The 72,089-nt window shown below is 38.9% G+C and overlaps 1 protein-coding gene across 3 annotated transcripts; it reads right to left on the minus strand.

Annotated features, from left to right (window-relative positions):
- Nucleotides 1-1,423: 1,423 nt before the first annotated feature.
- Nucleotides 1,424-39,703, minus strand: rad50 (RAD50 homolog, double strand break repair protein). Of its 3 annotated transcripts, none has more exons than XM_079247592.1 (29): nt 39,616-39,703; nt 36,106-36,243; nt 35,877-35,960; nt 34,388-34,539; nt 34,086-34,271; nt 33,727-33,931; nt 33,472-33,600; nt 33,154-33,319; nt 32,852-32,910; nt 32,512-32,646; nt 30,697-30,903; nt 29,261-29,443; nt 28,933-29,090; nt 28,649-28,824; nt 28,240-28,477; nt 19,696-19,885; nt 19,229-19,355; nt 18,446-18,639; nt 17,926-18,036; nt 17,586-17,678; nt 17,259-17,372; nt 16,610-16,737; nt 16,283-16,384; nt 14,262-14,384; nt 3,739-3,824; nt 3,479-3,621; nt 3,162-3,295; nt 2,599-2,634; nt 1,424-2,080 (listed from the first exon to the last, which is right to left on the minus strand). In XM_079247592.1, the coding sequence occupies exons 2-29, from the start codon at nt 36,232-36,234 to the stop codon at nt 1,894-1,896; spliced, it is 3,975 nt and encodes a 1,324-aa protein (XP_079103718.1). In that variant the 5' UTR covers nt 36,235-36,243; nt 39,616-39,703; the 3' UTR covers nt 1,424-1,893. The 3 variants fall into 3 exon arrangements, with proteins under 3 accessions (XP_079103718.1, XP_079103717.1, XP_079103719.1); XM_079247591.1 differs by having other exon boundaries at nt 2,527-2,634; XM_079247593.1 differs by lacking the exon at nt 2,599-2,634.
- Nucleotides 39,704-72,089: the final 32,386 nt, after the last annotated feature.

Consider the following 72,089-nt stretch of genomic DNA (forward strand, 5'->3'; position numbering starts at 1 on the left):
GTTGATGCTGCATAAGAGGCCAGAGAAAAAGAAATATTCCCAGACAAGCTCTATTTATGGGCAGTAAGATTTATTTTTGTCATTTCATTGCTGAGAGAGAAAATTACAATAAATATTTAACCCAAATAAAGACATGAAACACTGTTAACTTATGTTAAATAAAATATTACGAGATTATAATAATACATTGCAGTTGTACTGATATATTTATATACTTGCTACACAAAAAAAACAATCAGCTGTACAACAACAAAATAAAAGTTAAAAAAAACTACAGATAAACTACCGCATTGAATAATGATCTAAAACTCTATTAACTCTAAAAATTTAACACTGCTCTAGGAATTTTGACAAAATTCAGATTTCTGCTGACAGACTTGCAGAAAATCATGAATAAAGAAAAAAGAACTGATAATAATGGCTGGTTACTGATCTCAGGAAGAGCCTTTCTTTTGACTCCCAGAGAAGTTGGTGTGTCGGCTACACTTTTGAAGCTTTTCCAGCAAATCTGGAAGAGGCTTACTTTTGTCTGAGTTGGTCACAGTCTTCAGTGCCTCATCACAGCTGATCTGAAACACATCAAGTTCAGGACATGAACTGATATATAATGCAACATTTGCTACATTACTTGGTAATTACTTTTCAGCTCTCTAAACCTGGAACGTGAAAGCGTGAGCTAGCAATCTTATAGGACTTGTTCTGAAATAAGAGTAAATTTATTTGTTAAATTTATTTAAAGAAATTTTTACCTTTTCTGAATTGATGTACACCTGAAGGGTTCGCAGAACCCTGCTGCATTCATGATCTTCGGTTTTGTGATGATGATTGAGGATCTTGTGGACTTTGCAGTAGAAAGAATCCTATTGGGAGAATGAGCAGGATTAATTAATGACATGTTTGCAGACAAAAATTCTACATGAAAAATGTAAATGTTGCATATAGTAACCATTTAAGGACTACTCTACTCACATTGCAGGGCAGTTCAGTGACGTCTTCCACAAAGTAATCCTGTAACAAAAAGAAATACATTGAGCAATTTTATACTTTTATCGTGATGAATTTTATCATATTATATCAATAAGCTGTTCCAGGAATAGCTTGCTAAGCAGCAGCTGTACTCCTCAGATGAGCACTTACCCTCTGCAGGAATTTGGTGTAATTTTCTGCAGCATCGATAACATGGTTGAGGGTATTGCGTGTAGGATGTGCAGCAGCTGGGCTGACCAGCTGAGCCACAAGAGAGACCAGAAGAAGTACTAACATCTCCATACTTGCTGATTGTCAATTCCGCTTGTGACTCCGCAGGAAAAAAAGTTTCAAACAGCGTCTGAGATGCTTGTTTGCCTCAAGTTAGATGTGAAGAACTGAATGACAGCACTCAACTTATACCTGTTTGGCCACGCCTCCACCGTGTTTCCCCGATTACAATCACCAAAGGCTGTTTACTGAGATGAGTATTGTGGTTAAAGAGCAAAGAGGAAAAAAACTAGATTTCTTTGAGATAAGTGGGTTACTCAATGTTATAACTTAAAAAAGGCGAAAATTCCAGTAAACAGCGTCTTTATTTCTGCAGAGATTTAATAACAAATGTGCTGTCTTTAAGTTGGAACGTGCATTCTTTCATTGCCCCTGCTGATCTTTGGTAACGGTCAGAATTACAAATGCAAAGTCATTTTATTATTAATGCAGTTTCTTTAAGTAAGTTAAACTATGTAATAATGGTTTTATGGTTAATGTTTGCACATGGATCTACATAACTAATTCTATCACATCCGAGTCGCTAATGTATAAAGATCCCATCTTCTGGTGTCAGTTTGATGATTTCTCAGGCACTTAAATGACTTTTCACAGAATACAGTCATCATTGGTGAGCTTAATGAAATGATAGTTCATTCAGTGGAGATATGATGAGAGGGAGGAGATGCTGCACTTGATGATTTCAGAGTTCTGGTCCTGATTCTTTCGAATACGATAGAAATGTTCAATGTAACTGGACCGTCCAAGCAACTCAACAAAGTCTTCATCGTGTGTGATGATGAGCAGCTGGAAGTTGCGCTGACGAGAGCGACTCTTGATTATTCTGGAGAGAAGAGTAAGGAGACACATTTTGAATGCATATTGTTCACACTATGATGTGTGTAATGAAAGCCTGCAGAGTAATGCTACTAGTATATAGTACGCTGATTATTTTTTTCAGATTCAAAGTCCATAAAAAGTTGGTGTTTTTATGGACAACAAAAAACATATACAGATACTACAAACATTGTCCATATAAGCACTATCTCCATTGCCTCCAGAGCACAGAGCTATGCATAATGCTACTGTGCTCCAGTCTTACAAGGACAAAAAAAAAATTCATTTCATGAGTCTGATTATAAATTTATAAACCAAGTTTCTTATCAAGGTATTCAATGTGGCCACATTATTCTGCACAAACATCAGGCTGGCGCTGGTCCAGCGAGGGACTTTCAATAGTATTTTGAACATCGTATGTAATCTGGAGTTTACTAAATTTAACTTTTGTACATCTGCACAAGTTGATAGCGTAGAGCAGTATTCCTCATTGCGCGGCTCTCAAGCCGCATGTGGCTCGCTGACCTTTGACTTGAGGCTCGTGAAGCAGCCACTGGCTTTCTGAAAATGCTATCTAAACAAGTCATATTGATCCTAAACAGTGCAGTTCTCTCCATGAATAAGAGCTGCAAGATGCTTACAAAAACTTTGCTGTCCTAACGGCCCTAATTGACCCTGTCAGAGTTGCCAGTTTTGTCTGAATTCAGCTGCACCAAACTCCGCCAAAGAACTCCGTATATATATATTTAAGAAGAAACACTCCCATTCCTGAGGCATTATTCTATTTTCATCATATACTGTTGCATAAAAATGCCATTTATCTGTGTAATATTTAGGATAACGATTCTAAACTATGCTAAAAAGCTAAATGTTACTGATTTGGCAACATAGCGAGCTACGTAGCTTGTTTGTTTGGTTTTTTTTTTTAAAAAGTGTCTCTCCTCTTGTCTTCGTATATTGATATCTTGTTGAATTAAGGGTGAGGATCACTGGTGTAGAGTGATGTATAGTAGGCTTTTTATACAGAGATATTCATATATAAGTAGAGCGTAGGGCAAAAATTTTTTGCAGTAAAATGATGTACTGACTCCACAAGAGCATGTGCCAGTGACTCAATGTTCTCTCTGTCCAGGTTGGTGGTGGGCTCATCCAGGGCCAGGATCCCACAGTTCAGACAAAATGTCTCGGCCAGAGCAAGGCGGATGATCAGGGATGCCAACACCTGGACACACATGACCACAGGTGCAGAGAAAGAAAGGGGAAGAGGAATATACATATCAAATTTAATAACTACACCAACTTTAGGCATCTGCTCATAAAGCACATCAAATTTCAAGTTTTACTTAATACATGCAATACTTTTTTACAGTGTCAACATCTTTATTTTTTATATTCATCTTGGCACCTTTTGACCAGCACTGCAGCGTCCTCTCATGTCCAAAGCTGTATCTCCTTTCACCATGACTACTCTGTAGTTGTAAACCCGCCGCTTCACCCCAGCAGAAGAATTTTCATCAACATCAGACCTGATTTCCACATATTCGATGTCTGCAGCAGAAATCAGACAACAAAAAGGAATTGCTGAGTAATGGGGACATGAGAAGAACTATGTACAAATCCTGCCAACTATATATACACACACATATATTTTTAAGTGAGATGCACCTTGACCCCTGTAGGTGCTGCGCCACAGGTCTCTGATAATTTTATTAATCTCATCCATCTTCATGCTGTGGAACTTCATGATGGTCCTGTAGAAAAGAGAGAAAGGTTTTCACCTCTATGTTGAAAAAAAAGAGAAAAAAATCTAAACTTTACTTGTTGGGATATTAACAAACATTTTTAAAAATTTAACAATTTGCAATAACTTAGGTCAAAGACAGTATATTACTACAAAAGTTAAAATGAGGTTTGTGTGTGAGGCATACATGCATGTACCCAGACAAACAACAATGGCAAACAATCTCACGCTGACATACAATGATTACTATCAGTAAGAAAAATGTATGTCAAACTGAATGGCTGTTGCATGTGCGGCTTATGCGACTTCCACTTTTGAAAATTTGGTGACAAAACGAAAACTAACTTTTTTACCCCCCCCAATCTGTTTAATATAGAATAGGCTTTTACTGTGATTATAACACTCCACATGTAAAACGAAAATTAAAGTGTCGATCAGTTCAAGGTGCACAGTTATATGAATGATAAGAGTTATAATATAGAAAAGTAACTTCCAAAAAGAGTCAAATTTTTGCTAGAAGTTAGCATACTTTTTATGCTAAACAGCTGCTGTTAAGTTGCAGCGCTTTTCCTTATTTACCTGTGAAAAGCCATCTGATCTGAATCATTGGATTAATGCATTGCAATGATGGTGCCCGTAAGGATGGGATTATTATATGACTAGATGTGCTGATCAGTCTTTGTGACAGCAAACTGGTTGCTGCTTTCCTGCATACAAAGAAAATTTTTATCTAAAATCTAGCTAACTAATGAGTAACAGATGTGGTTGGTGAATACCAGTATGATAATTCAACATGCTGGGTTTCCGGAAAAGACCATATATAGAGAACGAGGTACCACAAAGAAAAGATGAAAGGCCAGAGGAACAAGAGCAACCCATATCCATCTAACAGACCAACTGTGGATTTTACATTAAACTGCTGCTTCTCATGAAATGTAAAGAATGACTACTGATTTCCTGGAAGCACACGTCTGAGAATTCTATAAGTAAGGATTATAAACAGAGTCTACAACACAATGATGCACAGCTTATATCATGGTTGCACACAGTAAACATTTTATCACAAAGGTTTATATCACTTTACAAAACTTGCTAAGTATGCTAAAGGATAAGAACTATGTCACGTTGGCCTCGATGTACTTTTAATGCTAAACAACCATTGTCAAGCTACAGTGCATTTCTCTTATTCTCCTCTCAAAAACAGCTAATCTGAATCAGTTGATTAACACGTTGCTATGGTGCCGCCCGTAACGTAGAGTAATATTAGTGATTTAACTCACCAAACTATGTGTGTGCATATATAAAAATTTGCAACTTGTTTCCACCTAATGCAAAAGAGCAGCCTATTCAGCAAAGATACGTAAAAAGAGATTCTCGGAAATGAAGGAGCAAGATAATAGCCAACATAGGACAGACTTTTACTAAATGGAGAGGGTTCAAAGTACAGGTAGACTGCAAGATAGATGCCCAATCTTTCAGGAATCTCCTTAAAGAAAATATAATTATTATATATATATATATATATATATATATATATATATATATATATATATATATATATATATATAAATAAAAACAAAACAAAAGTTCCAAGTCCAATTGCAGAATGCATCAAAAAATCTTTACAGAGTGGGGAAAGGCTAAGGCCACCTCTACAATATATTATAGACAGATGAGACTTTAATATAGAAATGGTAACAAATATGTACTTTTGGGTTAGGAGACTTGCTAAGGGGCCCAAACAATGCTTTGACACATACATGATTCTGCCATGTGCACAAAACACAAAGTGCTTAGAGATTTGGTCATGAAAGTTTATAGTTAGGCTCAAGTTTATGTTAATCTTATTCAGAAATTTTAATCGTTAAACATTTTTATTCAAATAATGAAACTATTTATTTATGCCTGTTGAGAACCAACTTATTGGGCTCCCATCCTAATTTTCTCTTTGGTGTAATTATATTGGCCAGTTCAAAATTGGGCCTGGGAACCATGACATTGTTAGTGCCAGGCTGGCGTAAAAAAGTGATTAATTTAACTCTGCAGTCTCTTGACTTGAAACTGGGTCATTCAAGCTCTAGTGTTTCTAACCACTAGGTTAGGCTAAGCTAACATCCTCCACAGCAGTGCTGTTGTAAATATTTGTTAATATTTAAATAAAACCACCTTTACCACCTTCTCTTTATCTTATTGTTATTTATCTATTTATATATATCTGTTTTATATTTTGATTTCATACTTCTTGCTGTTGGCTTCCAGTGCAAATGGCTAGGCAAAAATTTCATTGCACAGGGAAACATGTTTCTTTATGACAATACAAGCTTTGAATCTCTTTATAGGGTACTCTGGGGAAATTCCAGGCTTTGCTTTCCTCTTTTGCAAACTCAATGATTACAAAAATTGCTGCTCGATGATATCAATAGGAAGAAACAAAAAAAAAAAAAAAAAACCACTAGAGAAGTGGTAGCTTCTCATCAGATGACTTCTGGGCTAGGCTCCAGCTTTCTCACAACCCTGAATAGGACTAAACAAAAGTAAATGTATAAATGAATAAATGAATGAATGAATTAATAATATTGTGATTGTGAAGAACCCTAGAAGAAGAACGAGAACACAGGAGTGCCCAGTGAAAAAGGTTTAAACATTCTCCAGCTGTAACCATAACTTAAACTGGCACAGCACACCAAAGCAAAAAATGCAAAGCAGATATGTGAGAAGACATTAACAGTTCTTTTCTATACTCCACACTTACGTACTTGCTATTGTTGGGATTTTTCTGGATCGAGTTTTTCCATTTTTAGGTGAATGCTTATATAGCAAACATGGCAAGAGCTTGTGTTACCTTCCTGATAGTTACACCCCATTTGTGTCATATGATGTGATATAATATGATGTCATACTTTTAGGAAAGATGAGTTTTGGCCTAAGATAAGCACCATACGATCACAACTGTGCTTGTCATTTGAAGTAATTTTGATGCCCATCATTAACACTAATGCCAGTAATTCTTACACATGGTACATCTAAGGTAACCAGGTTAATCTCCATTGGCAAACTTGTTATATATGTAAGAGGTAAATTATATAAGTTTGCGGACAAAAACTATTTTATCTACAATAAATGTGCATACTGCTGTTGAAAAAATGCAACAAAGACTAATATTCTCCAAGAAGTAAGGAACAAAGTACTACTCTCAAATGTTCTCAGACATGTAAATCTTTTGGTTTTTATCCTACTGCGCATGCACTATGGTTTGCTGATTCATTTCAATATTTTGTACGCTGTCAAATCACAAAATCTCACAAAGATTCAGACAGAAACTCTAATTTATGCAAAATCTGTCAAAGGACTGCAGGGGCCGGTTTTCAATTGTGATAACAGCAGAATGATGCTTTACAACAACCCACTTGTCTGGGTAAAGGATGTTCATGCTTTCCTCTTAGATTTTATCTAAAGCCTTGAGCATACACTTCCTCAAATAAACACTTTCAAAACTGTACCCTAATCTTACAAAGCAAAACCATCTGCCTGCATGGGTTTAAATGACAACTTTAAACTACTAAAATAACTAACTCCTAATACCTCATGAAGATCAATAGGTAAAAGTGGGTTTTAAGATGCATTTTAAAAATAAACAATGAAATATGATGCACTGCGATGCATACTATTGCAGCCTGCACAAATCAGGTTGATTTCATTATGACTGAACTAATGTCTGAATTGAAATTTGGAAAAATAAAAAGTTTACATTGTATGTTGCCACTGAATAAACATTTCAATATTATTTCTAAAACAGAAAAATGAAAGCTTATTACATTAGTGTTTTATAGTTTACAAATGCTGAAAGTATTGATGACACAATTTCCCACTGATGACACCGTTGAAGAAAGGTCTAAAAAGTTTGTGGTATAAACCACAAAAATCTTTGTAACCCAGACAACAAATACGTCACATTCCAGGAAAAGCACTAAAGATATGAACCTTGTATGTGTTAGCAGTAATTATTTTTTTCATTATAATAGCAAAAAAAAAATAAAAATAAAAATGCAAGTGGCAACAATTAATTATGCTTCAATTCAATCTGAAGTAAAAAAAAAAAAAAAAAAAAAAAAATCTATTAAAATGACACGAGTAACTGATTTGTTTGAGTAAAAAAAAAAAAAAAAAGTGAAATTTTAGAGTTATCTTTTTAAAAAAAAAAAAAAACAAAAAAAAACATCTTGTCTGATTGCAGATCTTTAATTTTGTGGATGGATTTTTTTTGTCCTGTTGTTTTCTTATCTTCCAGGCTAATAGATTTTCAGCCCTTAAACGATTATTGTTGTATTTCCGTTAAGTACATTTGTCTTTAACCTCCTCATGATTATCATAAATTTTTTTTTTAACTTTGTCTAGCCAACTCAATCTGATCAATTATGACCCCTCAATTATCCCTAAATTATGGTGAAACGAGCAGGCAGTGGTACATCCACTCAAGCCAAAGTCAAAAAGAAACGTAGTTCTTGAAAGATGGAATAGCTGTCACAGTATGTGCAAACAGAAGAAAAAAAAAAGGGTAAAACTGGGTGAGATTTTTTCTTTTTCAAGAAAGAAAGGGTTTCTCTGAAAAACCTGCTCAGAAGCCCAAGTACAAAGTGAGGTTTTGGAGGAAAAGTATGGACTGAATGGACGTTTACTACTTCAAGCATCATATTCAGCAGAAAAGTCATTTAAATGCAGTTGTAACTGTATGAACATGGAAAATAGGGATGGGGATTGGCATATTATTGTAGGACAGTGCAAAAGATCGAGAGAAGAGGAATGAGCCATCACACAAAAAGAAACCAAACTGTAGTAAGTTCCAATTGACAAAACTGTCAATCTTCTTGCCATCAAAACAAAGCATCAGTATTGTCGTTTCAACAAATCCGATCAGATGGCAAAGTATGCAAGTATATCAGAAAGAAAGACATTCTGAGTGCAGATTGAGACAATGTAAACTATGTTAAAAATGCACCATGCCATACCTTGATAGTAGACAAGAGCACATCATGACGTCAACTATAAAATTGTGTTTGGTTACATAATCCAGCTGAAAGCATGCACTGCTCATGGTATAATCATTCGGTTTTACACTAAATGTGGACTGGACTTGTAGAGAATGGTGCCTCAGTAATGCTAGGAAAGAAGAGCAGAGTTGCAGCTTTATTAAAGCGGGCAATACCCCATCTAATGGCGCATCACTGCAAGGCACATACAGAGGACTTGGACATTGCGGTGTGTGCTGTGGTGAAGAATACTATAAGAGGGAATGTGGTAATAACACAGGAACACAGGAGGTGGCAAAATAATACTACTAAAAGGTGAGTGGTTTAGTCCCCCTTACTGCTCAAAGATGTTTTGGGTGAATACTGGCACAACTCTGAATATCTCTTCAAATATGCCACCTGCCTAAGATGGAAGGAGACTTTTTTTTTTTTTTAAATACTTGAAGGGTGAGAAGGATGTTCAATGGAGTGACCATGTCAAAGAGGTGATGAAGACTTCATGAGCTGATTGCAGAGATAATGGTGAAATAACTATTATTTGTAAGCCCTGTGATCACTTGGATGCTCATATTACAGTGGATGAACTGAAGGAGTGGTCTGCGTTTCACATCAAAGCATTGGGCTCAGGCATCAGCTTTAAACATTGATCAGCAGAAACTGCTACACTGACTAAGATTCTATAGAGGTCAACAGTGAAAATGCTGAATTAAAATAAGTATTGAAGCAAACACTTAAACAAGGTTCAATCAACACACTCAGACATGTTGGCTTTAGCACTTAAATGTGAGAAACTTAAAACGCTCACACAGCATGTGGGTATTCATGCTACACTTTAAGCCTCCAGTGCAGATTGCAAAAGAGGCTTTAACCTATTTAAAACGGCATCCAGATATCTTCTTGAAGTGCCACTTTTTATGGTGGCCGACAGGTGCAAACATGCTTCATATGCAAAAACATGCTGAATATACAAAAGAAAACGCTGCATATTCACTCTCGCAATGTAAGTGGTAAGATGTCATCAAACTTTCTACTACACTTACGACATATTTAATCAACTAATCATTTTATAATATTAAGACGAAGGCTAAATGTAAAAAAATACATTAACTTCCCTCTCTGAATTAGCAGCTGACTTAACTGGTTAAGTGTGATTTGTGATCCTTTATTGATCAGAACATGAAATAGAACAAAAGTCTTCGTAAAACAGTTAAGAGAACAAACATACATGAACTACAAAAGTGAACTGAAGGCTTCCCAATGAAGGGGCTCTCTAAATGAGACCTTTCATCTTCTTACCTATGTTACCTGAGCTGTTAGCAGGTTGGCACAATGACCATCTCCTGTTTGAGTGGTCCAAATTAACCTTTTTTAAAGGGGTGCTATTATGGTATTTCAAGTTTTCTGCGCTTTCTATAGTGTTGCAGAGTTGAATGCTCATCATACATGTGAACGGCTCTGTTTTTAATTACCTAAACGCATGTTTGAGTTTGAGTTCCAGCATGCTCTCGGTTCGGTTTCCATGGCGACGAAAAACGCGTCGTTTTAGAGAGTTTTTTCTACTTGGAAATCCTTGTGACGTCCCGGGGGATAAGGTTCGGTGATTGGTTACCTTCTACTGGTTAACACAAGGGCATGTACAAATACATCAGGCGGGTGGAAAACGTCGGATAAAGTTATTTCCAACGATGGCTGGTGAGTTTACCAAAGAGAGACATCCTGCTGCATTCGTTGCTGTGGGTTGCTGTTTTCCACTTTGTTTTCAGGGTCTGATTCAGGTTCCAACATGTAGGGCTGTATGCTATGTGTTGACATTGTATTTTTTTTTTTTTTTTTTTTTTTTTTAATCGAGTTCATATCAGCCTAATCCTTCTGTTTATGAGATGTTACAATGACGGCGAAAGCAGTTGCGGTGCGCGCTCCCGATGTAGCGCGGTAGCGGGGCTTAATGCAGAAGAGTCTCAACCCACTCGTTTTGCCCACAGGCTGATCTGACAGCCTACGGAGAGGGTCGGTCTGAAGTAAATAAAGCGATTTGTGACATTAACTTGGTCAATCCCAGCCCTTCTGGTCTCAGAAATAAAAATAAATTAGCCTGAAATGCACATAATAGTTCCACTTTAAATAGAAAATACATTTGAGACAAAGAACACTTTCCTCACATTACGAATCACTATACACACAATGTGAACGAGAATATCATTATAGTATATTAAGCAATAAAAAATTACCTTGTTGGTTGTAAGCATAGATCTTGTATACATTCATTTTTTGTAATGGTTTATGTCTTTCATTTTTTACAGTTACATCTCAGTTCAGGTTTCATCCAGGGTATCGCCGCTGCGCCTGTGGGGTCAGTGTCGTCCAGCATCAAATCCCACTGACATGCGACAGCATTGTATTCCCAGATCAGTGTTCATAAGCATAAACTCTGTTTTGATCATCGTCTTCAGGAGTTTGAATGCATTGCTCCTCTTCATTCTTTCAGAAATTTGTAAAACTCTTAGGTTGGTTCTCCTGGAGCATACTTCTAAATCAATTACAATAGGTTGTTGTTCCAGCACCATTTGCAGAAGCACGTCTTTCACAACGTCTTTTCATTTCAACACCTCAACCATCACCACTTGATTCTCCAGTTCATCCATCCTCACCTGCAAATTTTTCCAGTCTGCATGTCCTGCCTTTATTTCAGCCTGGATTGCGTTAATGCTAGCATGCAAAATGTTCATGTCCGTATGCTTGTTAGCTTCCACATTTTGACTGTTCCATGCGTTTCTCTAGTTTCCTCAATTTTCTTGGTATTATAACTTGCTGTTGTCTTTGCTTTCCTTAGCTAAAACTTTTCATGAACACTTATCTTCATGAGAAGCTCTTGGTTGGGGAAAGTGCGAGAGCTTTCATGGAGCTCTTACTTTAGACCATAACTCAGTTCGCCGTCATTCCAGAAGTCCTTATTTTCATTGTATTTTAAGAGTTGTGATGTAATTTTGTGGCGTTCAAACTTTAAATTAAATTAAAAATGTGTTTCCCTCCTCTGTTGTATCAAAAACAGTATCAAGTATAAAACATCATTTTTAGTGTTTGATTTGAGCTTAAAATTTTAGAAATTTTAGTGGTCATCTTTAATTGACCACTGATAACACAACGGCTACATTTTGTAAGGGAAACACAGTTTTATTGCAGGATCTATAAATTAATCGTTATCTAATCAATTCAGAAACAGAATAGTGGTGATACCTGATCCATAGCTGTTTTAACATTCATTCATTTTCCTAACCGCTTAATCCAATGCAGGTTTGCGGGGAAGCTGGAGCCTATCCCAGACAGGGGTACACCCTGGACAGCTTGCCAGTCCATCACAGACATGCATGTTATTGGACGGTGGGAGGAAGCCGGAGTACCTGGAGAGCACCCGGAGAGAACCCACGCATACATGGGGAGAACATTCAAACTCCACACAGAAAGGCTACTTGCCCCAGCCAAAAAATACAGGTCTCAAAACATGCACAATAAATTCTCATCTGTGTCAAAAGTAGATCTATGCGTACATTTTCAATATACTTAGTGTGACCTAAAAAAATGGTTTCAGTTTGTGTCACTATACATCAACATTTTTCTCAGCAGAGGAACTTTCTTAGTTAGCTGAGATGTTTTTTCCTAGTAGTTTGCACTCTGTTTGTGAGAAAAATGTCTTAAAACATCTTGGTTACTCCTGTGTGTGTAGATAAAACTTAATTAGGCTTCCAAGCAACAATGACTTTGTAAAAACACAAGGATGACTATTTTTTTATTCTTTTTTTTTTTTTTTTTTTGGGGGGGGGGGGGGGGGGGGGGGGGGGGTCGGACGATCTTTTCCGTTTTGTTTTGTTTTTTTTTTTGTTTGTTTTGGTGTTACAATTTGTAATTTCATCCAACATGTTTTGGGATTTTATGTAGACCTACAGAAAATAGTCTTAAGTGACTGATTTAGTTCATTTTTGCTGGACAGAACAGAACAGGAGATTAAAAGATAGATTATGTCAGTCGTGATGTGACTTGTGTAACAGTCAAAAAAGAGCCGATTCCACAAGGCACAGCTAGAAATTTACCAGTCAATCTATGTTAGAACCCTCACATAACCTCAAGACCTGAATAAAGACATTAAGGTTATTAATACAAGAGGTGGAAACAAGCTTTTTCTTTTAAAGTTGGACATCCAGTCAGAGTACAGTTATTACTTCTCCACATCACAAGGAGCCAGATATGGTGGTTTGGATAAAAGGTCAGGATATCTTCCCAGAGCCTCTCAGAGGACACATTTAGGATTTGTCCTTCCTAAAGAAAGACTTATGGCAGACTCCAGATTCACTGAAAAGATCATATTTCTTGGCTCCTTGGAAAGCCTTGGTGTCCCCCCCCAGAAAAGGTGGAGGTGGTAATTGAGAAGAATTAATCCTGAAGATGTTTTACTTAAATCGTTTTCCAGTCCAACATAAACAGGAAATAGTGCACTACATCAAACTTGCCAACAGTAAGGGGATGTGATGTCACTGTACACTGTAGCCTGGGATGTAAACACTTTACTTGTGCCATTTTGAGGCTGCAGAAAAACAACCTGGCCATCGATGTACATACGATATCAGTAGACCAAACAAATAACTTTTTAAAGAACCAGTGTTGAATGTTCAAAATAAACCAAATGTGTGCTACAGGGACAAAACTCTTCCAGAGGCAAGGAGATGCCAAATGGAAAAGATTGCATGAATGGAAGACTATGAAATTAATTAAATGTCTGCTGAAGAGAGGACCCTTTATTTCATTTCAGGTCAAATATTAAGAGAATGCCCTGCAATGCATCAGTGACCTGTCCAAGGTGTGCGTGATGGAGACAGAGGGACTTGCTAATATAATTTTAATCGAATGGCTTAGGTTATAGCACTGGTGTTCCTGAATTTAGTAGAAAATTTTGGGGTGTTATCTGGTTTCAACACAAAATACACAGGGAAGCTGGATGATCACGGACAAGCACTCCTATTCTGGGGCATGTAATCGACCTCACACAACAACAAAGTCCTTTTCTCAGATGATGTGGTAAAACTGCTGTTTGATCAGCTGTGCATCTCCCATATCAATGTCTAAACAAAAACAGCTGCAAAAAGAAAAGCTGCAGCTGAGTATTACACAAAATACTTTGCTACATAAGTTACGTACATTATGTTGTAAGTTACGTCACTAACAACATTCAAATTTCTTGAATAAATGTTTTTTAAATAAACAAACCTAGACAGTAAAACAAAAAGGTTGAATATTAATACGAGCCAAAAAATTAATAATCTATTCTTTACTGATATATCGAATGTATCAGAGTGATGCACTGTGAAATATATTTTAAGACCAAACAGTATATTGGTCAATGCATACATAACTTTGGGGTTAAAACTTACTGATCGAGAGCTTTGTAGTAGAGATCCAGGTCTTTTATGACCAGTTCTGTTGTCCTCATTGTGATCATCTTGTGTTTGTAGCGCTCGTCTGCTTTTTCATATTGCTCCTCCCGCATTTCTTTTCTGTAAGGGATACATTTAAAAACTTAACTCAATTTCCACTTTAAAAAATGCACCAGGTGAATATCTTTCCATACAATCCATTACTTGATTGGTATTATAATTAGGGCATACAATGGTCAAACTGACCCACAACCTAAAGCACTGGTTCCCAATTTGGTTTCTGTGCCCCTCCAAAGGCCCATTTAGGCTCTATGCAGAAGACCGATTTGATGCATTTCATCCATCTTCAGCATAATTTAAATACACAATTTGGTCCATTTACACGGCCTTTGTAGATATGTTGTTGAGTGCAGCTAACTTTTTTGGATGTGCATGTGCACCTAACCTAACATTTCAGAGGTCTCAGTGACATCTCTGAATGTGTATTCTGTATTCATTCACTCCAGAGCCCAGAGAAGAACACAGTGATAAAAAGCCAAGAGAAGGAGGGGGATTTCACCTTTGATCCACAGATGTACACCGTGTTGGGTGTTGGTTTAAAACTGGGAGCGTCACACATTAGACATCCCATACACCAAGAAACAGACAAGAATCATAGAAATGGGAATTTATTGTAAAACTTAGAATATGGTGGAATTTAATCATATGAGAATATTTATTATCCTCACTAATTTAAGTGTTTCCCTACTGTGTCTGAGCAAAATGAAGCAGAAAAGTTGAAAAGAGGTGAAACGTTTTGACTGCTGCAGTCCTCATACAGTATATTTAAGAAGAAGAATATAAAATAAGAAATCCAATGCTGTGTAGCTCTAGAATACAGATAATGTGCTTATGTTAATGAAACCCACAGAGAATACTGGATCCATTTTAAGCTGTAATACGACTCAGAAATTACGACAGTAATATTTCTACTAGTACAACTGTGTGTGTTCCTGTGATGTGATGTGATGTGATTATCTACTACCACCAGAGCAGGAGAAATACTCCAGCTGGTCCTTGCTAGACTGCAAATCTTTCCATGTCCTGGGAGAGTTTTATAAAACTGAAATTCTAACGTGATTTCCAGTGGGCGCTTTCTGTCCGCTGATGGAAGTGTGGTAACCTGTGTGTGTGTGTATAAACCATGCATGTGGCACCAGAGTGGAAATCACAGAACACAGAGAGGAGCTATAACATTCCATCTATGTCTTGATCATTATAGAATGTCTTTGTGTTCTGATCAAAAGACAACCATGATTTTTTTTTTTTTAAAAAAAGGGTTCTGAGTAAAAGGCTATAAAAGGTGGGGAACACCTCAACTTTGGGCTGGTGAACCCAAATCAAAGTTAGGCCCACCGACATTTCTGCAACCAATGCAGAAATGTTTGTCAAGAGCCTTGTGTGATGATGAGCTGATATATATCCAGGTTTATCCAGTGTCAAAAATATATTGAAAGGAGCATATTTATAAAAACTTTGGACAGTACAAAGTCATAATAGCATCCATGCTGGTGAGACATTTTCAGGTTATTGTTCCACACTGCACTATTTATCTGTCAAAGTGTGTCTTCGGCTCCCTGTACAAAACAAACAAAAAAAAAACCTCTGACAGGCTGTAAGAGACATTTCACCTTATATGCCACTCCAAGACAGAAGCAAACATGTTTATGTTGTTTTTTTTTTGTTGTTGTTGTTTTTTTGTTTTTTTTTACAAAAAAGGAAAATACACCAAGTTATGCTGGCACTGAAGCTTTGGATCCATTATTTCAGTATGTTTGTGTGTCAATGCATGCTTGGTGATGGACAAAGCTTTTTTGTAGAAACGTGGGGGGCTTTTACCCTACTGTAAGAGAAAAATAAAGAACAAAATATTCAGCTCTTAAATCCTGTGACTTGTACAAGCTGAATGAATATGAGTCTTGGATTTAAGTGATATTTCAGTTGATATTAGTTCAGTTCTCTACATCAATATTTATCACCTGTAATGAAGTATCTCCTCCTCAAAACCTTTCTGGCGTCCCAGTGCAATGCTGCGATTTTTCTTCAAATCCTCCAACTTGCGCTCTACATCACGACGTTCTCTGAAAAGAAAGAAAAAGTAAAACAATTAGGTAAAAATTTCATGCTCCTTCCCGTAACAAGATTACCATGCATCATCATAAATCATTAAAATATGATGAGGAGATTACAAAGATGTGGGCTATCTCAAACAGTTAGCTCAGTGTGCAGTGTGCAATGTGCACACTCACTATAATGCAATCAGATTAAATCGGCTTGAAAACATGATAACAACGCAAAGCTCTTACTGCCGCAGCTGCAAGACTTGCATGTTGCCGATGTCTTTCATGAGAGTTTCACATTTGGCTGCAACTTCTTTCAACTCCTCAACACGCTTCCGTAGGGTCAGATTGTCCTGTAACCAGCGCTCTTGAACCTGGGAAATACATTTTTAAAAATGCAAAGGATTTTTTTCCCGTTTAAGTTTTAACAAAAAGATCTTAATCTAGCATAAAGGCTTTGGACTGAGAAGAGAAAGACATGCAGGCACAACTTCACACAGAAAAGCCCCAAGCTAGATTCAATAAAAAAAAAAACAACAAATGCTATTTGGGAACACAAAAAGCATCTCTACTGTACTGTGTGGTGTCATAATAAATCCAACGGGAATAAATATCTATATTTACCATCATTGCTTAGCAAATAATGTCAGTATAATTCTTTAACTGAGTAACAAGTTTAACATTAACATAAGACTTAACCCTTTATGTGCCTCTCTCACATTTCTTTCTACCCCCAATGCTAACTGGTTGTAGTGAATATCAACTGTCCCTGAGTCGGGTTCTGCCAGACTATTCACTGTTAAAAAGACTTTTGAAAAATAAAAGCTTTCTTTAAACTAAATTTTTGAGTTTCCCCAAAAAAACAGATAGTTGTGAATGACTCAGGAACTGGTACCTTTTGTGTGTCGATGTCCTGGCGGATGTTTCCCATCTCCTTATTAATCTTCTCTTTGTGCTTCTCTGCTTCATGGAGCTGAGTGTCGGTCCCTTGAAGCTCCAACTCTTTTTGCTGAAGTAATGACAAACAGCTGTTCAATGTACTCATAATGAAGAGGTAAAAACGATTACGAGGCTTGTATTAAATAACAAACAACATATATAGAAGAGACAATTAATGCCTTTCAAAGAATGATGAAAGTTTATGAAAATATTTAGTAAAATATGAACAAAATTAACAATTACAAGCACAATGAATCAAATGCAACAATGGTTAAAACAATACCTCTTTGTATTCTTCTTTTCCTTCACTGATGTATTTAGTGATGTCTCGTTCCAACATGGTGATTGTCTTTACTTTTTCTTTAATGGCATTAATCTGTAAGTAACACAGTTATAACAGTGACTGCTGAGATGGCATACATACAAAAGCATTTCGCAGTATAAATATTTGTAGAAATATTAGAACGCACTAAATATGCTTTGACTTTATATAATATTAGGAATGCAGTGAAGTTGTATAAACTGTTAAATCCTTTTATATTATGATGGCACTGGCAGAGCGAACTTTGAACGCCAGAATAAAAGAGTGGAGGGGGGGGGGGGGGGGAGAAAGGTGTACCAACCTTCTCCTGCCCTTCTTCCTGCTTCTGCCTTTTGCGTTCCATCAGCTCCTGTTTCTCCTGCTGTAGCTTCTCCAGAGCAGCAGACAGAGGTGATAGTTGCTCTTTTGCCTCCTGAATCACCAAAACATAGAAGAAGAAAATTAACATACAATAAAGAAAAAAAAAGATCATTTCCTTTCACCTTGCAAACACTAAGACAGGGGTACCCAGTTCTGGTCCTCAAAGGCCACAAATCTGTAGGTTTTCCATGTATCCCTGTTCCAACACACCTGATTCGAACTAATCAGTCATTGTGCAGAACTCCTTTGGATCCATTTAATGGCAGCCAGGTGTGTTGGTAGAGGGATGCATCAAAAACCTGCGGGACAGCAACCCTCAAGGACTGACTTTGGGCACTAAGTTACAGCAAAATATTAAGATATTATTTGCCACATATTAATTAAATTAATGTTTGTATTAAAGCCATATGTAGTGAAAATATGAAAAGAAAAATGTTTTAACATTGCAAAAGAAAAGGTACCCTGATGTCCCTGGTTAAGGCCTGTATCTCTGTGGTGAATTCAACACACTGCTCCTCCAGTTGCTGCTGTTTTTGCATATCGCTGCTTAGCTGAAGCTTCTCTGCTCTTGTCTCATTCACTGTACTTTTTAGCAACTGAATCTGATCCTGCTGGTCCTGGATCAGCTTACGTTTCAGCTCCATCTTGCTGGATGCTAGAAAGGCACAAACATAAGAAAATGACGTCATTGAATATATAGTCTTTAATAAACTTCTGGCTGAATTGTAGGTTGCATATATGATCACTTTACAGAATTGGTAAAGCAGTGCACGCAACGCAGAAATGTGTTACTTTTCTCACTGTTATTGGGGACTGGAACATGGGGATGCATCATGCAAGCTCTTAGGTTCTAAAACTATGGTGTCAAACAAAAGTCTGTTACATCAATTTAGTTATTATTGAAATGAGCTGCTGCGATGGACTGGCAAGCTGTCCAGGGTGTGACCTGCCTTTTGCCCAAAGGCTGCTAGGATAGGCTCCAGCTTCCCCGCAACCCTTCACTGGACTAAGCAGTTAGGATAATGAATGAATGAAATGAACTGACAACACTTTTTTGTGGATCAGTGCAGATTTATGACGTCACCCATTGAACTGGACACCCCCCATAAGCATCTTTTCTGATTTGTAACCACAAACTAGTCAGTCTTGGAAAATAAATGCCTAAGAACATTTAGAAAAACAAAACAAGATGGGGAAAAAACTGTTTCTCATCTAGGTGGGTGTTTGTGAATGGTGACTCTTACTCGTGTCAAGCTTGTGCTGAGTTTCTTGCTTCTCCTGGCTGACTTGTTGGATACTTCTGGTCAGGTCCACACCCTGGAGTTTGGCTGCGTGTTGAGCTATTTTCCTCTCCACCTCTTTAAGATCCATCTGGAAATTTGAAAAAAGGCATAGGGGCAAAAAGAAAAAACAAAGGGCAAGGAAGATTGACATTTATTGGCAGGGTAAAGTACACAACCTAACAAAAATCTAAATGTACATCTTAACCATTTTTGCTTTTTTGTTTATTTGAAAAACCGATTTTATAAGCAGTGCATAGAGAGAAATGAACTGCAAAAATGTAGGGCCTTGAATGTCACGAACGAAATCCAATGAGGTTCATCAGTGAACTTTCTTCCCCAGTAAGTTATAGAAGTTGATGGGTCAGTACTGGCTGTCTATCAGAAACAGTGGAACAGCTAGTCAGAAGATGGAGACAGGAGGAAAGTACCAGGTATCTGTCCATAAGAGATATGTCCTGAAGACAGGCCTTGGCTGTTTCCTCCTCAGACATCAAGGTTCCCAGCAGAGTCTCCTGCTCCTCCACATCTGTCTTGAGCCTCTCAATTTCTCTGTTCACAGACTGCAGACCATTTCTCAACTCAGGCAGCTCCTTTTCTTGTAATTGTATGATGGACTGCCTAAATTATAAACACATTTTAGACACAAAACAAGGGGCTTGTTAATATAACATTTTTATATCCACAAGTCTACTTTGCTCATAAACAGTTTAAAAAGATAGTTAACATAAGACTTTTTTTTCTCTCAGGCCTATTGAATTAAAATTCACTTTTTTTTTTTTTTAACTTTAGTTTTTATTGAAGATTTTGTCATATATAGGACAAATACAGAACAGAACGAGGTGTGGAGTCAGAGGTCATATCCAATATTCAGAAAGGAAGGAAAAAAAAAAAAAAAGACTGATATATATATACAGTACATGAAGATAAATTCACAAATGTATTTTTAAGTTGGGCCACTCGTGTAAAACGAAAGACAGGATACCATGATATGTAAACGTATCACAAATCCACAGGAGGCAATTTGCCTTATATACATAACCTGCTCCAGACAAGTTTGATAATTAAGTATCCAAATTTACAAAAGAAATCCACTTCTTCCACTTTTCATTGTATGCAGATTCTTTTGACCTAATAATGAAGGTTAGTTTCTCCATCTGAGATATGTTGTTTACAATGCTGGTCCACTGGTACTTATCCGGGGCTTTAGGATTGAGCCAAAGTTTTGTTATAGCCTTCCGTGCTGCAGATAGAAGGATCTTAGTTAAGTACTGGTCCTCACCCCGTACTACTTTGCTAATATTCCCCAAATACATCACAGTACATTCTCTTGGGATATTATATCCAAGAACCTTTTGTATTTCCGTGTTGACAGAGATCCAGTATGATTGAATTTTAGGACAAGTCCAGAAGATATGGGTGTGGTGAGCTTCCACACTACCACAGTCTCTCCAACAAGCTTGTTGGATTTGGAGTTGTTTACTCTTCACATGTGGTGTAATAAAGAATCTAATGATACATTTCCAGTTAAATTCTCTCCAGGTCATTGAATTAGTACATGTCTGTAGTAATACACAAGCTTCGTACCATTCCTCCTCTGTTATTGTAACATTCAGTTCTCGCTCCCACCTAGCTTTTACATAAAGTGATGTGGTCCTGAGATTACTTATTAAACTATTGTAGAGTCTCGAAATCGTTTTAGTGTTCTTTTGGTTGTAAGCTCCACTAATTATTTCAATGACTGGATTAACATCCTCAGCGACGGTCTCTCTAATTTCTTTATTGTAATAATCTCTTAATTGAAGGTATCTAAACAGGTCCCGATTTTTTAAGTCAAATGTGATTTTCAAGTCCTGAAAAGTCCTCATCCTATTGTCTTTAGTAGCCACACAAAAGGCAGTCAGTCCCTTCCTCATCCAGTCTTTAAATACAGAGTCATATGTACCTGGTTTAAACCCTTCATCTAGTGCAATCCACCTTAGTAATTTGGTACTTTTTTTCAATTTTAATTGTTTAACAAGAGAGAACCATGTTTCTATAGAGAATATAGTGACTGGGTCTAGAAGGTTTCTAAGACCACTGTTCAGATTCTCCTCCCCCAGTATTGTTTGGATCTTATAACCAGGTACAGGTACATATGTCTCAATATCTTTCCAGTGCGCTTCATAAGTACTATCACACCAACAACACAGAGGTTTAAGTTGTGCAGCTTGAAAATACAGTTTTAGGTTTGGGAGAGACATTCCACCTTTATCCTTTGGCAGCTGGAGTGTGGAGAAACGTATCCTGGCCCTCTTGCCCCCCCATATAAATCTTGACATCATCTTGTCCCATGCTACAAACTGTTGCAATGGTATTTCTACTGGAAGAGATTGAAATAGATACAAAAGTCTTGGCAATATATTCATCTTTATAACACTTATTTTACTAGCAAAATCCAGTGGGTAGGTGGACCATCTCTCCAAATCCTTTTTCAAATTCTCAGTAAGTAGATTATAATTAGCTTCATATAGTAAATCTGGTATTTTGGTTATGTTGACCCCCAAGTACTTGATTGTTGTAGTAGTCCAATTGACATTAAATTTATTCCTAATTCCCTCTCTGGGTAAATAATTAAAGTGGATAATTTGTGTTTTTGTGATGTTAAGTTTGTATCCCGAGTATGAATTAAACTCTTCTAATAGTTTTATAAGTCTGGGAAGAGAAGTATCAATTTCCCTAATATATAACATAACGTCATCTGCAAACAAGCCTATTTTATGCTCATTTTCTCCAATAGTAATTCCGAATATATTTTCATCCTGTCGAATTGCCTGGGCCAGGGGCTCTATACACAGAGCGAAGAGCTTTGGGCTGAGGCAACAACCCTTCCTCGTGCCTCTGTGTAATTCAAAACGGTCTGTCAAAGAGCCATTCACCTTAATTCTAGCAGTAGGTTGCTGATAAATTGCCTTATTGGCTCGTATTGAGTCTTGACTAAACCCAAATCTTTCCAGTGTTAGATACAGAAACTCCCAATCTACTCTATCAAAGGCCTTTTCGGCGTCGAGGCTTATTAAAGCTGCACTTATTTTGTCTCTATTGATTTTATGTAGAATATGTATGGTTCTTCTAATGTTATCCTGAGTTTGTCTACCTGGAATAAATCCGCATTGGTCTTCGTCAATTAAATCTGTAACAAATGTTTCTAGTCGTTTTGCAATAATCAAGGCGTATAATTTGTAATCCATGTTCAGAATGGATATTGGCCTGTAATTCGTACTGTTTTCCCTATCTTTGTTCTCTTTAGGAATCAAGGATACAATGGCCTCTTTCCAAGATGGGGGTATCTGACCTTCCTTAAGGGTCCAATTAAAACATCTCAATAATATCGGATTTAGTTTATCACGAAATATGCGGTACCATTCTGTAGGGAACCCATCACTACCTGGAGCTTTATTTGTTTTTAGTCTGCCAAGTGCCCTATTTAATTCTTCTATTGTAATTTCTCTTGTAATAGTTTCATTTTGAGTTTCTCCGATGCTTGGTAGATCCAGTGAGTATAAAAAATCCCGAATTAACTTCTGGTTTACTGTACCCTCTCGTGAATAAAGCCTTTTATAGTATTCTTTAAATATATGTTCCATCTCTTTTGGTTTAGTCACCACCTTCTGTGAGACAGGATTCTTGATTTTGTGTATAGCTGTGTCAACCTGCTGATTTCGCAACCTCCGAGCCAGCAGTTTGGCAGATTTGGGGCCAAGTTCATAGTATTGCTGCTTAAGGTATCTTGCTTTCTTCTCTACCTCTCTTGCCATCAGGTCATCCATTTGACTTCTTAGTTCCTTTATTTGTTTCCCAATATTTTGATCCTTCTTTTCCCTGAACTTCTGTTCAAGATCCTTCAGATTGTTTGTATTTTTCTATTCTCTTTTTTTTAAGATATGTAGTGATTGCTATTAGTTTACCTCTTAATACAGCTTTCAGGGAGTCCCACAGGATTAATGGGTCAGTTTCACCGTTATCATTCTCTTTGAGAAAAGTATCAATTTCCTGTTTAATGTCATTAACAATTTTTCCATTGTTTAGGATACCAATATTAAGGCGCCATACAGTATTTTTTTTTAGGTGTGTCTACCTGAATAGTCAAATACATTGCATTATGATCGGAGAGGTCGGCAACCCCAATTTTACAATCAGTGATTCTATCACAATTCTCTTTCTGTATCAGGAAATAGTCAATTCTTGAATGAGTTGAGTGGGGAACCGAGTAATGTGTGTAGTCTCTCTGTCTAGGGTGAAGGAACCTCCAAGCATCCACTAGGCCAGTTTCATCAAGGATCGTGTTTAGAAATTTTGCCAAGTATCTTTTATTTCTATTCTGACTAGTTGTATCCTGCTTGTAATTAAGTGTCACATTAAGATCTCCACCACATATACAAATCCCTTCAGTCTCCAAAGATACTGTATCAAAGAAGTCTTTGAAAAATGATTTATCGCTGTTCGGAGGCGCATATACACTGACTAGCGTTAAAATACTGTCCTCAAATTTACCCTTCACAATAATGTAACGGCCTTCTTTGTCTTTTATTTCCTTATACATCTCAAACTTCACAGAGTCTGATATAAGTATTGCTACCCCCCGTTTATGGCTATGGATATGGGAGCTATAAAATGTTTTTTTGAAACCAAACTTTTGTAGTTTTTCATTCTCTTGTGGTGAGAGGTGAGTTTCCTGTAAGAAAATAAAATGCATATTTTCTTTCCTTAGTTTTGTCATTACCTTGGGTTGCCCAGACCATTGATATTAAGTGACATTATTCTAAGCTTTTGTGACATTTCTTAACACTATAAAACATAATGATCCTCCTCTGCAAGCCTCCGAAACAAAAAAACAGACAAGAACAAGAACAGTATACCCCATGAGAAGAGAAAGGGGTTACAAACCGACATAAATTAACTGACTCCCAAAAAGCAAAAGAAAAAAAGAGGGTAGTTATACCCTCTGGGTCTCTAGTCCCAATAACTGAGGGGGAGAGCCTCACCCTAACTGAGGGCCCCCTCCTAGAATAGGTGAATACCCTGCAACGAGCTTCACTCATCCCAGTGCGATCAGATGTCTACCTAACATAGAGCAGTCACTATATTCAGGATGCAGTACAATACCTTTAGCACTATGCAAAGAAAAAGTAAATAAATGTCCACCCTTACTTAATTGTGCTACTCGCCAATTGTGTGTCCCAGTGTAGAAAGGAAGAGTACTTAAATTGAAAATCCAGCAGATCAGACCGTGTTGCGCTGAAACTCCTGAAGCCGCTCGCGCAGGCGCTTTGACAGTTCCCTCGTTGTCACGCCGGGTGACGCGTTCCCATGGTGATGCGCCGTCCAGTTGGTCAAGTAGGGAAGTTGCGTTGAATATTGCGCTCTCCTGGGGCTCACGTACCTCAAAGCCCCGACGCTGTAGCTCGCGGGCGGCTTCTCTCGGGCTGTTGTAGGTCCGTGGGCCGGAATCCCAGTGAACCCTTAATTTAGTAAAGGGAGACTGAAATCGGACGCCTTTTTCTTTTAATGCGCTCTTCACATCCTTGTAGGCTCGACGCTGCTGTACCACCGCCGTCGTGTAGTCGTGGTCAAAGGCCAGAGGTTTATTCTGTATTAAGATCTTCTTTTTCCACGCGTTTTTCAGGACTGTTTCTTTGATTTGAAACTGAAGAAAGTTGACAACGATGGACCGGGGAGGTGCACCGGCGGGAGGCTTTGGCCCGAGTGAGCGGTGAGCTCGCTGTATTTGGACGTCTACTCCCTCCTCGATAAGCTTTTCATTTCGGATTAAACTTTCAATAAATTGGCCCGTAGACTCTCCCTCCTCTCCCTCTGGGACTCCATAAATGCGCATATATTGTTTCTTCTTGCTCTGGATTCCAAGTCATTTATCTTGTCAATAACTTTCTGCTGTTCCAGTAATGACTGTCGGAGTGACTTGTTGACTGCAGCAGACCACGTTTCGAGCGCCTCTACTCGTGTCTCAGCCTCCTGGAGTTTCTTACCCTGGTCCTGCATAGCTAGCTTAGCTTCCGCTAGCTGCTGATTAATGTCTTGTTTGAGTGCATTTATTTCTTCCTTCATTGTTTTATTGAAATCGTCCTTGAGTGATCCCAAATCAGTCTTCAATTCGGCTTTTAAGTTGGTGATTTGTTGGCTGATCAGCTTCATGTCCTCGTGTAAAGTCCCAGCATGAAACGCTACGTCCCCACCGCCATCTTCTCTTTCTGTACTAACGTGTTCTCCGTCTTGTGCTGCGTCTACTTCTTTTGTTTCTTGCATCTTCTTGGTTTTCTTCTTGGAACCCCCCGACATATTGTTCATAATGTGTAGTCAAATAAAGGGTTTACTTGAATTCTAGGGGGAAATAGTGCTCTACTGTCAGGAGCTCAAGTTCAGTCAACCATCTCCCTCTGCTCCCAACCCGGAAGTCTAAAATTCACTTTTGAAGATTAAAATGAAGTTTAAAAAATGTTGTGATTTGTTCTCATGAAAGTTCTCTAAAAGCGACATCCACTTTTTTATATCACCCTTTTGCACTTTGAATATAAATAAAGTTGAATTAGACACAAGAGAACAAGAACTCCTGACTACCTCCAATCTTATCAACCGGTAGAGGTTGTCGTTAACCACTTATTATGCACTCATGCAGCAAAACAGTAAAAAAAAAAAAGAATCATCATGTTTTGAAATTGATGTTTTCCACTGTGGTTTTCCCATCCAGTGTGCTGAAGATGTAATTCAGAAGATAACCATCAGTCAAATCACATCTTGTGATTTGCTTTCTATTTTCAGTGATTGCTATAGTTGCACATCAAATGAGGGCAGAGACGGTGGAGGCAGTGACAGAGCAAAAAATGCTGGCCAAGCTTCTTTCCATAATCGACAATGACACACATCCTCTGTATTCTGTACTCCTACAGAGGAGCAACAGGCAGCTATTGGCCCGATGTACTGCAGACAGACTGAGAAAGTCCTTCATCCCATCTGCTATCAGGCTGTACAACATTCTGCAGGGGTGTGGAGAGGGAGGGGGGCAGAGGTGGAGTGGAGCTTTGATGGCCGTAGTATGTTATGAGCAGACTGATGATGATGATGATTATGATCATTATGTTGTCTATTATTAACACTTGGTTTTTATTTCATTTATTACTTTTTACTATATTTATTTATTGATTTTAGTAGGTATTTTTACTCGACCTATTCACCTTGTATGTAAGTTACTTTTAGGAGTGCACGAGCAGCTGGTGTTCAAAATTTCCTTCGGGGTTAATAAAGTATCTATTTATCATACAGCTTCACTTTTATTGGAAAGCAGCACCAACTACAGTTGGCTTTATGCAAACATCTTGATGCCACTTACAAAAACAATTTCAGATAATTGTGTCTTTTTTTTTTATTCTAGAAGATTGCGTCATGTTAGTTAAGAAGAGGAGAATTACAACTTTAATTTAATGAATAAAAGTAGTGCAATTTTATCAAAACTAAACAATCTGCATAAAAAATGTGAACATTTTCAGCTACAGGATTGGAGAAAACGACAGATGCGCATGTACAATTTCATCAACTAAATTCATTATGACAACTTTAACATTGCTTCTTAAATTAACTGTTCAAATTTTAAGACTGACTGCTTTTGTCAAATAAATATAAACGCAGGATGTTGGATCATTGCTCATTTCAACACCAGATGGAATGAAGAAATTCAGAGGTAAAACCCAGATCACACAAGAATTTAGCTCCATCTAGTGGAGAAGATTACATAAAACTAGATCTCTGCAAAACAGAGGAAACAAAGATATGATAATACACTAATCCTGGTTCAGAGGAAGCATTTAGATTTAAAAGAAACTATTTGGCATGATTTTTTTTTTTCAGGTTTAGTTACTTTTTTTTGGTTATCTGTATCGAGTGTAGTAAGTATGGCTGGGTACCACCACTAATAAAATTACAGCTTCATGTCTTTTGGGGTGGGGGAGGGAACTTTGCAAACTAGACTTTGGCTTTCTTTCAACAAAAGCTTTCTTCTTTCTTTTCCTTTTTCTTCCATAAAGACCTGATTTCTGAAATACATGATTAACAGTAGTCTTGGACACAGATTCTCCCATCTTCTCCCGAGCACTTGAAACATTTGTAGAACAGCTGTACTATACTAAAAATGAATTAAATAAGGGTGATATCTATCTAAAACACTTGATTGCACTAGGTTTTTTTTTTCAGGTGTAAGAATGCAAAGATCTTAATGTAATAGTACATCACACTTTTCAGATTTTTACAACTAAAATAATTTAAAGACACACTACAGAACTTTTGGCGTTTTACCCGTCCGTTGCCTGTGATCGACGACTGATTCAGCACCTATCTTGCATCAAAACCTGACCTGTTAGCGCTGTCCAGCCAGCCAAAAAAAACATATTACAATCGTGTCTTCCCCCCCCCTCCTTTTTTTTCTCTTTCATTTCTTGCCTTTCTTTGCTGAATCAGCAACGCTGCGTGTTCAAAACAGTCGGTTCCTTATTATAACAAAGCAAAACTGCCACAACATCACGTCGTATCCTGGATGTACAAGTTGTTGTGCAATTTCTTCATCTTAGGATGCTGCTGGGTAGCAGCTGCTTTAGAAACGCACATGACAGATGTTATGTCATCAAACAAGTCAGAGATGCGGAATTTTAAGGTCAGAAAGTCAGGTAATGCATCTTTAAGAAACGGTGCATCATTGGTGTTACACCTCACAATTATAAAACAATTGTCAAATAACATCTAAAAATATATTTAAGTTCTGTTTGTAAGGTGAAAAAATGTGGAAAGGTTTCAAGGCAATATAGATCATGACAGATTCAAAGGTAATAAAATTGTCAATGATGTATATCTTTGAACTGATGTAAACCTCTTCAAGGACCCACTCAGCATCTTTTAGTCTCCCCTTGCAGAAAAGACTGAAATAAAAATACCTGATGGGTCTGAGAGTCATCATCTCGTCTCTTTTCTTCTCCTTCCTTTTTAGGTCCTGCTCTGTGTTTTTCAGTTTGTCCGGCACCAGACGCAGCTTCGACTGCATGTCGCTGATAACTTCCTCCAGATCAGACTCTGAGGGAAAGGTCCGTTGGCACACAGGACAGCAGGGTTCCCTCTCTTCTGTCAGCTGACTGATGAATTGGGTGTATACTGCTGTAGCTCCTGCTAACATCGCTATACCAGGACAAGTTGATAAGGAGAAAACAAAGGCAATACATCATAATCAGTACTAGGGTATTAAATGTATGAGCATTCATCCAAAATGATAATTTTAACAGTCACTGAACCTTAAGTTTACACTATAAAAACAATAAAAATGTCACGTTTCTCTTACTGATCATTTACCTCTTTGTTTGGATATCTTTTCCAGGTCTTCCTGCAGTTTTTCAAGGTCCTGTTCCAGTTCTTGACTACCACACACATTGAAGAACTTCTCTTGGTCATTGGCTAGCTGCTGCTCCTTCTTACGCAGCTCAGCGGCAATATGGCTTTTATTCTGCTCACTTGATGCCAAGTCCTTACTAAGATTTAAGAAAACAATAACAGTGCAAATTACCAGAAACTGACTTATTCTATAACATCTTTATTTAAAATGTGTAGTTATTCTTATAGAAAAATGCTCCACTAACTTGAGTTTTGCAAGTTTATCCCTGGTACCATTGATTTCTTTGGACTTGGAATAAATCCAGTCCTCAAGCTCTCTCTTGTTGGGAAAATGGCCCAGGAGGGACACAAGATCTTCACCATGACGAGACTTGATCTTCCGGACCTGGTCCTCTTTTTCTGTCTGAAAGAAGAGTAGAAAAAGGACAAGCAGAGAAAAAAGATAACACATCAAGGTTAGATTCCCAGGCTTTTCCCGATCTAACTTTAAAGAACAAAATGATGAAATAGGAAAAGAAGTGCAGTCGAGTGCGTTTCGGTAAAAGTTTCACAGCATTCTGAGATAATCAATACCTTATCCTTTTTCAACATGTCCATCTGCGTACGGGCAGTTGTGTGTGTGTTGAGGATTTGCATTTCTTGGTCGAGCTGTCTCTGTGTGCGGTCAAGCTCAGTTTTTTCTCTCTGAAGTTCCTCAATCTCAGCCTTCAGCTCTTCCACATTGGAATTCTGTGTTGCACTTTGCAACTCACACTCCTGAAAAAGCATCTCACACACACACACACACACACACACACACACACACACACACAGACACACACACACACAATCAGCATTCTACTCCAAACATATCAATAATTAAATCCATGTTGAATTTTTTTTAAGGAAAATCACAGCAAATGTGAGGCTTTTAACAACAATTAAAATGGGTCACAGAAGATCTAATCATGGCTGGGCGCCCTGTGTCCTGAAACTCTTTGGTTCACCAGCCAGGTTGGCCAGTAGATGAAAAAAAAATCCACTGGTCAAGCGTATTTTTTTTACTGGCCGTAATATTTCATCCTCCATTTCACTTTCTTTTGGAAGCCTTGCTGGCTCCTGATAAAAATCCCCACATATTGATGCTAATTAACTAAGATAATCGTTTAATAGAAGAACCGTAGTAGGAGGCGTTCTCCTGTGACGGGCATGTGCATTTGCGTCAGTGTGTGACATCTTCGCCGTTGATACATGCAGACAACAGAGGAGCATAAAGAAGCAGTCCACCTAAATGAAAATGTAAATACATGACAAATTTGGTACAAACATTTACTTGCCATGTGGCAGATAGCCTTCTGACATTTACTTGTAAAAAAGAACATTTACTCGCATTAGGCACCTGGCGAGTGTTAATTTTGGACCCTGTGGACGCCTACAACATACAGGGGTCAAAGCACTTAGTGAGATCAGAAAACTTATTTGGTTCTGATCTGGGACTCAGGTTCTTCAACCAAAGACATAATTACTTCCTGGGCCACAATGAAAGACTACCTATGCACCACACATGCCTCTATTCAGTCTAGGAAAGTCAAATGCCCAACCCCCCCAATTAACAGAGAAACAATAGCACAAACTAGTGAGTGGGTGTTCATGTTAAAGTTACAAGTTTCAATTCCCATTGTGTTCCTTTGCTTCATTTCATCACTCCATGCTACAATACATGTGATTAATACAGATCTGAAGTGGATATAGACAAATTATATTTCCATAAGACTCTTAATATCGCTAAATGCTACTATAGATTTTGCAGAATAAGCTGGCTGACTATTAATTGTCTGCAACAATGTCAATGTATGTATTTTCATGTGCATGTCCAGAATGGGACAGTGGAATCTGACAACATCTAGTTACATGAAATGCATGGAGATGCACACATTAATACGATTGAAACTGCTTTATTAAGAGCTTCTTCTAGTTATCAGCTCGCCCATGGCACAGAAAACTGCAAGTGTGTGTGTGTGTATTCTCACCGCTTTAGCCAATTCATTTTCCAGGTCTTGTAGCCGAGTAGATGAACCCTCAAGTCTCTGCAGGTCTGCCCTTATACTTCTCAGCTCTTGCTGCTTCTTCCCTTGCATGTCTCTCTTCAAATCTACTGTTCTCTCCAAGCCAGTCTTCTTGTCCCTCATTTCATCAATAGACTGCTGCTTCTGCTGCTCCTTTTCTTGCAGATCAGCCTAAATGGACAAAATAATCAGTATATAAGTAAAAGCTTATGGATATGAAAACCATATGTATCGATGGTTTCTCAGTCTGAGGTTAAATTGACATCATGATGTGGTAACTTTTGCAAATGCCCAGAGAGTGAACTTTAGACTATTTGAAAGTTCTTTTTTCTATTTGAAAGTTCTTTTTTTTCCCAGAAACTGACAGGGTGTTTAAAAAAATAAAAAAATAAATTGCAGATTTAGATGCACATATCAGAACTCCAGACTTGCCACTGATACTCTTTTTCGAGACACTCAAGTTGGATTTTAGAAAAAACCAACATCAAACTTTGTAGCAAGAACTGGCGAGCGTGACTGTGAAGTTAACTAATCATCATTTACTGGAAAAACCACCCAATAAAATGATAAAAGATACCATTTATCTACTCTTGATAGTACAATAAAAATGTATTCATGGCCCTCAAAATTATTAATCCATATTATTATGTAAAACTTAAGTAAGTTATCTAAAAGCAAAAGTATATTTATTTATATAGTTAGATACAAAGTGAATTCCCAAAACAGTCAGTAAATGTAACTAAATCAAGTAAACGTGACATGACCGGATCACATTAGTCAAAGAAAGTGTGAAGTTGCTACAAGACCTGCAAAGTATTTCAGCTGGATGGGCCATGCTTTTTGGACTTATTTACACACTCAACTTGAGTTATCCACAGGAGCTCAGAATCACATTTGAGTTTTTCCAAAAAGTGTTGCTGAACTTGGATGGCAACAAACTGTCACCAAAGGTCCTGGCATGAAAAATCAAGATGCTTCAGTGAACCCAAACATGTCTGATGGACTGGACCAGGACTACTGGGCACAACATTTTGGTCCCAAGCAGCACAGCCTAGTGTTTTCTGCATTTGGATTGTGATTGCAGAGGGGCTGAAAACAATTTATGTAGCAGCTTTCAAAAGTTGTCAAGGCAACAACAAATAAAGCGGCATTGGGTGTATCTCCATGGCATCAAAATGCCACAAAGGGACTGTTAATGGACAGCTACCTGATGATCTTGGAACTTGGGGTATTGACAGAACAGAACTGACCAGCACTTTGGATGTTTTAATGGAGATGTTCTTGAATATGGACCTGTTTGTGCATTCAGATTTAATACAACTTTGACCCTGTTAAATCAGAGCAAGGTTATGGTTTAGAAGAAATAAATCTATTCAGGTATTAGGAAACCTTCATATGATTCTCTTTCTGTTTAAATTCTTTGAATGTGGATATTTTTATTGGATGTATGTAATAAAATTGGATGGAAAATTTACATGTTATTAAAATACATAGTCGACATTTTTACCGTGATTATTTTTTGAGTGTAACCTTAATATATAAAATCTTTACAGAAACATAATGCAACATATTTATATCTTCAATTCTTAACTGCATTACTGATAAATCTTCTGGTTAGGAATACATGTACAAGACTGGCAATGTGCAGTATTGTTGTAAAGGGTAATATTCAGACTACTGTATTAATTATTTTTATTATTATTTATTTATTCATTTTACTGTTTGAGAAGTTGAGTATTTTTTTATAATGTATTTTAGTTTAAATAGAGCATTTCTTACCATAACCTGACTAAGTGTCTCTTTTTCCTGCTCTAATCTCTGTGTGACATGTCGATGGAAGCTCTCAAGCTGCAGAGAGGTGAATGGGGGTCGGTCGTATCCCTCCATCTCGAGGTAAGATGATAAAGAGCGAACCTGTGAGACAGAGGGGACACAACTGAAGCATTTTTCTGATGTTTACCACACATGAAAGATACGAAAGGAAAAAGCCCAACTCCCTCACATCACACCACATTCATTCTGACAATGTGAAAACATCTAGGTGTCAAAAGCTTAATGTAGGAGAAGTGGTAATGTTAAAGAACAACTGTTCTTTGTTTTTTTTCTTCCGTCATCTCACCTGAGAATCACGATTTTTTATGCTCTGGGTGTGGCGATCAGCTTCCAGCTGCAGACGGCCTGAGGGAAAAATAAGGAGTTTTATCTATCAGCCTTTTTTTTTAAAAATAAATCCTTTTATCCTGCCTTTTCTTCATGAAGGATAAGCCTTCAGGAGAATGTATTACCACTTCTAATGTGGTCTAATTTTGATATTCTGCCACGGCAGTAAAGAATATATACATGCCATTAGGGCTGTGACAATATGCTTTTGTCCTGATTTTGTAATGATTTACAATTAACATCTTCTTTTTTTTTTTTTACCTTGCTCTACCAAGAGATCAGCCTTCACTCTGTTGAGTCTCTGATATTCTCTACCAGCTTTCTCCAGCTCCCTTTGGCAGTCTGTCAGCCTCCGCTCCTTCTCCCTGACAGTTCTCTGGTGGTTCTGGTAAACATCCTGCAGCTCCTCATCTGAACCCTCAAACACCTGCAACACACACAGCTCACTACCTCAGAGTGCCTCTGAATTTCAATGAAGACTAAAAAAACAATCATTTCAATTAAATGCAGGTCTCAAATCATTTCTCATTTATGCCTTTTATTTCATATAAAAAGTCAGATGTGTTAAAACTGCATTACCTGTTCCATTGTTTCTTCCAGCTCTTTATTGTCCTCCTCCATTTGTTTCTTCCTGCTGTCTAAGGCCTTTATGTCATTGTCCAGTTTCATTACTTTCCCAAGCTTCATGTCAATATCCATTAATCGATTCTAAAAATGTTTAGGAAAATTCAGGTGTAAGTACAGAGTTGCCAAGGTTTAGTTACGCATCTTGTACATAATTATTCAACAAAGCAACAAAACAATCATAATGATGATCATACACCATTAACCCACCTCAAGTGGATCAATTTGGCTCTCTATCTGCTGGATGGTGTTTTTTGAGGCAGCCAGCTGAGCCTCCTTGGATTCCACAGTCTCTTTAATCTGCTGAGCCTTCTCCTTGTTCTGCTTCAGGTACCGCAGCTCCACCTGACATTCTCGGACTGTCTGACTTTTTTTCAGGCGTAGCTGACGCATTGTCTCCAGAGCTTTGATATACCTTAGAAAAAGACAAAGACAGAAAAACATGCCTTAAATTTGGCATTGCGTGTTATCATATCCATGTAGGTTTGAGTTAAATTTAGAGTACCATATGGTAAGGTTAAACTTAGGAATTCAAAAAACAAAAACAAGACAGAATGTGTCGAATTTACTTTGTTGCAGCGAAGATGGAGTCAAACTTGTCTTTGAGTGCTTTCCCCTCACTAAGTGGCCAGTTGGACTCTTCTTGGTGACAGAAGATGACATGATTCAGCACAGGCTTTGATACACCCAAAGCAGAAATCATCTCCCTGTCAAGCTCTCCACACTTAGAAGACAAGCTCACTCTTTTTCCATCTCTGCAAAAAACATCAAAGGAGTCAAACATGGTGACAAAGTTGTCATAACCTTAATATTAAATCTCAAAATTTTACACTATGCTTTAATTTCTAAGATTATAGTAGAAGTGGCTTACTTTTCTCTGGTAATGACCTGCTCTAAGCTTTTAAAAGTGTAGTTTTTTGCCTTCTGTGTACAGGACATGGAGCGTTGGATGGCGACTTTCTCTCCATTGACGTCTGAGAAGAGCAGTTTAATCTGAGCCCTCACATCTGTCTCATGGGCATCCTGTAAACGTATAGGATCACCGCATGAGTGTACACATAACCTGCATATTCTTTACATGAAAACAACCTGAGTTTTAGGCTTGGGCTGGGACAAATCTTAAGTTGTACAGATATTCATAGTGCATTCATATCAGGACGGCATCAGATGTTTTTAAGGAAAACTAGGCCTTTGTGGTATACCAGTGCATGCCAGCAACCGGTGTTTATTTTAGTTATATTAATTTTTCATATACAGCTATACCGGCTCAAACAACATCCGGAACGTCTGGAGTGTTTCAGCGGGGACCGATTTCACTGCCGGACACAAACACTTCAGCGTGTGAAAAGGAAAGTTTTGAACAGAACAGAATACCCCCTTAAGACAAAGCAAACATTGCTAACCCAGAAGAACTAATTCCAAAAAGAGGAGCCACATCTGTGGTTTGGAAGTTCTTCAACTTTAAAAAAAGACCGATGTGGACCAAACAACGATCTTTTGCTGCCGAGCAAAAGTCGTAGCCTGCGGTGGTAACACCAGCAACTTGCTTCACCACCTTAGCGGAAAACATGTTTCAGGGTACCAAGAATTTCTTAAGGCGAGATCTGCACCATCCACATCCACAGCTGAACCTGCAAGTAGCAGTCAGACGTTCATCCAAGACACAATTTCTAAAGCAACTGCATATGAAAAAAAAAAGCGGTGGGTTGAGACAACTAACCCAGTCACATTCCACCTGAAGCATATGGTTCCTATAAATACCATAGGGAAAGACGGCTTCAAGACGATGGTGAAAACTGCATCCCAGTTATGTCTTGCCAGACCGCAGATATTTCTGCAACACCACCATGTACTCGGAACACCGGGGAAAATTACCGACAAAGCTGGCTACAGTCCCTGATGGTAATCAAGTGCAGTAATTCTTTTCATAATAGAATGTAATGAGGGTAAGAACACTTGTATGAAAAAAAGAATACCGTAAAACCGATTTTTAATAAAACCGTGATATGAAAACTTTGCCATACCGCTCAGCCCTAAGGCAAACCCAGTTCGTTTCTTTGATCTGAATCAGAATTTGTTAACGCATTCCCAGTACCCCCAAAAGGAAACAGATTTTCCAAACAAATGAACTAGGATTTAAATCAAAAAGGCTGATGTGACTGTGCCCTAAAAGTATAATGAAAATGTCATACTATTGTGCTTTAGAGCTAGACAGAAATAAGCATAACTTTTTTTTTAAACTGGATTAAAACAAATGAACATTTTCCACACAAGTGTAGATAAGTTATGTTTCACATTGTATCTTTAAAAGCACTTTAAATTTAGAAATGTGCAATTGGTTTTGTGTTTAAAGAACTCACCTTTGGATCATGAACAAAAGCACCTCCTTTTGATCCAGGGGGAAGTTCTCCTGCTGTTGCATACTTCAGGCATTCAATAATAGTCTGACAAATAAAAGTCATATTGTTCAAGAGTTAATACATAATAGCAGAATTTTTTGTTGTGAAATGTTTTAATCAAAGTGTCATTAAGTGGTCACTTGTAAAATACAAAAATACTAAGTTTTGCTTCCATATGAATACTTCATACCGTTTTCCCTGCTCCATTGGGTCCTACCAGAACAGTTAAAGGAGTAAAGAAAGAGATTATTTGTTTGTCTTTATCCTCAATCCCGAAGCTCCTCACCCCCAAGATGCTCATCTTTTCTATCTTTGACATGTTTGCTTTCTGAAAGAAACAAGAGTAAATTTGATTTAAAAAAAACAAAACAAGACAGTGCAAGTTTTGCTTATTATCAATCAAAAACAGCATAACAGTTAAATCTGACATCTTGGATTAATGAAACAGTCAAAAGGGTTTTACTGTATGAGCCAAGGAATCATATTAACTGCAGAGTGCAGTATTTGGCGTCTGCCCCTACCCTCCGCCCACTGCTAAGTATTTTAACAAAATTTGTGATTAAGTCTTGCCAACTTGCTGGAAAGTCAACAAAACTGCATAGTGTGCTGTGATCATTTTTGGTTTGCAGTCCAACTTGCTCAATAATAATCGTGCAAATTACAAGCCATTCATAAATAAACCACTCTGCACAGGAGCTTTGTTAAGAATAAGGCATTCACTGTAAGCATAAACATCAGTTCCTCAGGATATATATTTGCAACAATTAAAGCAACACAAATACAGAAATTATTTTCAAACTCAATTATTGATCATCCTTTCAGCAAAAAAAAAAAAAAAAGAAAAAAAGCCAAGGTTGCAATTTTATAACATTTTCCGCCTTGAAAATAATATTGCAAAGGTATTTAGTCCACTTTCTAACATTTGCTACTATAAGCCTGTCATTTACTGGCAGACAGATTTTAAATCCATATATATGGTTAATTTGAATTCCAATTTACTTTCATTTTAAGGCAAAACTCTTTTCAAGGTTGTGTGTTGCTACCAAATACTCTAAACATCCTCTGTGAAAAGACCTCACTGTAACATGAAGCAGCCAGATTACCTCTCAGTTAGAGCTGAAACAACTAATCGATTTAATCGATTAAAATCGATTATTAAAATAGTTGTCAACTATTTTAATAATCGATTAGTTGCTAATTAACTTGTTTTTACCGTAAGTTTGTAGCTTCTGTCGTGTTTTGAGCCGGTCTGTTGTAACCGCGACCAAAGTGTGGCCGTAATGAGTTAAAGCCCACCCATTTAGTAGGAGAAGAAGCGAACAGCCAATAGTTGGCCTTCTTTTGCTTCTCGCATACACACGGCATACAAGCAAGATGGCGGAGGTAGTTGGCGAAAGTTCCAAGCGAAAAAAGAAGAAACGAGACTTAACTGGAGAAAAAAGTACACGAACAAAGTCATCCAAAGTGTGGGAGCACTTTGTATTAAACCCACAGAAACGCCGAGTGATCTGCAGAATCTGCAAATATGACCTGGCCTGGCACGGAAGCACGACGTCTCTGAGAGAGCACCTCAAGCGAAAGCATGTGTGCGTGGAAGCCGAGGACCAAGAGCCGGCACGGTGAGTTTACTAACTATCGATAGATTTTTTTTAATGTAACTTAAGTTTCAAGTTAAATGTATTTGTGCTGTTTTATTACGTACGACCATATTTTGGGTAAAATGTGTTTATTTTAGTTTAAAATATAGGCTTATTCTGTCATTTTTTGTCTGTTGTAGGAAAAAACAAACCAGCATAAGCGAATTCGTGCGCAACAAGAAGATGCCCACACCGCAGGAATGTGCACCATTAACAGACAATATTTTAAACATGCTAGTAAACGACATGAGGCCGCTGTCTATGGTGGAAGAGCGGCTGTTTTCTGCAGCTGGACACATAGCCTCTAAAAAAAGAGCAAGCCTAAGCCCTCAACATGTGGACATGCTGACCTTCCTTCACTACAATGCAAAGTACTTTATCAAATGACTGAAAATAACTGTTCTACCTCATATCCCATTGTTAGTGTTTGAATTCAGGGATGAACTATTTTGTGGCATGTTGTCAAGTGTTAATAAATTTTGAATTGTATACATTTTTTAAAAAGTGAACTGTTTTAAGAGGGGAAACATAGTAGCAAACAAAGTATTTTGAGCAATCTCAAAAACTGTTATTCCTGCAGTACAATGTCTTTTGTAAAGTCAGCTCAATAGTTTTTAGTGCTACACATGTTCAGGAATGTGGGTGCTTGTTGTTAGTTGAGCAGTTAAGTCCTCTATCAATGTAATTCTCCTGGAGTTCCTTGAAATGTAGACAGACAGATCTTGAATTAAATCTTAGTTAACATACATGAATTACCTAAGATTTGCAACATTTGTTATGTGAAAAGCAGAATTTTTTTTTATTGCACTTAATATGCACTTATTTTCTAAATGTTTACTGCTCTTTTTCAGATAGCAGGCTATTTTGTTAACGACCTTTTGATAGGTTTACTTAAACTAGAGGTGCATTCATGCAATGGACACTTTATTTTTAATAAATTGTTTGCACTTTTACAATTCTGAAGAAAAGTTGGCTCAGGTATGAGCAGTGTTTACAATAGAACAAATAAAATGCAGTAAACTGCACTTATTTGTGTTTTCTTGTTTTTTTCAAGAACATAAATTGTGAAAAATATGTACTATGCTTTAGTCAGGTGCCAAATCCAGGTATGTAGGAGGGTATTGTCAGAATTTTAATATAGACATGATATAGATGCTTTATCAAAACTTACTTGGGAGAAATAATGGTAAAACTAAAATGTAAGTTTAAAAAGCGATTAATCGAAAAAACAATCGTCCGATTAATCGATTATTAAAATAATCGTTAGTTGCAGCCCTACTCTCAGTCGTCTTTGGTCAAGCAGTGATGTACTTAACATCCATGTGATGGAGTATTACCCCGCTTAAAAATTCTTATTACATTACAAACATTATTTCCTCTAGTACCACTGCTTGGGGGAATAATCTTTCGTTTTTCTTGCAGATGTAGTAGTAGCAGTAATTGATTTTCAGTCTAACTTGATCCAATAAAGTGCAAAAAGTTCAGCCTTACTGATAAAAGCCTGAGACTTTTTCTGTCAATTGTGTATTTACTCGTAAAACGATTTACTACTTCAAAATGTTGAATAATCCTATTAAATCTGCATTATTCATTATTAAATTTGAAATACGTTTTCAATTTCTTTGTCCATTTGTGTGGGGAGCCCTTTTTAAATTTGTTTTTGGCCTATCTTGTAGATGAAGAGTGTGGGTGTGTGTTTATATTTGTATGCGTGTCTGCATGAGTGCGCGTGCGTGTAAACTTATGTAAATATACCTTTCCAAAGAAACACGAATTTCCGGGGTCATTTAGTTGACATTTACGAAATTACAAATAACAAATCTTACTTTTAATTCGGTTTACATAAATTGACACCTACTAAGGAAATACTTAAACCTTATAAGCTCGTCTAAACAGTAACTTTAATGTCACCCGCCTTGCTAGCTAACGAAGAAGTTTGGCTATCACGCGACAATACGTACTTCTCGAACAAACGGACTGAACCGGCGCTAAGTCATACAAATATTAATTTTACTGAAAGCAATGGTGTGCAACCATTCATATGTGTTCCATACTGAACTCACCCAGGACAGTGTTGGCTGTGCTGCTGCTCACTTCTGCTTGCACGAGACACCGTTTTCGCGCTGTTGGGGAAAGTGACGTGAGAGCAAAGGCTCACTTCCGGTGGAGGCGTGGGCTCCACGGCAAAGACTGTTGAACTGCCACGACTTTTTCTTGGGCTAAATCAGTTTAATACTTTTACAAAAGATTAAATAATTCATTTAAAAAAAAAAAAAAAAATGCAGCCCTGATTTTAAAAAGTGGCCAGCGTAAAAATGTAAATAAAAATTTATAGTGATTTACAAAACTAATAAATCCATGTTTTTCCCCCCAAAACATGTCAGATGTTGAAACAAAATTTTTACCATTTCATAGAAAACATTGACACTTTTTTTTCATAAAGATAGAATTGTATATTTTATTGATGTTTTGTTTTGTTTAAGAACACTTGTGCATTTTGGTAAACATAAATACTGCAGTACGATTTCAGCCATTGGTGAGAACCAGGCCCTGCATGTTTGAAGGCTGTACCAGTCCATTCATGTACCAGAGCTTCTGAACTGTTGTGCACACCTGCTCTCCAGGGGAAATCCTCAGTTCCAGCAACATTAACCGATATTATATACTTAATTAATAGTGTTTGTATGTCATCATCAGTGACAATGTCACTTTAAACCACCAACAACTCTCTCTTAATGTTTAAACCTTTTTTGTTTTTAATTTTAATTTCTCACAAATTAAGCAACTTTTCAGACTCATCCCAGGCTATGCTGGTTAAACAACCGTCACTTATCATTCATGTTGGGGGTGTCACCTCACAACATTTACCACAAGAGGACAGTGTTTGCAGTAAAACAAGTTAGTGCTGCCAATCCTTAGATCACACCCTACATGTCTCATTAGCCTGCACCACTTTCTTTATGACTAATGCTGTAGCAGCTCTCATGAGGCTGTTGACCACCCCCCACCTCAAACACTGAGATTATATAAAAAGCTAACTTTCAGTCTGCACATGTGAGCTAGTTTTTCTGCATTCTTAAAACATAAACCACATTCTCTGAACCAAATGCTCAGTGGCCTGAACATCTTTGTTGAGTTAATCACTCTTTTGGAAAAAACCTTAGATAACTTTCACCTAGTTAAACTCAGAACTCATTTACTCTTTTTGCAAAACAGAAACCCAAATTTCCTCACTAAAAGGATCTTGCACTGTGATGCACTTGTAATGCATTGTGGCAAACACAGATGACAGGAGGTAAACACAGTTATAGCACAGATGTCATTGTTTGCACTCAGAATGGTTCTCGTAGCTAATGAGGTGATGACTCTAATGTAAGCCAGTTCACAGTGTGCAGGCAGCATGTTACAGGTGAAGGTTGAAACTAAATATAGATGGAAATGATCAAAGAGGCAGGCGGGGGTGAGAGCCATAAGTTGACAGTGTGGAAGGGCAAGACCAAGAAAATTAGTGTCAGATGAATTTTTTTCAACTTGTTAATTCTTATTAATAGAACAATAATGGAAGCAGGATGGAGACAAGGATTTTCCTGTGTCTACATGATCAGGAGATTGAGTGTACAGGTAGTTATTGAGTTTTTTGTGCATTTTGATTTTTCATAGCACAATTGTTTCAATGCATGTGTTTTTTTTTTCTTCCTCATTTATTGAATGACATGACTGATGCACGTGGGTGGAAGAACATTTTGTCCTGAGAGTTTAAGGCTCCCTCTGATGCCTCATGCAAAATCCAGTAAAAGGCAAAATATATATTAAAAAAAAATGAATAAAAAAAATGAAAACAAAACAAAACAAAAAACTGCTCAAAGACTTCAAAATTTTAGAAAAAAAGTAATATTGTCAGTCTTTGCATCACTGGCTGTGTCCTCCAGTGTAGCAGAATGTGCACAAAAGACATTAACATACTGTCCACTTTGTGTAATTCTATGAGCTACAATTTCATTAACTGCTAATAAACATTACAGTTGTAATGTTGCATGAAGTGTGTAAATTAAAAATGCTCAGAGGTCTGTATTTCTGCAGCACTTATGGAGAGTATTTGAAATGGAATCAGGGCACATTGTTTAGCTATTTTTATATATATATATATATATATATATATATATATATATATATATATATATATATATATATATATATATATATATATATATATATAGTTAGGCCATGGAACTAGTGTGGTTTCACTGAGTGTAAATGGTTCATTTGTTGCTTTTTTTTTTTTTTTTTTTTTTTTCCATTTGTTGCTTTTTAACGGGTAAATCTAAGTGCCCTGAATGTCTGAATCAACAGAAATATGACATGTACTGGTTTTGTCATGTGTTATGTAATATTTTCTTCTATTTTGAAAATGAAAAATCCCACCTAAAATTTTTATTTCATCTATTTTTTTTTTAGCCAATTCTGCTTTTTGTGTACTGTGCCATAAAGGTGCAGCTCTTAAATTGACTGGCTCTTGAAACTTTGTAGTTGTGTTGAGTTTGCAGAGGGAGAAAGGATAGAGAGAGGAAAGAGAAATGCATCTTAGCAGCTTTAGAAAATACTAACATAAAAAACCTCAAGCCCAGTTACAAAAAGTCTACAACAAGCCGTCAGCACAGTTTGGTAGAGAAGGAAAAAGAACCAGCAACGTTCCTTCAGATTCCTGTATTAAAGCAAAACTGAGTAGAGAAGGCATGTGTGCCAGAACGTAATACTCATAAGACCCCAGAGAGAACGTGTGCATCTGTGTGCACAGTATGTGTGGAAGCGAGAGAGGAAGAAGAGAATGAATCCAGTTGGAATAAAGGGAAGAGGATATTTTTAGCCTGTGTGTGGGATTTGAGAGCATCATGCTTCCACCAGGACCTGCAGGCCTGGTGTTCCCCACCTTTAGCAACCCCCTCCTAAAAACATCATCTCATGAATCTCCCTGTGCTTTCCTCCCCGAGAGACTGCTGCACACACACACACACACACACACACACACACACACACACACATACCCATACATGCATACGCATCCCCACAAACTGCTTCCTGCTGTCAGGCCAGTGATTCAGTCTGTCTGCGTTATCAGCCCACTGACTCATCGTGCCTCAGTCTGTCCAGCTCATGGCCCTCTTTCCATTTTCATTCTGTCCTTACAAGAAAATGCCGTGACCTTGTGTCTGTTGATATATTGAAGGTATTTATGTGTCTCTGTGTTATTATACATGTTGGGTCCATAAACCTAATCCCCGCAAGCCCGCTGTCACCTTCCTTGTCAAAACGGTTGATGAAACTGTTTTACTTTGCATTCGTCTTAATCACACACACAATCGTAAAAGTATAAAAAGGAGAGCGAGCAAAGATAGAGGAGGGATGTGGAAAAGAGAGGGGCGAAGAAGGAGAGGAGGTTTGATGGGTTACAGTAATATGAAATAACAGCTGCTATATTTTTCCTCTGAATAAATAAATGAGATGTTTTGGACTTTCAGCCTTCAGCGGTTGCAGGCGCAGAAGCCAAACTGACAGTCATACCTTTCACTGAACTGTCTGCATTTTGACATTTCGTGAAGTCTTCTCACAAAAATTGCACAGCCAATACTTTTATTAAATCCCGAGGGACTGTTTGGATGGCAAATGGGCTTTGGCGCTGCTCACCCACTGGAAAGCTTTTTGAGAAAAAGGAGTATAATAGACGAAAAGCTCATTGATTTGACTGTGCATCAGAGCTTTATCTTGGTCTGGTGCGTGCGATGGACTGAAATTATATTTTTGTTCCATTTAGCAATTTCCATTATTTTCAAGAGACATATTTAACAATATTTGTTAAAAAATTAAACAAAATAAAAATAAATTAAAGCAACAGGCTTAGAATAACCTAACAGGTTGAATGGATACGCTTCTATTTCCACTTCACTGAGTGGTCTCTGGGTGCATTTTGGCCAGTGGCTTTGACATGTTCTCACTTAAAAGGTATAGACTATGGATTTCTCAAAAGTAACAACTTCTGCTGAGCCCATGGGGACACGGAGAGATTGCCTTGCAATTCTTTTGTGTTCCATTGCAAAAAGGGATAATTTGACGTATACATAATGAAGTAATTGCAAGTGTAGACCATGGGGTATGTGAAATAAAAATAACAAACATGTTGCTGCTTTACTGTTTTGGCTGCCTGTATTTAGAATGTAAAGTTCAATTGATTGTATTTTTTTTTTTGGCAATTTATTAAATAAACTCCTATTTCCATTCATTTTTGTGACTGTTCTTTTTAACTGATCAATGTGATTTACGATAAAAAACTGAAGACATTAACTGTATCAAAAAAATACATCATATGACATCATACTGGCTTTTCTTATAGTTTTACTGGCTCAAAAATGATCAGTCTCTTTCTTAACCCTTCCTCAGAAGCATCATTGACCGCTGGTATGTGCCATTTAGCTGCTATTTATGGCAGACTTGCAATGAAAAGTCCCTGGGGGCTCTGTACAATTTCTCCTCAATCTTACCAGCGTTTAGTGTCAGGATTTCAGAAAAGACTGGATTTAGATGGTCAAAGATTAATTTATTCGCTGCAAAAGTCTTGATTAAAGGCAGGAACTGGGAATGAGGACAGTTTGACGATGGACTGGTAACTCCATTAGTAGACTGATCTGGCTTTGTAGTGACAGTGATAATAAAGGACAGGCGTGTGTCAATGTCGTTGTCAGGTGCAGCCAAATAAGACTAGAAAGTGCACATGAAGCCAGGAAGGCAGGACATGATATTTGCTTTATTTTCTTCTGTGCTCTTTTTAACATGCAGTTTATTGACCAAAATCCTTTCCTTTACAAAACATTTGTTACATTTTAAAGTTTTCTTTTCCTTGTATGCACCCTTCATTTGGCCTCTCACAAGAACAACTACTGTTATTAGCGGATGACCCTGCCACCAGCCATTCAATCATATGTCAGTGTGTGACAATCCACCTAAATTCTGCAGTGACGTGTGACGCTACCAAGCCATGGAACCGCTGTAGGGCCTAATGTAACACACTGGTGCAGAGGATGGATGCACCAATTTACGTTGGTTTGTGGCCCACTAATTATCCAGACAAGAAGAAGCATGTAGGAAGCTGGGAAGAGCAGACTAGAGACGAAATGTCACCTATCCAGTTTCAGAGTTTTATTGTGTAAATTGGGTAGGATTATATAAGTTGATACATCTGCCTACTCCTTTTCAGACATGACATTTGAAGATACCAACATTGTAAATGAAAGGTGTTTTAAAAAATAAACTTTATGTATATATATATATATATGTAACCAGGTTATGTGTGATAAATAACTAAAATGATCTCTCACTTAGGGATGGGAAGTCTTTCTAAGAAATGCTCTAGTGTTGTTGGTTGTGTTTTGTGACATTCATGGTTTGTCTATCCTCTGCTGCAGTTTGCATTGTTTGGATTCCTTGATACGTAAAAGCATCCCATGTTGTAAATCTTAACCACCAGATAGCGATGTCGCAGGAGTAGAAACCTTTTTCTGCAAACACTTTATAAGAGGCATTTTGGCCCATTTTCCTGTGCTGGGTGGTGAGAAAGGCCATCAAGGTCTTGATCACCGCACCCCGTATCGGCTCACCTCCCAGTTTTGATCACACTTAGTCATTACAACAAAAAAACACTGACAACTCAACTGGGCAAGTTTTGGAGTGTATGGCAGGTGGGGCTGGGCTCTGTGCTTGGGGGTGGCTGCCGACTGCCTTGGTCTTGGGGTTCTCCTGGCCCGCCTTTTGCCTGAACACATTCTACTCTGTATGTGACACTGTCACCGAGCTTTCTTTTAGTGTGTCTGATTTCATTCATACATTATCCTAACTGATTAATCTGACAAAGGGTCGCGGGGAAGCTGGAGCCTGTCCCAGCAGAAAGGCAGGGTACACCCTTGACAGCTTTCCAGTCCAGGGCCATCACAGGCCCACATAGAGACAAACAACCACTCACACTCATACTCACTGCTATGGGCAATTTATAGTAACCAAAAAACCTAATATGCAGTGGGAGGAAGCCAAAGTACCCAGAGAGAACCAACTCATATGGGGAGAACATGCAAACTCCACACAGAAAAGCCACTGTCCAACTTTGCCCCAGCAAAGGATTGAACCAGCAACCTTTGTGCTGAGAGACCAGAGTGCTAACCACTATGCCACTGTACAGCCCATGTGGCTGATTTAACTTGTAAATTTCTGGTTCTCCTTACAGTTGATGGCTTCGTCCTCCCAGATATTCATTCTGCTTGCTTAAATGCTGGACAAACAAAAAAAAAAAAAAGAGATAATATGTGCTGCTTTTTGTGTATTTGAGGTTCCATTAGAGATGTTTTCTGCCTGTCTGTCAATGTGATTGTTGCATGTGCTCTGGACTGGACAGTGCCATGCCCTATAAGGAATGATGAGAAATTATTTCCACTGCATAACATGTAGAAAGGAACTATTGTGATATGTGAATGCACGCAGAATTTTGTATTTTACATATGTCAGTTAATAGGCTTCGGATAAACAATAAATAAGTGTCTTTTGTATGTTTTTCTGCCAGTGCCCAGACTCCACTGCCGTATTCTTTTTGTCGTTTCTTTTATTATTGTTGCTTGTTTGCCCAATAGACTGTACCCAGGACTGGGGACAGTTAGATTGTCCAAGGCAATAAACTGCTGCAAGAGAACCCCAGTTATAGTTTCCTGTAAAGGAACTTCTTGCCCAGGCTGCATAAACAAGGAGAATAGCCAAATAAGTTGTTTCATGGTTTTGCAAGATGAAGGTATATTTACATTAAAGGCTCTCAAATAAGGGCAAAAACTATGATATGCATTATTTTCTTTTTTTTTCTGACTTGGGCGCCTCAGCTATTAAAATTATTGAACGTAATGCATTATGAAGCCAAGTGTGAGTGCATGGATGAATTGACGTCATTAGGACTCGTGCCACGCAATGTTTGTGTGTTTATACGTGAAGGGAATAGTGGTACTACTCTTTCCATTCTTACAATACTATTAGTGTAATGGCATTAAAGTTCAACTGAAGCTGTCTACATCTGACCAGGGTGTGATAGAGAGAAGTAGCCACACAGCCTAAAAGTAATGAAGATTGATTTATGAAGAGTAAAATTCAAACCAGTAGCAAAGCAGACCCAGGCTTGATTAAAAAGAACACAAATAACAGTTGGAGATTGGATTAATGTTGTTTTATTCTGATCCCCCCTCCACCCCCACCCCCCCAACACACACACACACACACACGCGCGCACACACACACACACACACACACACACACACACACACACACACACACACACTCTTTCCCCATCTTCATCTTGCAGCTGGTTTGTAACTGTGACGTCCATTCCAGCATAAAATCTTGCAGTAGATAATTATACATAGTGTCACATACAGGTTGTTCATTGCAACCGTAACAGCTGTGTCATTACCAGATTCCTGCTCACATGCTGTCTTTTAAAATCAGGTTTGATGTGCCCCCTGTTTGACTTTCAACGCCTGCCCCTGCAGAGGTCTCTGCACAGGCCTGCATTGCACAGCTTTCTATTAGGAGCTAGTTTCCTGACTTTATGCTTAGAGTGACATTTTGGCTTTTTGACTTCACATTTAATTAGGTGCTCTGGGCTTTTCATTGCAGGCACTGTAATGTCTTGGTACATTCCTTCCTTCTTCTGGAAGTTAAAGTCCCACTGTTTCAAACGGCACGTCCCACACATAGAACATTTGTCAAAATGAGTTTGAGTTTCAGCTGAAGATCCTGTCTTCTCCATAAAGCAGTTCAGGGGGGGGGGGAAATAAAATCAAATAGGAAATGACAGCTTCATATTTTACTTGGTAACTTTAATAAAATAATCAAGTTTCAACTTGACATTGCTGAGAACCCATAATACCAAAGAGACCTAATTAATTCATCTAATGTTACATGATTTGCGGGTCTAGGTATTGTTTTCTGATCTATTTGAGTCCTGTCTTGTCTTATTTTGTAAGTTTCCCTTGTGTGTTCTGTGCTTCCTGTCATTAGTTCACTTGGCTTCCATTAGCTAACCCACTCCACCTGTTTCTTGTTAGCGTTCCTCAGTGTATTTATATCCCTTGGTTTAAGCTCCTCTTTGCCAGTCTGTAGCCAGTCCATGTCATGTCTTGTTATGTCATGTCTTGTCATGTTTCCCGAATTGCATTTCTTGTAAGTACTTCTTATTAAACAGGATTCATGCATTCCATCTGTCCCTTGAGCCTGCATATTGGTTTTCTAACCCCGGCTGCATCGATACAGATTGAAAAATATTGTTGTTCTGTTAAGATGTTCTACAATAAGATATTTCATTAAAGTGGCGTGACAGCTCTGTGGTTTTAGACACACTTTGGACCTCCCTTTAGTCTCCATTACCTAATTTGGATCAAAATATCCATTTGGCATAATGGGGCCTTTTCATTGCCACTTTATTGTGTCCCTCTACAAATACTCTAAACTTTCTCTTCATGCAGAGAAATCTTCACTACCCTAATCTTCTGCATATCTCCTTCCTTAATTTAATTATATTTAATTTATTTATACCATTCAATGGTTAAAAAAAAAAAAAGAATATTGTAAAATATACAGAGATGATGTAGCTAGATTGTCCCGAATAACTGAACACACCTTTCCCAACAAAGGCAGTGGGTGTTGGTGGCTAATAAAATAAAAGATGTAACTGTGTCATTTTCCTTTCTTTATTTTTTTTTATAGTTGGATAAAGTCAGTTGAGATATTGAAAACACCTTACTGACACCTTCATACTATTTATACTTTTTGCAAATGGCCACCCTGAAATAGGAAAATAACTTCAACCAACAGCGTAGCTAGACATTTTCCTCTACTGTGGTGAAAGGTTTTCTCCCTACAGATCTGCTGTCTTTGAAATGAGCAAGGCTATAATCCCTCTACCTTCCTTTGCTGAGCTGACTGTTGTAACACTAAATCACATAAATAATATGGTTAAAGAAATAGGACTTAGAAAAAATAATCAACCTCTCTTCATTCTGTCAACCAAATATGTGACACACAAGGAGAATTGTTAATGTAATCAGATGTACAAACTAATATAGACACAAATTTGGAAATTTTGAATGGTTGTTGTGGTATACACAACCAGATAATGTACATGAATGATAGTAGAAAGCTACACTCATTCTCTGAGTGAAGTGATCTTTCCGTAGGAGTTTCAGAAACTGATGTCTCCAGAAACCCCTCTACTAAATGTAGACTTTGTTTGTGCTAACAGCTGATAATAGTTTATTGAGTAACCAGGGAGCTGGAGAAGGAGATCTACAGGTCACGTCTAGAAAAGCAGAAGTAGTTTCTAATTGGCTGATAAGATATAGAATGTGTTGTCCCCTCACTCTCTCCTCTTCTGCCTGTTGTACACCGCCAAATAACCACCTAAACACTTTTAAAGTAAGAAAGAAAAAGATGATAAAAGACACTATTACAATATCTGTGACATAAATCTGCGTTTATTTCACACACAGTTTAGTGTAACTTTTCATGAAGTCAAAGTGAATCACAGTCAAATTCTTGTAGTTATCGCAGCGTGGTTATTGTGTAAACACTACGCTGCTCCACCGTTTTGCAGTCAAGCGTGGAGGAACAGATGTGACAGATGCATTTTTGGGGCTGATTTTCAGGCAAAACACTTCTGATTTTGGACGAATTGAAAACATTTAGGTCCTGAATGATGAATATTTGTTTGTTTTTTCCTGCATGCTTCTTTTTTTTTTATTTTTTTTTTATTTGATTCAGTTCACAAATGGCATGAAAACAAAAAACCACACTGAAACTGTGAGTCAAGTCTGGGTTTGAAGACTTAGACTGCATCAATGAAAAGCAGAAATAAGTCCAGTTTCTAGTTATGAGGAAAAAGCAGATGAAGTGGATCATTCTGTCATAATAGGGGAGGTGGTGTGGACCCCAAAAGCAGGACAAGGAAGTCAGAATTGCAAAACTAAGAGGGTTTTAATCCAGGAAGCAACAGAAGGCAGAACTGACTCAAACTGAACTGAACTAACTCAAGCAAACACAGGGAACTACAGGTACGTTAACACAGGGTTGTAACACATGGGAGGTTAACACAATGATCCAGTAACAGGGAACAGAAACCAAGGAGTATATATACACACACACACACAAACATAAAAACATACAGGTGGAATAATTTAACTAATGAAACCAGGTGAGTTAATGAACAGGAATGCAAAACAGGAAACTAGACATAAAGGAACTTGGAAAACTTCAAACTAAAACAGGAATCTAGATCTCAGAAACAAAACAAGAAACCAAGACGAAAAACACAGAACACAGAACATGACACTGAGAAACAACACTTTTAACACGAGACGTGTTGTACAAATGCCATCTGTATACATTTCTCCCCAAATGAACCTCTAATGAAAGTCCTACATGGGAGCTCTGACCCATCTCGTTAACTCTTTCTTGTTACTTCCTCATCTTGGTTGCTCCATAGACAAAGCTCAAGCTTAAAGGGGATCGGGCATCTGTAGAGGTGGCCCCAAAAACTCTGGAACAAGTTGCTGCTAAATGTTAGGCACATCTCTTTGTTACCTGATTTGAAATCTCTTTTGAAAGCCCACTTGTTTACATGGATTGTATTGCTTTGTGTGGAAAGTTTATGTGTGCATTAACCTTCAATTTGTACACACACATTTCTAGTCCTTATGATTGATTATTGTTCATTATAGGTATGTGATTTTTTTTTTTTAAAGAGGATTGGCAGACTGGGGTGGTGGTCCCCCTTTTTAAGAAGGGGGACTGGAGGGTGTGTTCCAATTACAGGGGAATCACACTCCTCAGCCTCCCTGGTAAAGTCTATTCAGGGGTCATGGAGAGGAGGGTCCGCCGGATAGTCGAATTCCGGATTGAGGAGGAGCAGTGTGGTTTTCGTCCTGGTCGCGGAACAGTGGACCAGCTCTATACCCTCTTTGGGGTCCTGGAGGGGGCATGGGAGTTTGCCCAACCAGTCTACATGTGCTTTGTGGACCTGGAGAAGGCGTTCGACTCCTGTGGGGGGTACTCCGGGAGTATGGGGTACCGGACCCCCTTGTACGAGCTGTCCGGTCCCTGTACGACAGGTGTCAGAGCTTGGTCCGCATTGCCGGTAGTAAGTCGGATTTGTTTCCGGTGAGGGTTGGACTCCGCCAAGGCTGCCCTTTATCACCGATTCTGTTCATAACTTATATGGACACAATTTTTAGGCGCAGCCGAGGTGTTGAAGGGATCCGACTTGGTGGCCTCATGATTGGGTCCCTGCTTTTTGCAGATGACGTGGTCCTGTTGGCTTCATCTGGTCGTGATCTCCAGCTCTCACTTGAGCGATTCGCGGCTGAGTGTGAAGCGGCTGGGATGGGAATCAGCACCTCCAAATCTGAGACCATGGTCCTCAGCCGGAATAGGGTGGATTGCCCTCTCCGGGTCGGGAGTGAGGTCCTGCCTCAAGTGGAGGAGTTTAAACATCTCGGGGTCTTGTTCACGAGTGAGGGAAGGATGGAGCGCGAGATCGACAGACGGATCGGTGCGGCGTCTGCAGTAATGTGGACTCTGCGCCGGTCTGTCGTGGTGAAGAAGGAGCTGAGCCAGAAGGCGAAGCTCTCGATTTACCAGTCGATCTACGTTCCTACCCTCACCTATGGTTATGAGCTGTGGGTCGTGACCGAAAGAACGAGATCTCATATACAGGAGGCTGAAATGGGTTTCCTCCGCAGGGTGGCCGGGCTCACCCTTAGAGATAGGGTGAGGAGCTCGGTCATCCGGGAGGGGCTCAGAGTAGAGCCGCTGCTCCTTCGCATCGAGAGGAACCAGTTGAGGTGGCTCGGGCATCTGGTCAGGATGCCTCCTGGACGCCTCCCTGGTGAGGTGTTCCAGGCACGTCCTTCTGGGAGGAGACCCCGGGGAAGACCCAGGACACGCTGGAGGGATTACATCTCTCGGCTGGCCTGGGAACGCCTCGGGATCCCCCCCGCAGAGTTGGCAAATTTGGCTAGGGAGAGGGAAGTCTGGGCTTCCCTGCTTAGGCTGCTGCCCCCGCGACCCGACCCCGGATAAGCGGCAGAAGATGGATGGATGGATGGTTTTGTGAAGATCTGCACCCTCTTAGTGCTTCTAGTTTCATATGTGTTTGCAGAAGAAGTTCTTTGAATCCAAATGATGTGAAATTTATACTTAAGCAATAATTCTTTCTCAATATTTTGTTCTGCATCATAAGACAAAAGTTCCTCTTATCAACATGCTGACTCAATGCCCTTGAAGGTGTACCCACTTCGTGTAACTTTCTAATCATGATGATAAATGAATTTCATTGATTTGCCAAATAGCACCTGTGAGAAGGTGAAGACATAATGAGTCTGGAGGATATGAACAAGCGAGAACAGTAAAAAAAAAATTATGCCAAACTGATTCTGTTGATGCTAAGAACTAAATCACTACATCATCCTTCCTGTTCCTGCATGTCTAATATTCCTTTTTCTTATCATTTTTTTAAACGACTAAGGGCAATTAAAAAGAGAAATCTATAGCTCACACATTTTGTTAGATAAAATGAAAGTATGACATTGGAATGAGGCAGATAAATTAATGATCCAGCGTGTCCAACATTGGCTCTGCAGAACCAACTTATCTGAAGTAATAAAAAATGTTGTCAGTTGCACCAAAAATGAACCCACAAATCAGATCCTTCTAAAAATCCACACAGCATACAAAGCATTTTTAATTAGTAAAAAGAAAAGAAAATAGGACTATTTCCCTAATAAATTATCTATTCAGAGGTCATGTCTACACAGTTTCTATTATTTGGAGTGTTTAGAAAACAATTTAAAATGATTAGCTCATCAAACTTGGATAAATTATTAAATGAACGCAGTGGATAGTTGTTGAGACTAAAACAGCTTACCACTTCTCCAGGAAGTATTAATAAGAAGTTACAGGAAGCTGAAGACAATCATGGATAAGTGTACATTTGCATTTTAGCCAAAGTGAACATGACCAGTTTTTATTTGCAGCCCTAAAACTTGACAGAAAAGAGAAAGTGTGAGGGCTTTAATATTACCCTCCTTCACTCATAATGATACACACTTAGTCAAGACGAACACACAAGCACAACTCTCATTTGGTATTATGGCAGCATGCCCTCTTGCAGAGAGGCTGGCTGCAGACCGAGATAGAACAGGTTAAACAGATAAGGTTGAACATTGTGCTGTACTTGTAATTGGACATAAATTAGTATGCTATTGCTGAGACACTGTGGTGTCGGGACAAAAACATCATTGGCTCAACACAGAACAACCAGACCACATCAACAAAGAAGACATAGGGAGAAATAAAGACAACACACACACACACACACACACACACACACACACACACACACACACACACACACACACACACACACACACACACACACACACACACAATAAAACCCCAATCTGTTGTGACATATACTAGTTCTGGGCATGATTAAGTAGCTATTATGTCATATCTCTAAATACTACTTAATTAAACATATCTTATGATTTGAATTTTTTAAGCTAATCTTACCGTCCAAATCCTTGACAGATGCTTTCCATAAACTGCCCCAACCAAGTAAAATAGATCTAAATACGCCACGATAACCTGAGTTTTAACAATACATTTTGCTGCTGCTCATCCCGATCGGAATTAGAAGTTAAGACTTGACATTTTATATTTCAGTGTAAATTACGAGGCCCGAGTTAAGCAGTGGGATGAGGGGGCAACGCCCCCTCAAACAAACACCTTGCCTCCTCAAATCAAATCCACCAAAAAAGGCACAGGCTTGATAAACTTTCTCTCCCCTCTGTACCAAGCTGTGTCCTGGCAGTAGAGGATCTACTGCTGTGGTCTGCAATTGGTGGCCCAACAATAATAATGTTGTATGGATAAAAACTGATTTCATTAGTTAGTTGTCAATGTGCAGACACAGTGCTGTTCAAAGTGCTTTGTTTAAACCCTGGTCAAGCTAGAGAGGAGAGAGACAGATGTACCACACATGAGCTGTATCAGGAGCAGAGACAGGCCCAGTCCCAATATTTACACTTCCACCCTTTTGGTCCTGGATTGTGCCTTTGTGTTAATGTGTTTGAGTGTGTAGCACCCTCAGGCCACACTTTGGCTGAGCCTGCATGCATGCAGGCTTTGCAGAAATATATTACCAACAATTCATTACTGTACCCATTACTTTTGAACCCAAAAAATTGGAAAATTGCAATATTTGGTGATAAAGTTCCTGTGCCTGTGGCAAAAAATTAAAAAAATGTTTTTACAAGTACATCCCAGCAGCCAGTAGCCCATAGCATTAAACTTACCGTTAGAATGAACTCTGGTGCAGCAGCTAGAGTCCAATGTATAAGCTGCCATTGGTGTTTCAGCTTCTTTCTTCTTAAAATGGTTCTCTGTTGCATTTTAAGCATAATTTTCAGCAGCAAAATAGTGTATACAAATGTTGCAGAAATGGAGTAACAGCCCTAAACCTATTCTGCTGTTTTCCCACAGTTGTAACTGTCATGATTTGGGTTTTTCTGTGCTTTGTTTTTGGGCTTCCTGTTTTATTTTGTAGTTTTTCCTTTCTTGGTTAGCTTCTTAGATTTCCTGTTCATTGATTTGGTTCACCTGGGTTCATTTAGTTCATTTGTTTCACCTGTTTCTCGTTCGGTTTTTCCTGTGTATTTATACCACTCATGTTCACTCATTGTTTGCTGGATCATTTTGTACCTCAGTTAGTTTGTCTGTTCTGAGTTCCCTGGGTTCCTCTGGGGGAGGGTAGAGCTGTCTGGGTTCTGCATGCCGGCTTCCCTCATCTCTGCAGTTGGGTCCGCGCCACATCTCCACTGCTTTCGTGACAGTAACCTGCTCACCTGAATCCTTACAATCCGCACTTACACTAGGTGTACACTTCAGAGAGTACTGTAGTGTGTAATGTGAGCATTGGGAAAGGAACAAAGTTAGCTGTGAGAAGCTGCCTGTTTAGTGGTGAATGATTTGCCACAAGTTTTAGCAATAAGCACCAAACATCTTTTCCAGCATCCCAAACTTGGTTTTGGAAAGTCTGTTTTTGTCACAGTTTTCAGAAAGCGGAGGCAACAGACCTCCGGTCATGGTTACGTGGTTACTAAACCATCAAAGAAATGTTGCAAACCAGGACCACAAATATCAGACAGAAAGATTAGACAAATAACTGGTTTTGTTTGAGCTGAATGCTTGTGTTGGCACAGCATTTAGTTAATCTGGTTAAAGCAGCTGCTCATTACGTTCAGTCAGGTGTAAGGTTCAGTTATGACATCTTTCTGACCCACTTTCTCTTCAACTGCTGAACACTGAAAGACATACAGTGTCTGGAAACTGGAGAACAAATAACTTGTTTTCCAGTTTCCAATATAATATAATATACACAAATAAATGTATACAATAAAATAAAATAGAATGTATTAAGAAAAAAAAAAACAGGTTTTAGCTGTGAAGAGATAATTGCGTCTTGCTACACAGTTGGTGAGAAAAATCTTGGCACCGGGCCATGAGAGATATACCAGCAGGAGCTTTGGTTTGAGGTAGGACACCCAAACTGGATGGATCCTGTTGTTGGAATGATCTGGACCATATTCTGGAAGGACACACAATCGCAATATGTCTTCACCTCACCATCATGTTGTCTCCTGGATTTCTGCTTTCTTACCAGTTTTGCCTAAACACAGTCAGTCCTATTGGTCCAGAGGAAACAAGTTTACCTGGCAAGTGGGTTACTGCGGTCTGATCTCCTTGTCTCTGCAGCAGTCACTCCTTCCTCTCCAGTCTATTTGTGTTGCATTTGGGTCGACAGCAGTTGTGTTACACTTAAGGTAGAAGCCTGACAAACTGCAATCCATTTTTTGGGAATTAGATGCCACTTACAACCCAAAGTCATTATCAACAACTAAAAAATTGTCTGAATCATGATGTGTATGCACGAAGCCCCCTTCACATTTCTGCCTGCCTTTCATGTTTACATTCCTTAAGCCGGCTTGGTAAATGTTTTTAAGACCATCCAAAGACATGATATTGCTTTGCTGTCAATCCAGCTTAAACTAAACAGATCACTGAATTTAATTTAGATTTTTTTTCTGGGAAACATCTTGAGAGACCTCTCCCTGAGCCGTCACCTTATCGTGGTGGAGGGGTTTGTGCGTCCCGAAGATCCTAGCAGCTATGTTGTCGGGGGCTTTATGCCCCTTGTAGGGTCACCCATGGCAAACAGGTGTCTAGGGGAGGGACCAGACCAAGCACGGCTCATAGACCCCTATGATGACGACCAACCTGGGCATGAATGTTCCCTTGCCCGGACGCGGGTTACCGGGACCCCCCTCTGGAGCCAGGCCTGGAGGCGGGGTACGAGAGCGAGCGTCTGGTGGCCGGGCCTTCGCCCATGGGGCCCGGTCGGGCTCAGCCTGAAAGGGTTACATGGGCCCCACCTCCCGTGGGCTCACCATCTGCGGGAGGAGCCGTAGGGGTCGGGTGCAATGTGAGCTGGGCGGCAGCAAGGGGCGGGGACCCTGGCGGTCCGATCCCCGGCTGCAGAAGCTGGCTCTGGGGACGTGGAACGTCACCTCTCTGGTGGGGAAGGAACCTGAGCTTGTGCGCGAGGTTGAGCGGTTCCGACTAGATATAGTTGGACTCACCTCGACGCATGGCTTGGGCTCTGGAACCAGTACCCTCGAGAGGGGCTGGACTTTCTTCCACTCTGGAGTTGCTCATGGTGAGAGGCGCCGAGCAGGTGTGGGCATTCTCATCGGCCCCCAGCTTGGTGCCTGCACGTTGGGGTTTACCCCGGTGGATGAAAGGGTAGTTTCCCTCCGCCTCCGGGTGGGGGGACGGGTCCTGACTGTTGTCTGTGCTTATGCACCGAACAGCAGTTCAGAGTACCCACCCTTTCTGGGGTCCTTGGAGGGAGTGCTGGAGGGTGCTCCTTCTGGGGACTCCATTGTTCTGCTGGGGGACTTCAATGCTCATGTGGGCAATGACAGTGAGACCTGGAGGGGAGTGATTGGGAGGCATGGTCCCCCCCCTCTGAACCCAAATGGTGTTTTGTTATTGGACTTCTGTGCTCGTCATGGATTGTCTATAACGAACACCATGTTCCAGCATAAGAGTGTCCATATGTACACCTGGCATCAGGATTCCCTGGGCCGCAGTTCAATGATTGACTTTGTAGTCGTATCGTCGGACCTGTGGCCACATGCCTTGGACACTCGGGTGAAGAGGGGGGCGGAGCTGTCAACTGATCACCACCTGGTGGTGAGTTGGCTCAGATGGTGGGGGAGGAAGCCAGTCAGAGCTGGCAGGCCCAAACGTGTTGTGAGGGTCTGCTGGGAACGTCTGGCTGAGTCCCCTGTCAGAGCGAGCTTCAACTCCCACCTTCAGCAGAGCTTCGAACATGTCCCGAGTGAGGCGGGGGACATTGAGTCCGAATGGGCTGTGTTCCGTGCCTCTATTGCTGAGGCGGCCAGCCGGAGCTGTGGCTGCAAGGTCGTTGGTGCCTGTCGTGGCGGTAATCCCAGGACTCGTTGGTGGACACCAGCAGTGAGGGATGCCGTCAAGCTAAAGAAGGAGTCCTATCGGGCCTTCTTGGCCTGTGGGACTCTGGAGGCAGCTGATGGGTACCGACGGGCTAAGCGGCATGCGGCTTCGGCTGTTGCCGAGGCAAAAACTCGGGCATGGGAGGAGTTCGGCGAGGCCATGGAGAAAGACTTCCGGATGGCTTCGAGGAGATTCTGGTCCACCATCCGGCGGCTCAGGAGGGGGAAGCAGTGCTCCATCAATACTGTGTACAGTGGAGGTGGGGAGCTGCTGACCTCAACTCGGGACGTTGTGGGTCGGTGGAGGGAATACTTCGAAGACCTCCTCAATCCTACCAACACGTCTTCCCATGAGGGAGCAGAGCTGGTGGACTCAGGGGTGGACTCTCCTATCTCTGGGGCTGAAGTCGCTGAGGTGGTCAAAAAGCTCCTTGGCGGCAAGGCCCCGGGGGTGGATGAGATCCGCCCGGAGTTCCTTAAGGCTCTGGATGCTGTGGGGCTGTCCTGGCTGACACGCCTCTGCAGCGTCGCGTGGACATCGGGGGCAGTACCGCTGGATTGGCAGACTGGGGTGGTGGTCCCCCTTTTTAAGAAGGGGGACCGGAGGGTGTGTTCCAATTACAGGGGAATCACACTCCTCAGCCTCCCTGGTAAGGTCTATTCAGGGGTCCTGGAGAGGAGGGTCCGCCGGATAGTCGAATCCCGGATTGAGGAAGAGCAGTGTGGTTTTCGTCCTGGTCGCGGAACAGTGGACCAACTCTATACCCTCTCTGGGGTCCTGGAGGGGGCATGGGAGTTTGCCCAACCAGTCTACATGTGCTTTGTGGACCTGGAGAAGGCATTCGACCGTGTCCCCCGGGGGCTCCTGTGGGGGGTACTCCGGGAGTATGGGGTACCGGACCCCCTTGTACGAGCTGTCCGGTCCCTGTACGACAGGTGTCAGAGCTTGGTCCGCATTGCCGGTAGTAAGTCGGATTCGTTTCCGGTGAGGGTTGGACTCCGCCAAGGCTGCCCTTTATCACCGATTCTGTTCATAACTTATATGGACAGAATTTCTAGGCGCAGCCGAGGGGTTGAGGGGATCCGACTTGGTGGCCTCAGGATTGGGTCCCTGCTTTTTGCGGATGACGTGGTCCTGTTAGCTTCGTCTGGTCGTGATCTTCAGCTCTCGCTTGAGCGATTCGCGGCCGAGTGTGAAGCGGCTGGGATGAGAATCAGCACCTCAAAATCTGAGACCATGGTCCTCAGCCGGAATAGGGTGGATTGCCCTCTCCGGGTCGGGAGTCAGGTCCTGCCTCAAGTGGAGGAGTTTAAACATCTCAGGGTCTTGTTCACGAGTGAGGGAAGGATGGAGCGTGAGATCGACAGACGGATCGGTGCGGCGTCTGCAGTAATGCGGGCTCTGCGCCGGTCTGTCGTGGTGAAGAAGGAGCTGAGCCAGAAGGCGAAGCTCTCGATTTATCAGTCGATCTACGTTCCTACCCTCACCTATGGTCATGAGCTGTGGGTCGTGACCGAAAGAACGAGATCTCGTATACAGGCGGCTGAAATGAGTTTCCTCCGCAGGGTGGCCGGGCTCTCCCTTAGAGATAGGGTGAGGAGCTCGGTCATCCGGGAGGGGCTCAGAGTAGAGCCGCTGCTCCTTCGCATCGAGAGGAACCAGTTGAGGTGGCTCGGGCATCTGGTCAGGATGCCTCCTGGACGCCTCCCTGGTGAGGTGTTCCAGGCACGTCCTTCTGGGAGAAGATCCCGGGGAAGACCCAGGACACGCTGGAGGGATTACATCTCTCGGCTGGCCTGGGAACGCCTCGGGATCCCCCCCGCAGAGTTGGCAAATGTGGCTGGGGAGAGGGAAGTCTGGGCTTCCCTGCTTAGGCTGCTGCCCCCGCGACCCGACCCCAGATAAGCGGCAGAAGATGGATGGATGGATGGATGGACATCTTGAGAGACTTGATGGTTTCTGTAGCCATCACTTTTCTTTAGCAATGTTATGCTGGGGTTAGGGTTGGGTCAGGCATCACAAATGGGAAGATTAAGACATTAAAAATGCAACATGAGAAGAGGTATTTTTACTCTGAAACAATAAAATCTTATTTATTAAATATTTGGAAAAAAAATGACACTATTTGTTTTCTTTTAAATTATTTATCAATGTGACTTTTATCCTGCCACTAAAATATTAAATATCCTGCCTTTAGGGACACCCAAAACATGTACGCCTATACACCATATTTTATGTGGACATGTCTCCCAGCTTTTACACTTTTTAAAGAATATTCCTATCACAACATACATTATCTGACTGACAGAAGAACCATTGCTGCTGAAATGAGCATAACGCTCTGTTAAATTTCAATTCTTATGTGCAGAAAAGGCTGAGAACATGTTTTTAGGGAAAAGAGATGGATGTGTCGAGCAGTTGCTCCAGGACAAATGAATTGTGGAATCTCAGTTTATTGTCTTCCTCCAATCCTAAACCAACTGAGAGCTCCATTATATGCTTTGGTGAAGTTTGTATTATGATGGAGAAGGAAATGGTGTGTGAAATAAGAGGAGGAAAGGCAAGATTCCCAGGGACAAGAAAAGCAATTAACAGTCCAGAGAATTTATAGTGTGTGTAACACTCATTTCATTATCTATTCTTGGATTTTTTTTTTATTAATTGTACTTGATAAATTATAATAGCTAATTTACTAAGATTTTTTTCCTCTTTTTTTAAGCACAAAAGGGAACACACATGAAACGATAATACTTTCGACGATCTATTAAAAGTGGACATGTGGACATGCTTCTTGGTATTTGGCCTATATTTGATTCCAATCCCTGTATAGTGACACTAGTTTTATTTTGTTACAAAGGGTCTCATAAACCTCTTTTCTGTATTTGTAAAAAAAACTCCAGGCCATAAGTCTGCTTTAGCATTTTTGTGTAGTGGTTATGCACCAGACATGATGGGTGCAGCTCTTCATTCACAACTGTTTTCAACTTGATGAACCCATCACTCTGGAACAGGTTGAATGCGGACTTGTTAGATCATGGAACCTTTTTTTCTATTGCTTCAGAGTCCAAACTTCATGCCTCCAGGAAAAATTCTGATGCATGGTTTGATGCATTCACACTAGGATAGTGAAAAAATGTTGCACCTTGCTGTGCTTTGCCTTTTTTTCCACATTGCTCTTTACTCAAACAGACCAAACTGCATGGACATTGCATCAAACACGTACGACATCTCTCCAGGACAGTATTCCCTAAAACTCTTTTTCTCTTTTCTGTTGTAAAATACTTGAAATCAAGAACTAAAAAATCAAACTAACAAGGGGTGAGCATCTTCGGGTGCTCTGAGAGAGTCAAGTCCACAATCATCTCAGGATCACATTTACTTGTATTGATTGATATTCTTTTATAAGCATGCTTCTGTTTACAGATACGATGTTAGCCACAAAGATATCCCTTAGTTATGCTACCATAGGCTTGTCTGCTGGGACGTCCCACAATGCAGTGAGCACTTCCTTTTCATCTCTCTGCTTATCTTCCATGTATGAACACACAACAGTATTGGCATCAAAAACATATTTTTCCTCTTTCTGCAGGTCTTCTTGAAAACAAGTTGTAGTGCATGTTAGTCTTTCTTTCCTGTCCTCTCCATCCCAACCAGTCCAGGCAGATGGCTGCCCTCCCTGAGACGGGTTCTGCTGGAGTCTTTTCCTTTGTGTCAGGAGGGCGGTTTTTCATTTCCACTGTCACCTCATGCATGCTCAGGGTGGGGGATTGGATTGAAGTCAAGATTCAATGCAATCTGTTAGTTTTCCATAACTAGGTTATTTATTATGGATTGGCTCGAGCTGTTTTCTGTAAAGTGCTCTGAGATGACACTGTTGTCAAGTAGTGCTTTACAAATAAAGCTGAGTGGAATTGGAATTGAATTATGTTGTTCTTTCACAGCACATAAATGCTTTCTCCTGAAAGCTTTAGTAGCTGAACAATTTCTAAGAATAAGTTTTTATTTAGAATATAAATAGTTTAAACCAAGTTTTACAACCTTCAGGAAATGCCTTGATTGCTTTGTTTGCTTTGGAAGATGCAATAATGTGAAAATCCTGAAACAATTACACCTTTTAACAATTCCTGGATGGAGTTCTTTTTTCTTTACTTCCTCTTTTTCCTTGTTTCCATTTTTTGCCCAAGTAATATAATTTGTGAAATAATGTACCTGTTTAGCTGAAAAAATAGCTTTCACAGAACTCAGAATACCTCTTTTTGGAGTTATAGCAGTTTAATCCTCTAAGCACCAGTCAGGTTTTGGTCTCCATCTTAAAAGGAAGTACAAGGACACAACAACAAGTACACACACCTATATGGTATAAAACATCCGATCTGATTTGTAGCTATTTATAAACACATGTAATGTTAAAATACTTTCAATTGTTTTAAGACTAGTAATATCAATTTTCTTTGAAAATAAATAAGTTGAAACTAAAAAACATAAAATACCAGTAGAAAGTAATGTACCAAAAAACAGAAATGTGGTGCAGCTAAGACTTGACTCAGATATAGATATACTCATTCATCTGCCAAATCTTCTCTTCAGTTTTTGCACTGATGCATTAAATTATGATCTGGCTCTCATTATTTCTCTTGCACTTATGAATTACTTAATGATGGAGCGTCATCTCCAAGCACTAAGTGTGTTATTTCTACTTCATTTAACTGTAGTTACTCAAATGATCACGATGATCACTTGAAATTAAGAATATGTGAGCTTGTAATACAAACATTCAGCATGATGATGCCATTCGTTGTTATTTCCCATAAAAATCCATGTTGATTTGTCAGTCATTTTTACATTTTTCTTTCTTCTGTTAAAATCAGTGTCCCTCAGTATACAGGCGTTGACAGCCCATCTGAAGCTTTATTAGAGGACAGTACTCCCAGATGGTCTGGGATGGCCAGAAGAGTGACAGGAGCACTGATGAAAGTCTGGCTTTCACAGCAGTAGATGAAAACAGCTGTATTCATGTTTGTCTTGGACATGTTTTGATCTAGGAGCCCAGCTGGGTTTGCAGCCCTGTGAGTCAATTCACAGCAAAAAGGAAACAATATGTGTTAAGGGAAGACTAGATTAACACCGACAAGCTCACATGTCTTAAATCTAAAAAAAAGAAAAACTGCAAATTAAAATGACAAATTTGTTAAATGACTGAAGGGGTTTTGACACAAATTTTTGTGCAAAATGCAACAAAAATATTAAAGTGTAGAGCAAAGTGTACAATATGCATTATAAACAAGGATGCTCTTTTAAAATTGAATATAAATATCAAAATATTCAAAAAAATTTCACAACTTCAATGATTAACTTATTTCTATTTGAACAGCTTTAGTGTTTCTTTAAATAAGCAGCAAAAAAAGAAATAAAAAATGTTAATCCAAAAGATATACAAAAGTCTGTTCTGAAAATTAGAATCTCAAAAATGTATATGTCTGTTTACTTAGACAAGTTTGAAGACATTTGATCATTAAAGCCAAGTTGAAAACATCGGTTTGTCCTTTAGTGTAATTTGTATAATCTGCTTCTCTGCATCATGACTTCAAGTATATATTAAAAAAAAAAAAATCACCAAAGGTGTATATAGATAATAAAATTGACTGATTGTTAGTCTTCACAAAGAAATGAAGCAATACATAAAGACCGGAGACCAAACAGCTGGAACAGCAATTAGGATGCATGTAGCTCCTCTAAACAGAGGTACTGTGATCAGTCTCCTGAAATTACGCCACAAACAAAGCAGCAACTGGCACAAACTAGCTTTGAAAGGCACACTGGCAAGTGCTTCAGACTTGGCACAGGCGTTAACAATGGAAACTGAGTTTATGTGACAGCTCTGACAGTGCACCCTGCATGTCAACACAAGAAAAAAATACCTTGGTTGCTCCTCAGTTTCTCTTTAGCAAAACTGCTAAATAAACTGCAAAACTATACGGAAAAACATTAATAAAATAAACAAACAAACAAAAAAATACATAAGCAAAAGCTGATGTGTAAAGGGAGCCTGCGCGGCAGAGGTCCTGTGGAGATGCAGTTCGTAAAGAGAAGCCAAGTGGTAAAAATAAGGAAATGGTTAAATGAAGAAGGTTTTGGAGAGTTGCAATTTATAGATAGCCTCATGAATTTGACAGGACATATAAATACTTGCTGATAAGTAGACTCTCAGTCAGTGTAGGTGTTTGGCAGGGAAAGGCTGTTCCTGCATGATAATGATGCAAAGCATGCTGCAGAAATCACAAATCTGGCCAAATGTGTCACCTGAGCCGAATTTAAATGATTCCCTGTATTCACTGAAACCCAGCAAAGACCAAATTAAAAATATCTGAATACGTTCAGAGCATCTCTGCAGAAATATGTACAGCTATGGCTGCCCTGAGGATGATTGAGACTGTCAACAAAAATGTCATTACTGTGAAAAAAAGTCTGAATCTCAGTGATGAAAAGTCTAACTGTGCAAGTCAAATCATAATCTGGCCACGAAAGCAAAATTATATTGACACGTTTTACATGTATAGACAACCACAGAGAACTGCTTGTATTGAACAGTGTGAGAAAGTTGTCTTTGATTATTCTATCAGGATTTTTGTGGAAAGTTTTAAACTCAGGCTAAATTACATTTTCTTTCTTAAAAAAAACAAAAAACAAAAAACAAAAACTCATAAATTTTAATGTCAGTATTGGTGAGGTTTTATAAAAAGAGTCTTTTGACGTTTTCTTTCAACTCAAAAAACATATTTTAGGGAGCACTGCCCCTTTTTATGTTATGAAAATGTCCCATCCATCTGTTTAGTCAAATAATCTGCCTGTGGGCTTAGAACACTCCCAGCGATGTTGAAAATAATATTTTGCATTGAAGAAATAAATAAAACTTAAACTGCAAACTGCAATCTTTTTTTCCATTGTAATTTGAGTTGTTTTTATCAGTTATTCTATTTTAATCTCCATGTGCAATGTTTTTCAGTCTTTTTATCAACAGGTAATATCAATACATGCACGTATATGCTTTTTGATGCTTTTGATCATGATTCAATATAGATGTTTCTGTTTTAACTTTAAGTTTAAATTTCTCAAAGTCAAATGTTACTTAAGCATCAACATGAGCTGTCACTGCCCAGACGTTCATCTAACAACAAGCCAGCCATGAAATGAAGACGTTTTATTTCTACAACACCTTTTAAGACCCAGGCTTTTACAACAAACTAGCAAGTAAAATTTAAGAGCAATACAGCATTCTGGGAAAGGCAAGGAACAAAAGCATTCAAGCTAGAATAGCAAGATGCAAAGCAGATCTGCTGATGGTTCTGAACTCATTCCAGATATGCAACTGGATGACTGCCATGGTTTTCTTCTGGCTGTGGCGTTCTGTCTTTTGGGTTTTAGGTGGGACTGAGCAGGCTCACCTTGTTTTTGTTCTGCACTCTCATGCCACTTTACAATCCGTGCACTCCAAGTAACATTGTTCTTCTCAGCACCTGGAAATTAGTTTCCTGGCATTCATTCATCCTGCTCTCAGTGCCTGCCGTGGACATTCCCCACCACAACCAGACTAAATCCTGTACCTACCCTCCTCCACTGTTGGACTTCCTCTGGAAACAGTAAGCCATCAGCTACTTCACTGTTCTCCTCTGACAGTAATTACCTTCCTGGATTTCTCTAACCAGCTTCTCCTCCTGGATAGACTCTTCCTGGACCGGATCATTGCGGACGTATATATCCTCTCATCAATAATAAATGATTCTTCATTTCTCAGTTCTCTGTCAGTCTGCTTTTGGGTCTCATCGTGTGTGGTGGAAACCCTCTGCCATGACAATGTTAGAATTAACTTAGACTAGGGATTACACTTGAAATGAGAAATAAATAAAGATTAATTTGATAAAAAGAGATTAATGTACAGTTGTGCTCATATTTATTCAGACCCTTTCATTAAAGAAGGAAAATACAGCTGCCTGTAAAATAAGCTGAAATTGACTAAAGTAATAATAAATAAAATTTTATGAAAATCATTACATTATTTTCTAATTCTGGTTCAATAGAAATATTTTTTTAAAAACCAAACAAAAAAGATAATTTATTACATATTACATCACTCATAAACTAATATTTTGTTGAATAATCCTTTAATGTTTCCGCTACAGTCAGGTGTTTTCTGTTCCTCTCAGTCAGACTTCTGCACCTGTTGACAGGTATTTTGTCCCACTGTTCAACAGAAAAGTGCTCTAATTTGTCCAATTTGTTTCTTTGTTTTTCTGTCTTAAACTCAATTAATGAAAAAACAGTGACTTATATTACTAAATTATATTTTTGCAAATTTTTAGTTTTTGTTCCTTTTTTTGAAGTCTCCAGTTATTTGAGTGACTGTTGTAAATTCAGCCTTTTCTTTAATGAAAGGGTGTGAATACATATGAGCACAACTGTAGTAATTCACATGATGGAACATAACAGCTTATAGAGTTAAATTCATGAAAAGCCGACTGAAGAGCAATTAGAATCCTGTATCATTTTTACTGATTGTTTGCACACTTGGGCACAAATGGTACGCACTGCGTTTAAGTAAACAGTGCGTACCATTTGTACTACTGTTAAGGTTTTAGAGCTTCATACGTACCCAGAGCAGTTAGAGGAGCTATGAACGGTAGACGATTAGTAGAAGATTCTATGTGGAGCTGTGGGTCCAAATTAAAGCTCCTTGCTAAAACTCATCTCACTTTTCACATTACCGTTGACCTTTACTAGAGATGAGGTTAATAGATGCCAGATTGAATCTTTATCATCCTCCAAGGTGCTGTATCATCTAGGACCTTCAGATCAGTCATGCTCACCATGTTCATGTAATGCTGGATTCAAGTATCTTTAAAAAAGGGAGAAGTTAAACAAGAACTGAAATGCAACTGAAACGTTTATCTGTAACACTTTACAATAACAGTATAAATCATATACTTAAGTAATACGTAACTCATGATGAACTAATGCATTTATTACTAAAGACTTTATCGTGAATTCCTGTTGCTCATCCTGAACTAATGATCTCGATGTTGATCTTTATGGTTACTTGAGCAATTGATCATCAATTGATGAACATTGATTTGTTAATATGTTGACATATTGGCCAGTTTAGATTGAAATATGTAATTTAATTACCTGATACAGATTTTTTGTTCATTTTTATTTTATGCAGGACACCCTCCAAGAAGTTCACATGGGTGAGCATAAACATATATTCTGACTATGTATAAAGGTTGATTATAAGTTTTTTTTATATTTTGTTGTTGTTTTTAAAGCAGCTATGTATTTGATGTAACACATTTCCATCAATATCAGTGTCATATCTTAGTTAATTGTACTGCATTCATACAGTGATTTTAAAACCCTAATAGTCACTATAAGTGCTTTTACATATCCATGTTCACCTGACTGAACTTCTTTAAATGTGTCTCACATCAAACTTAAACTTAAAAAAAAAATCACTAACAGCAAATTAAATTATGTATTTGTATCTAAACTGGAAAATAACATCGAGATCATCTGGATGAGCAACAGGAATTCATGATAAGGTCTTCGTTAATAAATGCATTACTTCATCATAAGTTACACATTACTTAAGAATATAATTTGTACTATTATTTATCACCAGTTTACCCATTTTGTCACTTTTCCCAACCTATAATCCACCTTAAAAGCATTGAAATGACACAGAAGTGAAACGGCCTTGAACACTTTGACATTTAACCTTTCCTTGTATTTTGCACATTCTGTTAAAAATCTAGCACTTTTCCAAATAGGCTCAGTAAACTCAAATTCACCAAACATTGTACATTTATAAACTCTTGTGGAGCATTCATTTCATCAAATGTCACAGAACAAGCTGACTCACCCTGTTATTGTCTCTTTATCACTCTGAAACCCTTGAAGCTACACATGACACAATTCATGTAAACGCGGTCATTACAATAGACTATCATGCAGGAAACTAATCTTTTGAAAGGTTTTTCTTAATCACTAAGCCATGTCCGATTACATTTTCTGCAAAATAACTACCCGGGGTTTTTTTTTTTTTTTTTTTTCTCTTTCCAGCGCTGACTGCTTGTTATCCCTCAGGGCTGCTTTTTCCCAGAAACTCTTGGTGACAACAGATTTCATACAGGACTACTTTAGTTTACCACAGGCTACAATGTGAGATCCTCTTTTTAACTTAACATATTTAAGCCTGTCAAGCAGTGACAGCTTCAAGAGAATAACTTTTTTTAAGATGCTCATTATTGTTTGTTTGATTCCTTGTTTTACACCATACCCTGTCTGTCTGCCTCATTAGTGCTGCAATACGGCACGAAATTAAATCAAAACATGCAGTTCACAGAGGTCAAACTTTGCACTACTTGCGATCAGTGCTATAACAGATTATAAGCTGTGACTTGGATTTAAAACTGTGTGCTTTTAAGCTGAGCTGCAAAGCTTTCCCAATAAAGAAAAAAAGGATGCAGCATTTTGTGAGGAGCGTTATGGAAAGCCATACATTACATGGCTTGTGTGGAAAATACAACAAAGAAAAAGAGAGACAGATAAAATGTAGCAAATAGAAATGAATCCATTCCCACAAGCAATGGGAGTTCATTTATAACAAGGCCATGTAATTTTTAATCTCCAAACAGATGCTGGTTTCCTGCTGCACTCACTCAGCAATACCAAGACAGAAATGCTTTATCCTTGCTTTCTATGCCTAATCTTTTGAACTTCACCAACATATGGCATGCCCCAGGACATCCCTGAGACAGTCTGACACTTCACATAGCAATTTGCACATGAGAAGTCACAGTGGACTGAACTATACAGCTAATTCCTTTTGTTTTCAATTGCTTTGACACAAAAATACATGTTGTACTTGTTTGTTGTACATGGATTCTTAAAACTGCATTAACAGCTCAATATAAAGGAAATTCTTTGTAATTTGCCTTTTGAATGACAACCATCTACATAAAATGAAAAAAGAAAATGATAGAAACATTAAATATTTTTCTTTTTTTCCCCCCACTATTTGACTGTGGGGTCATGTGCTGGGATTACTCTCAACTGTGGCATCTATACTTCAGCCACTTGTAATCATGGGGCAGCAAACACCAACTTGACCTGAGGAATTATGTAGAAAACAGATGTTATACTTGCAGATTGTGCACCGTCATCCCCTTGTATTGACTTCAGGATAAACATCATTATCTGGCACACATGTATATTGTGGTTTTCCAGCCTTGAGAAAAGGGCTTACAGATTTGCAGATTAAAGGTAGTTTCTTTCTACCATAATAACAGAGGACATCAGAATGTACTACACAAGACACTGTCATATAATGCCCCCATTATACAGAACCCATGACACAGTCAGAACTGTATATATATATATATATATATATATATATATATATATATATATATATATATATATATATATATATATATATATATATATATATATATATATTTGCTCAGTTTGAAAAATACTCGGTCTGTGCAAAATAACTGGACTTGGAATTTGGGAAATAACCACACAAACACACTTATTCTCTTTATCAAATAAATGAATCTCCAACTGTTTTACACAGGCTTGTGTTGTCAGCGCGCCTGAGGTGATACTTGTCACTCTGGCAACCACACAGGCTGCTCTGACAGACAGATGTGACAGCAACACAACTTAGCATGCTTTAGTCAATGAAGAACAAGCTTTTCACTTTGCATGACACCGCCATGGATTTTAAATACATTCTGTATTTCTTCCATGCAATGTGGCGACTGGAAGTCGTGCTCACATATTTCTGTGCCTTTTTTGCGTTTTATGAAATGGTGTAATAAGTGAGATGTTTTTGTATGTTTCCTTTTGATTTGATATTTTAATGTTGTGTTTTGCACCCCAGAACCAGTCTACTGAGGGACTGCAGGGAGCACATTATATAAATGAGCGTCCTTACAAAGATAGAAAAAGGAACATGTGTTTAGAGCAACATGCTTAGAGATTAACATTTTGCGTGACTGGTGCTCCACTTCTTTATTAACCTACTTTAACAAATTAAACTGCTGACAGATGGCCCTAATATCAGCTGCTAGGAGTGTTTTTATTTATAAACGACGAGACGAGACTGAACGAGACAGAAATACTTAAAAAAAAAACAGTGAAACCTGAAAGTTTTAAATGTCATGTTTTCTTCTGAAATTTTACCCTTTAAAACACAATTATGAAGCAATTATTCTTTAATACTTACAACTACTGCGATGGACTGGCGAGCTGTCCAGGGTGTACCCTGCCTGTCGCCCAAAGCCGGCTGGGATAGGCTCCAGCTTCCCCGCGACCCTGAATTGGATTAAGCGGTTTGGAAAATGAATGAATGAATGAATACTTACAACTATTAAAAGGACTGCTTTGTTTCCTGTTCTAAACCTGGCATCTCTTTGTTGTCACATGCTGCCGCCTCCTTCCCAATTACCTGATAAGTAGTGCAAGTAAAAATCCTTTTAGCACTGTGGAATTTCAAGTAAAACTGTAATTACGAGCCTGATGGCTCAATAAGATCAGGCATGCACTTTAAAATAAAAACGCATGCACAAGCCACATTCTGTACATTGAAGACATTATGTCAGATTTGCAATGTGAGGATAATTATGGAGTAATAGTTGAGTGTAATTATAGCAGTTGCACGTGGGTCAGTATGTCAGTCTCAGTGGTGGGACTGGAACATGTTTCTTGCATGCTGGGTGTCAGGATGTCCACAGCAGCAGCCTGGGAACTGTGTGTCACAAAGCCAAATATAATTTAAAAGAGAGCAAAGAGAGAGTGAGCGACAGAGAGACAATGTGCATTCTCCAGGCTGAGTCTCTGTTTTGCTTTTTTTGTTTTAAATATTGAAGGACATCATATTTACGGATTATTCTACCCTTGCTTTATTCTCTTCTCTCTCAACTTCACTCTCAATATTTTCCCAAAAATATAGGGATAAGACGACTCAGTCATGTTTTTAGATTCTATTTCAGTTTTTATTCTAATTATTTATTCATATCAAAGAGAAATATGTCATTATCCCGATGAAAATTTCCTTTTTAGTACAACAAAGACCAACCAGTGTAGTCTGAAAAAACAATGACCTCGCTGCAAAATCCCTTTTCAGACATGAGACATTCAGTAATCACCTTTCTGTTAACATTTACCTTTACTACAATACAACCAGATTACAATGACAGACTGTAGGTTCAATAGTAAATGGTAAATAAAACAAAAGGCTATGATTTGAACTAAACTGGATTCTTTCTGCTTTAAAAGAACTCTACAATACTTAGTATTCAAATCGGGTCAAAACACCTTCACAAACAGGAAAATCTCTTACATTAGTTGGTTAATTGCAGGAAATGAAGGAATGAAAGCATGAAAGCTATTTTTCATATATGGTCTACTAACCTGTATGGTGCTGATAATGCAACTTGGCCTTACATCCCCTCTGGCATTAGTTATTCATTACATCAGCACTAATACAAACATATAGCTTGTGTGTGTGTGCGTGTGATTGTGTGTGTTGTCTGTCTTCAATATTCAAATGAATTACAAAACTAAAAATGCTTCTTTGATCCCCACCCTGCAGATTTGTACCCCCTACAATCTTGAATATTTGCAATTTCCATAGAGGCTTGACTAGTTGAATCCCTACTTGTGGTAATAATCTAAATGTGGATTTAAGCAAAATCCTTGAAAATTAAAGCAAAGCACTCACCCTTCCAAAGAGCTCAGCACTGACAAAACTGTGAGAAGCCTTTGTGGACAGGTTATGAAATGTTTTCTCCAAATAATTTCCTGGCAGAACAACTGAGCACCACAAACAAATAAGTCATACAATTAACCTTCCGCTGGGACGCAACCTGTCTCATTTCGTCTTTAGAAAACTTATTGAAAGTTAGTAAGTTCACAGTTTTTATTTCAGTTGTTATCCCAGCAGTCATTTGCTCGTGACATTGAAAAAACAGGACATTTATTTAAATATGTAATTTTTTAATACTGGCTTCTCAAAATGAATTACTGTACAACTTTCTTATAAATACAGGAATTTAGATATTCTCACATCCACAAGCAATAACAATTTACCACGAGTAATAGCAAGTTCATGTCAAATCACCCATCAACACATAACCCAGGCAATCAACAAAATACATGTAGAAACTGAGTTTATCTTTTATCACTGAGGCAATTTTACTTTCTACATCACGCAAAACTTCAAGAAAAGAAAGATAAAGATAAAAAAAAACCAAACAAACAACAAAACAAACAAAAGAATGAAGTGCAAAACATGTGTCTCTCATTCAGGAGTGTTTTGCACCCCCATGTCTCCCCTCCTGACTCTAATGGGAGATGGTTTGAACTAAGCACCTCTGGAGACAACGATTCATTATTACCAAATAAATCCTGAGTGAGCCTTAGAACAAACAAGCTGTCGTTCTGGCCCTTTTTAAGCCAGCTGATCAGGTAGTGTTTTAAGCATTTCCTCTAGGCTTAAAAACGTTTCTCTGCACATCAGTAAAACACAAAGAAATGAAGGTCTGATATGGAGTTTGGCTCATTTCAAACTGGAGTTCATTTGGGGTACAAAAGGTCTGCAAAGCCACAAAGTCCCACATCAGCTCCAAACAGGAGTTATTTTGTGCCACAGAGGACATTTCTGCTGAGCTGGTCTGAGACACCGTCCCGACAATCCAGGATTTCTTTCCCCAAGCACATTTAGATAAATCCTGCCTAATGGGTGCAGAAAATGCCTGAAAGAAAGAATGAGCAGCTGCCATGCGCTCGGCCATTTATGACCAATCAG

Source organism: Telmatherina bonti (genome assembly GCF_933228915.1).
Source record: "Telmatherina bonti genome assembly, chromosome: 10".
NCBI classification, from domain to species: Eukaryota; Metazoa; Chordata; class Actinopteri; order Atheriniformes; family Telmatherinidae; genus Telmatherina; species Telmatherina bonti.

Excerpts from the sequence above, each read along its gene's own strand:
- rad50 (XM_079247591.1), bottom strand. The coding sequence starts at position 36,234 with ATGTCAAAGATAGAAAAGATGAGCATCTTGGGGGTGAGGAGCTTCGGG. Across the intron at positions 29,444-30,696 it reads AAAATGAATTGGCTAAAGCG|GAGTGTGAGTTGCAAAGTGC; the intron begins GTGAGAATACAC and ends ATGCTTTTTCAG. Across the intron at positions 19,356-19,695 it reads CTCTTATGGACAGATACCTG|ATGGATCTTAAAGAGGTGGA; the intron begins GTACTTTCCTCC and ends TCAAATTTCCAG.